General features: G+C 37.5%; 1 protein-coding gene and 1 long non-coding RNA gene across 3 annotated transcripts; both read right to left on the minus strand.

Annotated features, from left to right (window-relative positions):
* Nucleotides 1-22331: 22331 nt before the first annotated feature.
* Nucleotides 22332-25209, minus strand: LOC110871922. The gene is made up of 5 exons (XR_004859696.1): nucleotides 24856-25209; nucleotides 24642-24747; nucleotides 24447-24521; nucleotides 24165-24298; nucleotides 22332-23914 (listed from the first exon to the last, which is right to left on the minus strand). It is a non-coding gene; the product is annotated as an uncharacterized LOC110871922 (long non-coding RNA).
* Nucleotides 25210-45551: 20342 nt separating this feature from the next.
* On the minus strand, nucleotides 45552-48946 carry LOC110871907 (plasma membrane ATPase 4-like). 2 transcript variants are annotated; one of them, XM_035974052.1, is made up of 5 exons: nucleotides 48764-48946; nucleotides 48068-48260; nucleotides 46897-46973; nucleotides 46673-46770; nucleotides 45552-46358 (listed from the first exon to the last, which is right to left on the minus strand). In XM_035974052.1, the coding sequence occupies exons 3-5, from the start codon at nucleotides 46904-46906 to the stop codon at nucleotides 45666-45668; spliced, it is 801 nt and encodes a 266-aa protein (XP_035829945.1). In that variant the 5' UTR covers nucleotides 46907-46973; nucleotides 48068-48260; nucleotides 48764-48946; the 3' UTR covers nucleotides 45552-45665. The 2 variants fall into 2 exon arrangements, with proteins under 2 accessions (XP_035829945.1, XP_035829937.1); XM_035974044.1 differs by lacking the exons at nucleotides 48068-48260; nucleotides 48764-48946 and having other exon boundaries at nucleotides 46673-46815; nucleotides 46897-47017.
* Between the last annotated feature and the right edge of the window lie 23143 nt (nucleotides 48947-72089).

Genomic DNA, 72089 nt, shown 5'->3' on the forward strand with positions numbered 1-72089 from the left:
TCACTCATTTTGTTAACCTACACATGACACTACGCAAACGAATAGTAAAAACAAGACCTTGAAATCTCGGGTTGTCACATCATCCCCAACTTGAAAGAAATTTCGTCCCGAAATTTGATAAGTAACCCAGAAACAGTGAGGTGTTAAATCAGGATGACTGTGGATTTTTTCTCGGGTGCCATATCATCCCCAACTTGAAAGGGAATTTCGTCCTGAAATTCGCTAGTGATATCAGAAGTTGCTTCAACCGTTTGAACAATCGAGGAGAGCTTCCTCTTATTATTGCGTTCCCATGTGAACTCCTGGTCCACGTCTTGTGTTCCAACGAACTCTCACGATTGAATTTCGACTATGATAACGAACCTTGACTTCCTTGCCCATGCCTTCGATAGATTCCTCGACAACTGCAACTTGTCGTTAATCTTGGATTCTAGTAAGGGTATCACTAGTTTTCCGTCGGACAACCACTTCTTTAGATTCGAGGCATAAATGTCATCGCGAACGTTACCCAATTCATCAGCTAACCCGAGTTTGTGAGCCATGTCACCGATTCGTTCCAGAAATCCTGAATGTCCCAAAGCATCGTAAACCAATCTTGCCAGGTTTCCCAAAGCGCACCGCACCCTCCTAGGGTGAGACTTCCAACATGATACGATCTCCTAGAGCGATCTTGCAGTGTTTCCTAAGCTTATCAGCTTCCCTGACGGTCACGCGTTGCTGCCAAATGACTCCCGATCCAACCAATCTTCTAAGAGATTTCAGTACAAGTCCTGGACCTGTGATTAGGTTGTCACCCATCTTAGTCCAACAAGGGGATTGGCATTATTGTCCTTGCAATGCCTCAAACAGAGTTGTCTAAATACTAGAATGGTAACTGCTGCAGTAGAACTCAACCAACGGTAGGTGTCTTTCCAATTTTTCCACTATAGCCCATCACACACATGCTCACAGCATGTCTTCGAGTGTCAGGATGGTTCGTTTGTTCTGACCGTTTGTCCAACGACGATAAGTAATGCTCTTGTCCATACGTGAGCCAAGGGTGTTGTGTATTGTTAGTGCATTACGTCTATTGACTTCGTCTTGTATCATGTAATAGAATAGGATAGGATAGGATATCCAGTGCACGAGGTTCGAGAAACGAAAGTTAGTGGTTCAGCAAGAGGTTCCGCTTATATGGACATTATCCATAAAAGCGAAACCATTAGCTAGTAGTTCCGCTCTTATGGCACGTCCATATAAGCGAAACTATCACCCTATATATAGTGCAATTGTTCATTTTATTTGGTATCGAATCTTCGGACGTGTAACGAAGTGCTGCCAAAGTCTGTCCAGGTTGTAAACACTGTTAAATGCAATATAAGTGACAGATATTAGAGTATCAAGCTGTTTACGTGTCTAGTTCTCTGATTCCGCCTTTGAACCGGACTTAAAACTCTTCTGATCGACTCATTCGGGGTCTACAACGATCCTACAAGTGGTATCAGAGCACAGGAAGAAGAGTTTCGCTTGATATCATTCTCATTCTGACTTCTACACCTTCTTTCATCAATTCAGAGAGATTTATCGGTCAAAATTCGCTCAAATTTTCACAGATCATAGATAATTGGACATAGATAAATCCTTGAAAGTTTCACATTCAAATTCGGACTAAAAATGACCAAAATTGGACTTCGAACAGGTTTCGCTTTTACGGACAATGTATAGTTTCGCTCCAAAGGTCATAAGGTTCCGCTTGTGTGTCATCAAAGACACTAGGTTTCGCTCGAAAGACACATAGTTCCGCTTATTTGACAGTTGGTTTCGCTTGTATGTCCAGCTAGTTCCGCTTTTGTGTACAACATCAAGGTTCCGCTTTTAAGAACATAGAGGTTTCGCTTCAAACTGCTTGTTAGTTTCGCTCTTGTGAACATTAGCAGTTTCGCTCGAGTGAACATAAGTGGTTTCACTTTTGTGAACGTTGAAGTTTCGCTCATTCGGTCAAGTTTGCTGTTTCGCTCATTTGCCCAATACAGGGTTTCGCTCCAGTGTCATATTTTCACTCGAAAGTGAACATTTCCATATCGGGATTATTTCGTGTCGATCAAGTGTCAATCAGTTTCAGTTTATTTGATATTGATTGTACTGATTGTTTGTGTTTGTTTGATTCTGTCCAGGTTTGAAGATTAAAGTGAGAGATTCAAGAAACATTTTAAAGATGTCGGATTTTGGCGAAGAGTTTTATAACACGTTTACTTCAGAAGATACACCAATTACTCCAAAAAATGCTACTAAAGTGATATCAGAAAGTTTGAGTTATGATAACGTGTACGAAAACCATCAGAGACCCCCAAAGCTCATGAATATCGAAGATTATCACTGGTTGTATGAAAGATTTGAAAATTGGGTGCAAGCTTATGCGTATTATAGCTGGATTTGTTTGACTTTGGGTTATGTAAAACCAAGAAATGAAAGACGTGAATTGGTCACACTGAAAGATTTCACAGCAGATGATAAGAGAGAACATTCAGCAGAATTGAGAATGAAGACTCTACTTCAACAATCTATCAGAGAGGATATTTTTTCACTGCTTCAATATGGTGAAACATCTAAGTCAATTTGGGAAGCGTTAAAATTGAAAGCTGAAGGAGGGAAAGATATCAAGAAAAACAAAATATCACTGTTGAAAAAAGAGTTTGACATGTTTAGCTGCATGAAGAATGAAACAGTTCGTCAAATGATTGAACGATTTTGTCATCTAAAGATTGAGCTGGAGAGATTAGAAATTAAGAAAGAGAGAGAAGAAATGGTGGATAAACTTGTTGAAGCTTTACCACATGAAGATGATGCTAACTTTGATAACATATGTGATTGTATTGAAAAATGATGCTAACTTTGATAAACTGACATTAGATCAATTGATAGAAAAATAGAGGGGCATGATCTGTTGATTCAAAAACAAAACAAGATGTCTAGTTCTAACTATCAACAAAATGTTGGTTTGTATTATAGAAGAGGGATGCTACAAAACAATGAATCTCCAAGGATCAAAACGGGTTTTTCTGCAGAAAAGACCAATGATTCACCAAAGAATACATCTTCAAGTTATGATCCGGGATATCATGCATCGTCTGCATCTGGATCGTCAAATTCAAATTCCAACCTTGATTGGAAGAATTCTCCATTGCTGAACAATGAATTTGCTCAACAGCATATGAGCTTTTTAGCTTCCATTCTGGTATCTTACAAAGGTTTAATTGCAGGAAAGATCGGAAATCCTAACATGACAAAAGAGGATTACGATCAGGTGGATCCAGAAGAAATGGAACTCATGGATATTCGCTGGTGCATGGCGAGTGTCATTCGAAGAGCTCAACGATTCATGGAGATCACTGGCAGAAGATGTTTGGAAGGACCTGAAATGAAGATGGGTTTTGACAAGAACAAAGTAACTTGCTTCAAATGTAAGGAAAAAGGTCACTTCAGGAGAGAATGTCTAAACAACAGAGTTGATGAAAGTGTAAATCCGTTTCGTGAGGACTATTACAAAAAGTCTATATATCACAAGAACAACGAACAGTCAACCAGAAAGCAAATTGATGGAGGATCATCCAAAGAAAAGAGAGCTGCTTTGTCATTCTGTGATCAAAATAAGGATAGTATAGATGATGATTATGAAAAATCTGTACAATCTATAGTTCAAAATTATGATTGGGAAAAATGTTTGAAAGAGTCAGAAGGACCCAATTTCATAATCTATGATGATGAAGGTTATGATTGGAGTCAACATGATGAAGAGGTTGTCAAAGTGGAAGCTAAAGCAATGACTGCTGAAGTAACACTTACTCGTGAAGAAAGACATGCACGTCTGAGATTGGATGATGTATATGATGCTTACAAAGAAGCAACACGAGCAGGCAGGTGGAGCAAAGAAAAAGAATGCTATGTTGATCCTCAAGGAAACCCAACGGTTGATCCGAAGATGGTTGATCTTGATGCATTAGTTGCTGCTATACCTACTGTGAGTGTTTGGTGCAAAGGCCTTAGGGAGATTCCAAGGTACAAAGAGCAGGTTGAAGAAGGTATTCGGAAGGTGATATTTGCTAGTCTGGAGAAGAAGAAGAAGACAGTTGAAGAAATTGTGACTGAGAGTGAGAAGATGGTGAATGAAGTGAAGAAGGTTGAAGAGAAAGCCGAGGAAGGTGTTGAAGAGAAATTGCAAGTGGCTGAAGAAGATCAGATTCAGAAAGCAGAGGAAACCACAGTGCCAGTCATTGAGGTAATTATGCAAACTGATACTTCTGATAAAATTGATGATGAAGCTGAACAACAATGCAAAAAGTGCATGGAAACGTGCAGTGCTTGTATTGAGAGAGATGAAAAACTCAACAACAGAGACATTGAATTTACTAAAAAAGAAAAGATTTTCAAAGAAAAATGTCATGAGATGATTGAATCTGAAAAGTTTTTGAAACAAGAAAATGAAAATTTGAAACAAAAATGTGATGATCTTGAAACAGAAAACAAGAAATTAAAAGAAAAGTGTTCAGCTGTTTGCAACGAATGTGTTCCAAAAGAAATAAAAATTCAAGAGTTGCAAAAAGAATATGATGTAATGAAATTGTCATATGATACTGTAAAAGAAGCATACGAAACTTTAAAAAGTAAAGTCAAAAGTCTAGATGATAGATTGTGTGCTTGTCAAAGAAACACTAAATTTCTTGAAGCTAGATTTGAAGATAAACAAAGAGTGTTAAACCAATATATTGATGATGTTGCTAAGCTTAAACAAGAATTGGCAGACAAAGAAAAGTTGGTCAATAAATTGCAAAGCTATCATTCATCGTCATATATTCTGGAACGTATTTTCAACATCACACCCGATGAGAAAGAGTCTGAAAAGAACAAAAAGGGAATAGGGTCTGAATACCATCAAGTTCCACCACCGTTGGAGAATAATTATACATTCTATGATGGCGAAAAAGTGGAAAAAGTAATCAACATGGTTGATCAGTTACCCGACAACATTGATGTGACTTACACCAAATCTAATGATATCAGTGATTCAGAGGTGGTAGGTAAGGTTGTTGAAAGTGTTTTCAAAGAAGAGTCGGTTGATAAAGGTAAAACTGAATCACAAGATGCAAATGAAGGAAATTTTCATGATGGGTATCTGAAAAACACAAAATTTTAGAAAAATTTGAATGATGATTCAAAGGGATTGGTTTATACCATGATTGGACCAGACAAATTATTCTTAGTTGTATTCCCGATTCAGAATGTGATTTCGGAAAAGGTTGATAAAGTTTTCAAAATGGTTGAGATTGAAAAATCTGAGATTTTAAAGTTTGCTGGTAAAGGTCACAAAACTTTTTATAACAAACCGGGTGTCAAAAAGAAGAACATGAAGGCTGGATTGGGTTATAAAAAGAAACAAAATTGGTAGAAAAATGTGATGCCAAATTATCAAGGAAAAATGAGTTTTGTTCAAGGAGACAGTTTGGCAAAAGAAAAAGAACTTCAAATTGGACGACAGTCTAATTCTGAGTTTGATAAACAAAAGAGAAAGCAACAACCACAGGTCAAAGATGTGTCCATGAGAACATGTTTCAAATGTGCTCAAAAAGAACATCTTGCACGCAAGTGTCCAAATCCAAAACCTGTGGATGTTGACAAAAAGAAGAATGATGTTGAGAAACAAAAATCTGAGAATGTAAGACAAAGGTCAACCAGATTTGACTCGAAACAAACTTGGAGGTACAATACAAACAAGTTTGCTTCAAATCAAAGCTGGAAATCAAATCAGAATAGGTTCGATTCAAGACAGACCTGGAATTCTCACACACCCAGATTCAGAACAACACAAAGATGGAAAACATCAGTTGATATGACAAAACCCCAACAATTTTGGAAAACAAAAGTTGTTGTTCAAAATCAAAGTGATCAAAAAGAGAAACATTTTTACAAAAGGGGTATTCTAAAAGGTCAGACATGGTCTGTTAAGAAACAGGTTGATTTGGTAAAAGATGAGAAAGGTGAAGTTAACATTGAGAAAGTTTTTGTGAAAAATGATAAAGAATTTCCAGCATTGAATGAATATTGTGTTGAAATGCCTAAGGTCCAACAGACCTGGGCTAAATTGTTCAAGTAATTGAGATAGTTCAATGTGTAGGTGCTCAAGAATTGTGAAGATTGTAAGTTTGGAAGTTGGAGCATTCTGGCACACAGAAATGAGAAGAAGGCTGCTGGACCCTGGTTTGGTTGAACTGGGTGTCTAGTTTGATTGTTTTCTGTATATAAATAAACAATATGTTCTAAACTCTACAAACTTGAAAAATTAAAAACCAAAAATATGTGTGTGTTTTCTTTCTGTTAAACATAGAAAATTACAAAAATTTATGTTGATTGAATATGCCGAAACCCTCACGGCTGAACAAACATGATTACATTCATCAGATTGAAAAACGGTTTTCAAACTGTAAAAATCAATGTTGTCACACCCCCAAAATACCACGTACGGAAAACACCGCGGGACGTGTGACGTACCAGGATCCAAGCCACCAATCACATTGAACTCATATTTATATTTAAATAAATCTTTCATTCATTTACATAAGGTGTTACAATCGTTACATATCTTTCATTGTATACAGCGGAAGCATAACTCATTTGTTACGTATTTCATAAACCATGTGTACATAAACCATTAAGCTTGTTTTGAGATTTCATGTATCACGACCCATGACCACTCCAGCCTTCCAGACAGCAAGTTCCACAAGATATAACTCTACAACCTGCAAGCATGCAGACAAGTGTGTCAGACGACGCTGGTGAGTTCAAAGTTTTGTTAACGCGTTTAGTTACCAGAAGTGTGTTTAAAATAGTTCAACGTTTTGTTTTGATGTTGTTATTACTCGATTACCGTATGTGGCGACTAGATGTGAATGCCCAACCCCAATGCCTCCATTTAGGCATTGGTCATGATGTCAAGGTATCAAACAACCTTGAATAGATGTAAGGGGTCTTATATGTACACGATGTGAATGCCCAACCCCAATGCCTCTAACTAGGCATTGGTCATGAAGTCCAGGTAATTAGTTCACGCCCGTCCTTTCGGCCCGGTGTGAGGGTGCCAAACCTAATAGCGCTATCAACTAAATACCTCGTTGCTTCTTCAGCAACACGGTAGATGTATGGGGTCTTACATGATTTATACTGTGTTCAATAACCAACATCCCAAATAAACAGTTTACCCAGTATTCCCTTTAGAAACGTTTACCAGATGTCCCAAACCACCGGGACGCATGCTTAGAAAAGTGCAGTGAACTCACCTTGGTTTGCTCAGTAGGATTAGTTACTTGTTCACACATAATCAGTCAAAGCCTATGATGTTCATGTATACGAAGTCAGTTTACATTCACATAATTCTCGTATACATTATAATCGTTTTGTACATTCGAAACAACGAGCACTGAATAATACGTGGCAGCTATTTGGACCCATTCAACTCCACACATCACATAAGATTCACAATAGTTTTAAACAGTTAGGTGTGCTTATACATGAAAGCCAAATTAGGTTTCCCTCATTCAACATCAATAGCATTAACAAGTCATAACATAGTTTCATCACACAGTTGTTCATAACCACACTCATGTGTATGTCACTTAGTGGCATTAACAAGTACATTAGCTATACACGAAGGTTATTTCAAGTTCTTCATTTCTAACTATAGTTGCTAGCATGCATCAATTATACAACCAGTACATCCACCATCATGGGTATCAAGGATTATTTGAAACTATATGGTACGAACAAATGGATTTCTATGAGAAGTGCTTGATTCAGACGTGTTCAATCAAAACATCATGTCACATTGGGCCGAACAATATATATCACATGCAAACTAATAATAATATTCTGGGCACACAAGATCACGTGGGCTTGACATAGTTGACTTATTTGGACTGCATGTTTTGCAAGTGGACCGCTTATACGGTTGCAGTAGATTAGGATTGGGCCACTAAGCTATCACCTATTGAATGTGTATTAAATGTGCAAAGTGTCGGTTGGGCATAATACCTTGCAACAAACCACTATTCTTGGCCAAACCAGCTTGCGACGAAACATCATTAAGGTGACGAAACACCATAGTTTCGTCGAAAACCATGTTTCGTCGAGGGTTATGTTTCGTCTATGGTTATGGTGCATCACAACCCTAATTATCAGTTCATCACTATCGGCACATTAAATTAGATTCATAAAACCGCTCATCATGATCAACAGTTACACATATTCATCACTCAATTCACTGTTTAACATCATGAACATTACGCGACTAATCAGTTAAGATTTAAAATCATAAACCACAAGCTAACGTACCGATCGAATGCAAGGACACGGGTGATGCTTCGAAGATAGCAGATTGCTTTGCTTGGGGGGGGGGGTCGTCTGCCGTCCGGCAAGAAAAAGTAGAGGAGAGGTGGCTAGGGTTTTCTTGTATAATCACCTCCTAACTTACGTATGCCCCTAACTCCTCAAACTACACATAAACAAACCCACATGTGCGTGTGGTTCAAGTATTGCAGGCCCGAAGCCCAATTGTGGACCGGTTTGGTTTGGGGTTTGAATAATAATTGAATAAGATGCATGTGTGAGCGGCCCATCATCCGTACGGCCCAAACATGTGCATGTTATAATGGCCGGCCCAAGCATACTTGTGTATATTTTCATTTAGTAAGTTTATATTAGCACAAAACATAACTAAGTTCATCTAAACAAGGACCATTGAATAAGTATAATAAGAAATTAGGATTACGAAGTTAAACGGCACAAACCTTGAAAATTCGGATTGTCACATCATCCCCAACTTGAAAGAAATTTCGTCCCGAAATTTGATAAGTAGGCACAAAGACGTGAAATGATAAGTCAGGATTGCTGCATATTTTCCTCAGGTGCCACATCATCCCCAACTTGAAAGGGAATTTCGTCCCGAAATTCCTCAATGATATCAGTAGTTGATTCAACTGTTCAAACAAGTGGGTATATTAGAGCTCCCTTGATTATTACGCTCTCACAAGGACTTCGGTCCACGTACTGAGTTCCAACAAGCTCTTATGACGTGGATTTGGTTATGTCAACTAACCTTAACTTGTTGGTCCCCGTTTTCGATAGATTCCCTGACAAATACAACTGGTCAGTTAACCTCAGACTCTGGTAAAGGTATCACAAGTGTTTCATCAGACCGATACTTCTTTAAATTTGAGGCAATAATATCATCCGAACGTTATCCAATTCGTCGGTTAACTCGAATCAGCAAGCCATGTCATTGATTCGATCAAGAAATCCAAATGTTCCAATGCATCACAAACTAAGCTTGCCACGTTTTCTATAGCATACCGCACCCTCCAAGGGTGAGACTTTCGATTATGACACGTTCGCCTACAGCGAACTCCCAGTGTTTCCTACGCTTATCAGCTTTCCTGATCGTCATACATTGCCGCTAAAAAGTTTCCGTTCTAAGCAATCTTCAAGAGTTTCGATTACCAGTCCTGAATCTGTGATTAAGTTGCCACCCACCTTAAACCAACAGGGAGATTAGTGTTACAATCCATGCACACCCCAAGCAGAGTTGTATACGTACTAAAACGGTAAAGGCTGCAGTGGAACTCAACCAAAGATAAGTGTCCTTCCAAAAGTTTACTAAAGTCATTCTCGCACATGCTCGTGGCATGTCTTTATGCATCAGGATGGTCCATTACTCCGTCCGGTTATCCTTTAGACGTGAGCCAAGGATGTGGTGTATTGCCTGTCGTGAATCATATATATAGTTCGAAATTGGAGGTAATAGGAGTTGGCACCTCGTGCCTAAAAGTCGCCTCTCATAGATGTTCATTCACAGCAGTGAAGACTCGTCAGTTTCCTTGATTGCAAGAAAGTGTGCTAGTAATGTGAGACAATCAACGATCTCCCAGGTGATATCATTTCCGATTCGAGTTCTAGGTAGCCCAATGACAAAATCCATGGCAGTCTGTTCTCGTTTCCATATGGATGTTTCTGGTTGCTAATACTTCACCTTGACTTCCCCACAAGTCAACTAGCATTCACTTACATAGCTAGATGGGCCATCCTGCCCAACTACCAGTGCAAAACTCATAGATCCTAATATCCCTTATCAAGAATCCAGACGACTAGAATAACGATGCTGGGTGCTTGCTCAATACAAGTCCCGTATAGTTGCCGCATAGTGGGATCCACATTCGTTCCATGAAGTGGCGAATTTCGTCAGACCTGCCAAAGGTTGCTTCTCCATTCCCCGCATGGGTTCAACTCGAAAATCCTCTTCCTTTGGTTCTCCAGTCTGATCAGATAGATTAGAATCGATAGTAGGCTACGGCTCATACGTGTTTGGGTTCCATAGTTGTAACCGCTCGAGGGTTCCCTCCAGCGATGTCATCACATGTTTAGCTCTTTCGAACAAGGGTACACGGGAGGCCCCTGTGATCGGTCTAAATAACGCATCTGGTACCGTCCAAGTAATGCCTCCATCTAAAATTTCCAAGACCACAGTTTTCACCGCCAGTTGTGTGTCGTGCGGTTTCTCTTCCATCACGCAAGTCATCACTCCCTCATGCTGCGTCGGTGTGACTAGGACTCTGATTCGGATCATCATGGTATGCCACTGAATCACCCGTACCCTCGGGTAAAGACGATGCTTAGTGTGTTGCACAGTTGGAATTCGAAAGCTAAAAAGACGTCTTCAAATATCCTGTGAGTAAGCTGTGACAGTATCTAGCAAAACCAAGGAGTTGCTGCATTCCCGAAGGAACCTTTGGTGTCGATCAGTTTCTAGCAAGATGCATCTTGGCGAAATCCACGTGTATTCCCACTCCATTGGTTACATGATCAAAATGCATCCCTCGAATCTAGATATGACATTTAGCTAGACTTCGGACGTAATGGCTCCTCCCACAGGAGCGCTAAAATAGGATACATATGCCACCCATGGCGTTCGTTTCTTTCTGGTCATAATTCAGATCGTCATCAACATATACGGTCGATTCATGTGATCCCTGAAGCTGCTGGTGTGTTGATCAACTCAATGATCATGGTGTACAAAGTGGAAATGACTGTATCGCGTTCGACATGCTGTTCTAAGAGCATTCCCCTCTTGGAATTCCATCCGTTGATAGTTCGTTCGTTAGTCAATCTTCGAATAGGAGCTTAATCCTTGCGACTGGTCAATAGGTTGTCAATACATGGTCAAGACAAACGGTCCTTGACTGTCACTTTGCTGAGTTCTCAGTACGCATACGAAGAGGCCTATCTTCATGGTTATAACTGGGCTCCCCAAAGCGAAAGAAACTAGATCCAGTAAACTCTTGTCCAACTATTCATGTAGGTAATTTGACATTTCTTGCAACCCTCCTGGTGCAAGACAATAAGGAACACTAGTAACAAGGGCTGCTTCTGACAGGATACCGATCTGATATTCTACCTGATGATGTGAAGGTAAACCTGATAGTTCGTCTGGTAGCACTTAGGAAGAATTCACGAACAACTGGTGAATCCTCGATCCTCCTTTCCTGAGCCTTAACATCAGTATCGAGTGCTAACATAGTGGAATAATCCTTCCGTTGACACTTCTGGGCCTTCATAGTTGGAATGGCGCTAACTTCTGCACCACTCTGATGCTCTAGAACAATTAATGATTCTCCACACAAAGTCTTCTCTTCACTGGGTATATCTGCGTGATTCCTGGATAACTAATCCACACTAACTACTGCGTTGTAACCATCAAGAATAGTAGAAGGAAGGTCGATGTCGGGCACTTGTCCCACAAGGTCGAGTTTGTACCCTAACGAACATATGAGATTTCGTTTGTCTTGCCATAAGCCGATTCCACATCAGGTTCGATTCCAAGAAGTATCAGGGTCAAGCAGAACAGAGACGAAGCAATTCGTTACTAAAAGCGCACAGACCACCATGTGGTTATGATCCTGGCGTCGCCCACGCCAATTCTATATGCCCTTCCATGAGTATCATTTCCCGTGTTGTTGTTATCGTTACGAGGATTTCCAGTACTTACGTCGTGTCTTTGGTTGTTGTCGTCTTGATCTACCCATGGCCTATCCAGGCCGTTGGCACCTCCATTTCCATACCGTTAGTTACAATTACGAGTATCTTGATGTTTCCGTGACTATTACCTCTAACGTCATTGCCTAAAACGAAGTCCTACAATTCTCCACCAACGAGGTCCATCTTGTCACATTTACGTGCCACGCCCTAAGACGCTGCTCATTGTGCTGGCCGTTTCACATTTTCGCACCACGGTCATTTGTCATCGTTCATGTCCCGATTAATTCGTATGAGTTGGCTCCCGTGAGCCGCTGACTGGGGTTTAAGATCTGATTAGCGTCAAATTGTTGGTGTTCATTGTTGGTAATCAGGGTCATCCAAATGCTGTAGTCGGTATAGTACTACTCTCATCCTTTTGTCCACCGATGCTACAAGTTGCATGAGCAATACACCGTTTGCTTCGAGTGTGTTGCAGAGCTGGTCGCACTATGGGATCTAAGGCATCAATACATTAAGTTCTAGAAAAAAGAGAGAAGCGGGGGAGATATAGACCAATCATTCGACGTTGTGACATCCAACTCAGGGACGTCCGTACCAGTACCTTGCATCCTACACGGTTCGCTAGGAGTTCAAAGGGGTGTTCAGGTAATACTAGATAGCATCAAGGATCGAAGGATTCAGAGAGAGGTGAAAGGTCACATTCAAGTAAGAGACGATCACTTTTATGACTCCTATAAATTTGTTACGTTTAACATTGATCAAATAACACAGCGGAACCCCTTCTTCACTTGTTAAGCCTCACTGGGACTCACATGCACCCCACATTATTATTATGTGTGCACCCACAATAATATTGTGATTTGCATGCTCATCTCAGCTCCTCCTAACTCATGTCGAATGGTTCCTCAAACTCGAGTAGCAACAAAGAGCATCACAAAATGTGAGTCACGAAAGTTTAGGGAAATACTACCCTATCAGTCATATAACACGTGCAAGTAATACGTAAGTTCATACTGTTGTGTTAAACGTGCAATCACATGCAATATCATATGTAAGTGTTCACTAGTTACGTAGTACGATGAGTATACGAGAGACGAACCTTGCAATCTGGAGCTGAGTGTCATGGTCGTATTCTCTGTTGTCAAAAACTGTTCAGTTATAGTCTGGTTTTATAAAAACGTTTTTAAAACCAAGTTCACTATAACCAGTGGCTCTGATACCAAACTGTCAGACCCCCAAAATACCACGTACGGAAAACACCGCGGGACGTGTGACGTACCAGGATCCAAGCCACCAATCACATTGAACTCATATTTATATTTAAATAAATCTTTCATTCATTTACATAAGGTGTTACAATCGTTACATATCTTTCATTGTATACAGCGGAAGCATAACTCATTTGTTACGTATTTCATAAACCATGTGTACATAAACCATTAAGCTTGTTTTGAGATTTCATGTATCACGACCCATGACCACTCCAGCCTTCCAGACAGCAAGTTCCACAAGATATAACTCTACAACCTGCAAGCATGCAGACAAGTGTGTCAGACGACGCTGGTGAGTTCAAAGTTTTGTTAACGCGTTTAGTTACCAGAAGTGTGTTTAAAATAGTTCAACGTTTTGTTTTGATGTTGTTATTACTCGATTACCGTATGTGGCGACTAGAAGTGAATGCCCAACCCCAATGCCTCCATTTAGGCATTGGTCATGATGTCAAGGTATCAAACAACCTTGAATAGATGTAAGGGGTCTTATATGTACACGATGTGAATGCCCAACCCCAATGCCTCTAACTAGGCATTGGTCATGAAGTCCAGGTAATTAGTTCACGCCCGTCCTTTCGGCCTGGTGTGAGGGTGCCAAACCTAATAGCGCTATCAACTAAATACCTCGTTGCTTCTTCAGCAACACGGTAGATGTATGGGGTCTTACATGATTTATACTGTGTTCAATAACCAACATCCCAAATAAACAGTTTACCCAGTATTCCCTTTAGAAACGTTTACCAGATGTCCCAAACCACCGGGACGCATGCTTAGAAAAGTGCAGTGAACTCACCTTGGTTTGCTCAGTAGGATTAGTTACTTGTTCACACATAATCAGTCAAAGCCTATGATGTTCATGTATACAAAGTCAGTTTACATTCACATAATTCTCGTATACATTATAATCGTTTTGTACATTCGAAACAACGAGCACTGAATAATACGTGGCAGCTATTTGGACCCATTCAACTCCACACATCACATAAGATTCACAATAGTTTTAAACAGTTAGGTGTGCTTATACATGAAAGCCAAATTAGGTTTCCCTCATTCAACATCAATAGCATTAACAAGTTATAACATAGTTTCATCACACAGTTGTTCATAACCACACTCATGTGTATGTCACTTAGTGGCATTAACAAGTACATTAGCTATACACGAAGGTTATTTCAAGTTCTTCATTTCTAACTATAGTTGCTAGCATGCATCAATTATACAACCAGTACATCCACCATCATGGGTGTCAAGGATTATTTGAAACTATATGGTACGAACAAATGGATTTCTATGAGAAGTGCTTGATTCAGACGTGTTCAATCAAAACATCATGTCATATTGGGCCGAACAATATATATCACATGCAAACTAATAATAATATTCTGGGCACACAAGATCACGTGGGCTTGACATAGTTGACTTATTTGGACTGCATGTTTTGCAAGTGGACCGCTTATACGGTTGCAGTAGATTAGGATTGGGCCACTAAGCTATCACCTATTGAATGTGTATTAAATGTGCAAAGTGTCGGTTGGGCATAATACCTTGCAACAAACCACTATTCTTGGCCAAACCAGCTTGCGACGAAACATCATTAAGGTGACGAAACACCATAGTTTCGTCGAAAACCATGTTTCGTCGAGGGTTATGTTTCGTCTATGGTTATGGTGCATCACAACCCTAATTATCAGTTCATCACTATCGGCACATTAAATTAGATTCATAAAACCGCTCATCATGATCAACAGTTACACATATTCATCACTCAATTCACTGTTTAACATCATGAACATTACGCGACTAATCAGTTAAGATTTAAAATCATAAACCACAAGCTAACGTACCGATCGAATGCAAGGACACGGGTGATGCTTCGAAGATAGCAGATTGCTTTGCTTGGGGGGGGGGGGGGTCGTCTGCCGTCCGGCAAGAAAAAGTAGAGGATAGGTGGCTAGGGTTTTCTTGTATAATCACCTCCTAACTTACGTATGCCCCTAACTCCTCAAACTACACATAAACAAACCCACATGTGCGTGTGGTTCAAGTATTGCAGGCCCGAAGCCCAATTGTGGACCGGTTTGGTTTGGGGTTTGAATAATAATTGAATAAGATGCATGTGTGAGCGGCCCATCATCCGTACGGCCCAAACATGTGCATGTTATAATGGCCGGCCCAAGCATACTTGTGTATATTTTCATTTAGTAAGTTTATATTAGCACAAAACATAACTAAGTTCATCTAAACAAGGACCATTGAATAAGTATAATAAGAAGTTAGGATTACGAAGTTAAACGGCACAAACCTCGAAAATTCGGATTGTAACAAATGTGTTGTAAATCATGGGGGTAATTACTGCTTTTAGTGTGATTCAGTGCATGATTAGCAGTACATGGATGGCGAGACAAAGCTATCAGTATCGTGTTGTCAAATTTTTAATGGTTTTGCATTTTAGGGGGAGAAAAGTTGTTATGTTAGAAAATACAAAAACATTAGAAAATTTGAAAAAGCCAAAAACATGATAAAATTCAAAAATTTGAGTTTTGCGTAAAAAGAGGAAATGATAGAACATTAGTAGACAGTTACTGTACGCTAAAGATTTGTATAGTATAAAGTATTAAACAGTTTCACGAGTGATGTGTCGATAGGTTTTCGCACATTTAGTAGATTTATTCGGGATATAAACCTAAAATTTCAAACTTGCAAAATTCGTGGGGAACACTACTTGGATATATAGGTAACACCTGAAATCTCGTTTGAAAGGTCTCATATTCTGTTATACTAGGTTTTTATACTCGTTGATGTCTGGGGTATTATTCCGGGACTTCTGCTGAACGGAAGTTCTGACCTAGTCCTTGGATAATACTTTGCCTCAAATGCTTGAAACACAGCATTAGCCCTCAGTTGATTAGACAATAAAATTGATAATCATCTGTTGTAGCTAAAAGATCCTCTAAAGGGGACATACCAAAGTCGAAACTGATATCTCTCTGCGCATACGGAAGTATCGACCTGAGATCCCTCAGTTCTCGCATGTCCTAATTTATGTACAGACATCATTATAGTATAATCACCTGTAAGACTGAATTTTGAGATTCTGGATACGGGAGTATATTCAAGAGGTGGGACACATGAATGAGTTAAGTTTTTAAAACATCTAATTCGTATCCTGAATAGATTGAAAATTGTGTGAGAATTTAGAAACAGTCTATGTGAATTGTTTAATTCTGAGTATGAATTAAAGCTTAACGGTACTAGTAATTTGTCAAAGTCTGATATAATCCTCTGTCGCATTCTCAAACAAAAATATTGTCTGTAAATATGTTTGTGTATATGTCTTTACTGCTTTAAATTTTTCAGAAAATTCAAAAAGATTTTGATTTCTGCTTTATTTTCGACAACCGATATCTGAAATGCGGAGTTTCAAAATCTATAGTGAGCTGATTGTGTTTCTGAAAATAAAACAAGTTCATTAATTTGATACTTGAATGAAAAATCAAAATTTCAAAAAAAGTTTGTGATATCTCCAAGGTCATTAAATTGGACTTGGATGATAAACTGTGAGGGAGTTGGATTCTTTAACGCTGCCATATCTGCAAAGTTGGTTGATAAGGGGAGTGAATTAGAGAATTTGATTGATGGTTTTAAAATGTTGTTACTTATATAGTGTTTGAGTGATTGCAGGATAAGATAGTCCAGACTACGATCCCGAAAGCAAAGACTGAGGGGGAGTCTGAAGACAAGCTGAAAGCGAGGAAGAACTTGTAGCTGGAAAGCTAGGTGTCGATCCCTAAAAGCACGGAAGCTTGACGAGAGGGGGAGCCTGCTGATGATAAAGCTGTTGATGATAAAGCCAGTGATGAGATCCTGGTATAACATTCAAAAGAGAGAAGCTGATCAAAGAGAAAGATTGAAAGATGCTTACAATGTTACAACTTGAAAGAATAGGCAGAATGATCAAGACTGAAGACGTGTCATATTGAAGATTAGTCACTAAAGACTTCGTCAATATCCGAGGGGGAGTCTGTTAGTGCATTACGTCTATTGACTTCGTCTTGTATCATGTAATAGAATAGGATAGGATAGGATATCCAGTGCACGAGGTTCGAGAAACGAAAGTTAGTGGTTCAGCAAGAGGTTCCGCTTATATGGACATTGTCCATAAAAGCGAAACTATCACCCTATATATAGTGCACTTGTTCATTTTATTTGGTATCGAATCTTCAGACGTGTAACGAAGTGCTGCCAAAGTCTGTCCAGGTTGTAAACACTGTTAAATGCAATATAAGTGACATATATTAGAGTATCAAGTTGTTTACGTGTCTAGTTCTCTGATTCCGCCTTTGAACCGGACTTAAAACTCTTCTGATCGACTCATTCGGGGTCTACAACGATCCTACATGTATTGCCAGGCTTAAATCAGGTATAGATCAAAATCAAAGGTAATTACCCATAGGAAACGAAAAGTTGTTGATTCTCCCTGATTGCAAGAAAGTGTACTGTTTACATGAGACATTCAACGATCACCCAGGTGATATTGTTTCCGTTCTAATTTTAGGTAGACCACTGACAAAATCCATGGCTGTCTGTTCCAATCTCCAAATAGGTGTTTCTGATTACTGACACAAACCAAGAGGTTTCTGATGTTCCACCTTGGCTTTCGCACAAGTCAAACGTCGTTCACATGCTTCGCTGTGTAGGCCTTCAAGCCCAGTCGCCAGTACAAGATTTATAGATCCTAATGCCTCCTATCAAAATCCAGACGACTAGAATAACAAGGCTGGTATGCTTTGCTCAATACAAGTTTCATACGGTTGCCATATAGTGGAATCCACATTGGTTCCATGAAGTAGCGAATATCGTCCGTCTTGCCAAAAGTTGCTCCTCCATGCCCCGCATGGACCGATCTTGAATTCTCTTCCTTCAGTGCTTCAGTTTGATCAGGGTGAATCTGATCGGGTAGGTTAGAGTCGATGATGAGCTGCAAGCTCGTACGCGTTTAGGTTTCATGGTCGAAGTCATTCAAAAGTTCCATCCAATGATACCATCACACGTTTAGCACTTTAGAAACATGGGTACACGGGAGGCCCTTGTGATCGGTCTAAGTAGTGCATTCGGTACCGTCCAAGTAATGCCTCCAACTTAAATCCAATGGTCGTAGCTTCCACCGCAGGTTGTGATTCGTGTAATTCTTCCTGTGAATCCACCATGTAAGCCATCGCTTTCTCGTGTCACATCAGCGTGTAAATGGGTTTCTGATTCAAACCATCATGGTATACCACTAAATCACCCGTACCCTCGGGTAAAGACGATGCTCAGTGCATTCTAGTATTGGGTCTCAAAAGCTGAAAAGGACGCTCTCCTATTTTGTCTCCCACGGATGCACAGCACCCTGCTATGCTAAAGAGATTAAAGCTGCGCGATCTTCGAAAATCCCTTGATGAGTCTGCGATAGTATCTAGCGAAACCAAGGAATTGCTGCATCCCCGAAGGAATCTTTGGTGTCGATCAGTTTCTAACAAAATGGATCTTAGTGAGATCAACGTGTATTCCCACTCCGTTGATTGCATGACCAAAACGTACCTCTCGAATCCAGTAGTTACATTTAACTAGACTTCGCGCGGAGTGGCTACTCCCTCAGGAGCTCTAAAATAAGACACGAATGCCGTCCATGACGTTCCCTTCTCTTGGAAATGATTCAAAACATCATAATTAAACACGGTCGATTCATGTGGTCCATAACGCTGCTGGTGTATCGATTAGCCCAAAGGTCAGGAAATACCAAGTCGCAATGACCGCATTGTGTTCGATATGCCGCTTCAGAAACATTCCCCCCTTGGACTTCCGTCTGATGCAATCCTCGAGTAGGAGCTTGGCCCTCGCAACTGGTCAACAAGTTGTCAATACATGGTCGAGGCAAATGGTTCTTGACTGCCACCTTGTTAAGTTCTCGATAATCAGTACACATACGAAAAGGCTTATCTTCACGGATATAACTGGGGCTCCCCAAAGCGAAAATCTAGGTCCAGCAAAACTCCAGCCCAACAGTTCCTGTAGGCTAAAAACACTGTTGGATTCCTCCGCATAATATGTGGAGTCTTTAGGGTCGGTCTTGTCGTCTATATCGTCGTTGTGGGGTGGCCCAAGACATCTATGTACGTCAGACACTCGGCGGTTGTCAAACTCCGGCCGATGTTACCTTGGTGGCCCCAGCCTATGGTTCGCTTAGGCTCTCGCCCGGGATCCATAAGTTGAATCCCCTTCTTATAACGTATGCTGACTTATATACGAGTCACCATGTTCTTCGCCCCAATCTCTAGGCGCATGCTGCTGTGGGGGTAGTGTCTCGTATTGAAGAACACGAGGCGTCGGTGTGATTGGTGCAGGTGTACGCTGTACAGTATGGGGCGTCCTGGCGCAGAGCTGGGCGTACACTGCATTCAAAGCAGCTTGTTGTTTTAAGAACCAGGAGAGAGGATCCCCCCTCTGGTATAACTGATGCTAACTAGGGAATATTTGGCTGATTCACCGATACGTTCCCCGCCTGAGCGGATGTTCCGATGTGAACCGTCGTTTGGTTACGGGGAGCATTCTCGGTCTGATCGATCGGGACAGGAATATAGGGGTCCCTGTCTGGGTTGACAATGGTGTGATGATCAGTCATGATTCTGGAAAAGAAAAGATGATAGTGCTTGTAAAAATAGTGGTGGGCGCCAATGAAGAAACAGTGGTTAACTGAGTGGTTAGTCCACGGGCCGAGTCTCGTCAAGATAGGGTTAATCCCTTCTTTCCTCGATCGATGACTAGATGATCTCGTATCTGTCACCTGCACAAGGAAAACACCGTGACTCGCAACAAGGAGAATGAGGTGGGGGTTACTCCTTGTTACCACCTTCGGCGTGAGAATCAGTATTTGCACGGTCAGATGACCGCTGTTTGTCAGTGTCAGGGTATGCCACTTGCTGGTTGGTTATAAAAGTCAAAGTGACGGTTCCACTTGTATCGTAATAAGATGTTGCCCTTGCGCGTGCGCCCTGTAGGCTTGCGCATGACCGTAGCATGTGTTGGATGAGTTCCACAGTACAAAACAACACATCCCCATTAACTACTTGCGTGTGCGCCCTGTAGGCTTGCGCAAGACCGTAGCATGTGTTGGATGAGTTCCACGGTACAAAACAACACATCCCCATTAACTACTCAACTAGAAGTCAAGAGAAGGTTTCATCGTCTGACGTTGTCCGCGCGCGTGCCCTTTAAGCTTGCACGAGACTGAAGCATGTTTAGCCGAGTGACAAAGTAAATTGGGTGATGGTCACTTGCGTCTAAGCCTCATGCAAGATTCGGGACCATACCCCTTCACAGTGTAACAACCAGATTTTTTTTAAACATTTGTAATATTTGTTATTATAGTTATTACAAATAATATTTGAAATAAAAATTAAACAACTTTTAATCGTGTGTAACAAAAAATTCCATATATTATGTTACACGTCGTTAAAAAGAGCGAAACAAGTACTACAAATTCATTTTCATTTTTTTAACAACTATAGTAACATATATTAAAAAATTTGATTGCTACACTCAATTTTTACAGGGTTTCTCACTGAAATGGGTTTCCAATTACCATTTATATTATATTAGGTTATAATCCCGTATGTTACACGGGTTGAATAAATGAATTTTATATATTAACTAATAAATTAATATATCTTTAAAAACCTCATTTATTTCACGGGTTGAACAAATGTAATTTTATATATTAAATAATAAAAAAGTTATATCTATAAGAACCATATGTATTGTACGGGTTGAATAAATGTAATTATATATACTAAATAATAAAAAAAAAGTTATATCTTTAAAACCGTGTGTATTACACGGGTTGAATAAATGTAATATTGTTTACCAACTAATAAAAAAGTTATATCTTTAAAAACCTTCGTGTATTACATGGGTTGAATAAATATGATTTTACATACCAAATAATAAGAAAAGTATATTTAAAAAAACTAATGGATATACTCGGTACATGATAGATATGGTGATTACGGAAATGAGTAGTGAAAAGAAGATATAGTGGTCAAACATGTTATTTAAGAAGCAAATAAGCAGTCATTTGAGTGATAAAATATAAATTCTATTTAAAAAGCCCGTAAAAAATCTAATTTTATATACAAAGTAATACTGAAAGTTATATACAATTTGTTTAAAAATCTATTTTAATATTTATTTTTATTTATTTAGTTAATATAAGATAGAAAAAAATATGATTGAATAGTTGGGAGTTTGTATTATAATAAATCGGTTAACTTTATTATAATGTCATATGTTTTTAGTTATATATTTTTTGAATTATTTTTTAAAAAAGTTAAGACTTTGTTATTGTCAATAAAATCAATGATTTTATATTTATAATTTTGTTTAGTACTTGTGTTTTAGTGGTTTTAACCATTTGAGTCCAAAATCAAAATATTTAACGCGCTAAGCCCCTAGACGTTTTTTTTATAACTATTTGATTCCAAATTTTAACCTTTTGAGTCCACTTTTTTAACAAAATTGAACTCAAAACATTATAAAATGAACAAAATTGGGCTCAAAACATAATAATGAACGGTTAGGGACTCAAACCGTTAAACGTTTTGATTGTGGACTCAAGTGGTTAAAACCACTAAAACACAGAAACTTAAAAAGTAATTTACTCTAAATAATCTTTAACTTATTCACAAGTTCTTATTTTCTAATTTTCAAAAGAATTCACTTCGTATGTCAATTGATGTAATGATGTCTACCATCTTCATTTTTGTTTTATTCATCATTTTAGTTCGCTTTTATCAATATTATATATAGGGATATATTACAAAATAATAATAACTAGAATTAGTACCCGCCGCATTGCGGCGGGATTCTTACATATGTATCTTATTATAACACGATTTAGAAACAAACATTCTTACATATGTATCTTATTAGAATATGATTTACAAACAAACAATACATGGAAACGTAAAATACACATTTTGAATTTATACGCTTAACAAACATATCAATCCATGATGTTTTCACCAGATAATAATGACTACAGATTCTGTTCCATTTAAAAAAAAAACCCACCATATTGCACAATTCTAATTGATTACACCAACAACATTTAATAGCTTGAAAGGGACAATATAACTGCGACAGACTTCAGGTCGATATGCCGATGACTTGCACCCCATCATGCTATTACAAACAGCATAACATATTATAATACTTGTATATCTTTGTTAAAGGGAACCAAAATACATAGCTAGTAAACACATTCAATTTCAGAATTAAGCTGTAGTTTTAGGCAGCAAAATGTAGATGTAGGTGGCCCTTTGTGCGCCAGTTCATGCTGCACCCGTATCACACTACAATGTAAAACCAATCAACCAAAATAACTTCATTAAAAAACTGTAGTAACCCGAAAATAGAACATAGGATAACCCATTCAACTCGGTTCATTACCTAACAAACACAATTTTAAAGGGGTTTTTGTGTATGCACATTGTATCCAGAGTACACATCAGTTATTACTAGAAAAGAACACATAATATAATTGAATCATAGTAGAAGAGCAAAACTTGCTAGACGACCCAACCCAGTAACCTGATCAAAACAGAAAAAACAGAAATAAAAAGTATCAAAAGCGCCAATTATTATTAAGATCATATCAAAGTCCCCTTTTTCACATTATGCAATCACAGATTAACTACTAAATGCACGTATAAAATTAAATAAAAAATGCACATAAATTTTTTTAGGAGGCTAATAAGTTACAATAACTTTAGGGGGTGTTTGGCCTAGCTTTTATTTTTTGGCTTATGCTTATATTTTAAAGTAGCTTATAGCTTATTTTTTATCATTTGATAAGCTCTTTTTAAGTGTTTGGATTAGCTTATAGCTTATTTTCTATCATTCTTCAAATAAGCTTAAAAACCATGTTCAAATAAGCTTATTCAAATTAGCTTATATAAGCTAATAAGCATAAGTTTAAAAAGCTAAAATAAACACCAAATGAAGCTTATTTTGTTAAAAAAAAGCTAGGCCAAACACCCCCTTAGTAATGAGGATGGAGTGTAAAATAGTAAAATTACCAAATCAACCATATTTTAGTAAAATACTTGACTGCTCTTGATAAAGAGTAAAGCACTTTGCAAAATGGATAGAAAATAACATTATAATAAAAAGATGGGGGAAAGAAGTTTACAATGAGGATCATATTGGACTCAACAGTTAACCTTCCTATCTTGATCACCGCTCACAGTTATGCGGATTTAGGGAAGTCATTTCCCACCACATCCAAAAAAGAGTATAATCAAGAAAAACTCAAAAGATGTTGAATTAGTATCGATATAAGCTATGCAGATTTGGGGAAGTCATAGTCCCTCGATCCCCTTTGTAACAAAGGCAAAAAGTTGAAAACAAAATCTCTCTAGTATCATATATAAATACAACAAAATAAAAGGTAGACCGAAAAAGGAGGCCCGATTAATACCTGGTAACGTGAATCAAATAGCTGAGGACGTCAACACGCGCAAATGAGCAATAACTAAACTCCAAAGGGTAACCTATCCGTAGGGGAAAATACAAACAATGAGAGATTTAGTTCACGAATCGAACAAAACCAACAATCAAGAACATACATGCGAAGAGAGAAAGCCATATTTGATATTTCAATCTTCTTTATAACTGCCCTTTTGAAAAACCCTAATAGTATATAAAGGATGAAATTTTTTGATGTGTCCAAATAAAAAAACATAAATAGAGGAACATAAGTAGGCTTACAAAAAATTACAAAAAAAATTAATAAGATCGAACCCTAGCATCGCTCTCGGAGATCGCCGGGCGGCTAACCACAGCAGGGAAAGATGCCTAGATCCAAAATAATAAGGTGACCCCTCGCCGTCTTCAAGGATTATCATTATATGGCATCTGCACTTGGACTCGCTTACCTTCAAATCAACACAACACCAATTACATTATTTGTTATAGTCTTACAGTACTGAAGCAACCAACAATAGTTGCAATAAATTTAACAATGATAATAACAATAAAAAATCACAACAAACAATGTATAGAGGATGTTTACAGTGTAAATACCTATCTACCTTGGTCATCCATTAGTAGTTGGTACGCATTCACCCGCAATAAGTTTATCGACATCATCGGTTGTAACTACATACTCATAACATTAAATAAAAGAATTTGATGAAGGAGAAAAAGGGAAACAATCAAATAAAAATAAAAAACAGGTAAAACTAAATGTGAAGGAGACTGGATTAACCCGCATCATACCTAGTTGACAACCTATCCGTTTCAGTTGTTCGAATCACTATAACATCAATTTAAGCATAATGTCGATCCATGAATGCAACGTATCACCAAAATCATGTAACAATAACTGACGAAAAAACATGAAAAACAGTTAGCAAATTAGGGCAAATACAGTCGTCATGCCAAATAGCCAAATATCAAATGATTCAAAGTGAAAATAAAATCACTAACGCACTGCAAATTGGACAAAGAAAACCTTCACTTCATGTCCATAACTGATCAGATCAGCAAAAACCCGGCCACCACCGGAGTAACGACAGCGTTGAGGTTTTACGCCGGCCAGTAGTATCGTCGCCGGGTAAGGTGTCATCGTTTAAGATTGAAGCGTAGCACAACAGTCATCTATCCGACTTCGTAGACCACCCTTGAGCCGCCACCATCTCCACATGCCGGGAACCTATCGCCGGAGACACGTCACCCTCTCTTTTCTGAATCTCCCTATCTTTCTCTTGCACTCTGTATCTTTGTTTCTCAGAAGCACATAAAATTGACTTGAAAGGCACCCAATTTTTTTTGGAAAACACCCAAAGCTAAGGGTACAACCATACTATGCTCAAACTTGTTGCTTATTTATAGGGTTTTAATATTAATAATATATTTTTTTTAAAAATCAAATACAAAAATAAAGTACTTTAAATGAACCGATAAGATATTTTATATAATACCAATTGTTAATAAAAATCTATAATTAATTAGAAGAGATTAAATAAATAATAATTATTTATAAGAGATTAAACTAAATAATATTTAGTAGAAGGATTATATATAAATAATAATTATCTATAAGACATAGTCTAATATGATGACAAGTGTCCCGTTAATGGTTTCTTTTATTATATAGTATAGATATATATAATATACATATATATATAGGGTAGTTTTGGCTACGAAGTCCAAATTTTCTAAAAAAAATGTAAAAAGTCATCAAACACTCTAATTTCAGCTGTAAAACACACCTAAACCCACAAATAAGAGAGTAAAGATTACTAAAACACCATATTCAAACCCTAGTACTTCATAAAAACTTCAAACACACGATCGTAGAACTATAAATATAAAACACAACATGCTAATAAACATAAAACACAATAATATTTGTCATTCCATAATTAGAGTCTTGTCATCCAAAAGACAACACAAAACTCATATGTATGGTGTTTTAGTAATCTTTATTTTGTTATTTGTGGGTTTTTGGTGTGTTTTAAGGTTGACATTATGGTGTTTTACGACTTTTTACACTTTTTAGGAATTTAAACTTTGTAGCCAACTCCTAACCCATATATATATATATATATAGAGTGGGGATCCTACGGAAAGTGTGTTTTTTCTAAAAAGTGTAAAAAGTCATAAAACACAATAATTTCAGGCATAAAACACACCTAAAACTCACAAATAATAGAATGAATATTACTAAAACACCATATTCAAACTCTAATAGTCCATAAAAACTTCAAACACACCATCGTAGAACTATGAATATAAAACACACAATGCTAAACAACATAAAACACAATAATATTTGTCATTCCACAATCAGAGCCTTAACATCTAAAACACAACACAAAACCCACATACATGGTGTTTTAGTAATCTTCATCATATTATTTGTGGGTTTTTGGTGTGTTTTATGGTTGACATTATGGTGTTTTATGACTTTTTACACTTTTTAGGAAATTTGGACTTTCTGGCCAACTCTATCCTATATATATATATATATATATATATATATATGGGGAATGATCCATTAAAAAGTGGATTTTGCCTAAATAGCCTAAGAAGAATTGTGATGATAACATGTGCCACTACTTATAAGTAGAAATGAAGGGCATTTTGGTACTAAGGGTGCGTTTAGGTTAGCTTATTTTAGTTCAAAAGGACTTTTGTTAAAATGATTTATTAACTTATTACTTTTTGAAAAGGAATTTCTAAAAAAGTGTTTGCGTTAGCTTGTAAGCCAATAAGTTAATAAGTAGTTTTTTTTAAGTGTTTGGTTTAGCTTATTAATGTAAAATGACCAAAAAGTACATCCATTTAAAAAGTGTTTGGTTTAGTTTATTTAATTGTGGAGGGGTTTAATGGGGAATTTGTTCCTAAAAGGACTTTTGGGGGGTTTTGAAAAGTAAGAATTTATGACTTTTCAAAAAGTCTTTTATCAAGTGTAAGTGAAAGTCAATATAAAAGTCCTTATTGATTTGTCAAACACTATTTTTCAACTTATTAGCTTTTAACAAGTTAATAAGTTAAAAGTTGGTGCAAAATAAGGAATCCTAAACACAAACTAAAGCATTTTGCTCTGTATAAATAGGAGTCTGAAAATGACATGTGACACCATTTTTATTTTATAAAAAACACAACAAAAAAATCCAGTACAAAAAAATATAGCACAAAAAATCCAGTAAAAATATAGCACAAAAAAATCTACTACAAAAAATTATAGCACGAAAAAATTCAGCACAAAAAAATATACTACAAAAAATCCAGCACAAAAAATTGATAAAAAAATTTAAGACAAAAAAATTTAGTAAAAAAATTAACAAAAAAAATAGTAAGGCTTCGGCCCTACTACAGCGCTTCGCTAACTCGAAGCGCCTCGTAGTACAAAAATCTAACACAAAAAATGGTATACCAATAGAAATACAACACATTTTTGTAGGTTTTTTTAGTCGTCATATTTTATATAGCAATATGGTACTCAAATTAAAGATAAAAAGACACCCGATTTTATGGTGAAAACTTTATGAAAGATTAGTGTCGTATAAAAAATTTATGAATGTTTAAAAAATGAGTGTGAAATATGCATGTGCCTTGCATGTGAAGAGAGAAAGTCAAGAAATAAGATTTCCTCAAGATACCCTTACACTTCTCTTTTTTCCTACATTTTCATCTTAACCGTTGATTTGAAAAATGAATGATTAAGATTCATTCGCATTCTACATAGGCAAAATAAACTTTATATTATATATATATATATATATAGGGAGAAGATCATGCGAGAACCACCTCTTATTGTGAGAACCGCGAGAACCAATGTGAACACACCAAAAATGCCTAAAAATAGCTAAAAATCACACAAAAATTTTTTTTTTGAATTTTTTAATATTTTTTATAAAAAAATCGCTACTTTTCGAAGCCAAAAAAAAAAAATTTTTTTTTAAAAAATTTTTTTTTTTTGCTTCTAAAAGTAGCGATTTTAACATGAAAAATATTAAAAAATTCAAAAAAAAAAAATTAGATTTTTTAGATTTTTTTAAGATTTTTTTAGGTTTTTTGGGGGTTTAGTTTTTAGCATTTTAGCTTGAGGGGTGGGGGGGTGGGGGGTTTAGGTTTTTGGGCGGTGGGGGAGGGGGGTTTAGGTTTGGGGGGGGGGAGTGGGGTTAGGTTTTTTTTAGCATTTAGCTTGGGGGGGGGGGGTTTAGGTTTGTTTTTTTTGGGGGGGGGGTGGGGGGAGGGTGGGGGGGTTTAGGTTTTTTTTGAGGGGGGGGGGGTGGGGGTTAGGTTTTTTAAGGTTTTTTTTAGGGTTTTTTTTTAGCTATTTTAGGTTGTGTTCACATTGGTTCTCAAGGTTCTCACAATAAGGGTGGTTCTCGCATGAGCCCCTCCCTATATATATATATATATATATATATATATATATATATATGAGGATCCAATTAACAACCTATAGTTAGTGCGAAAACTCGAAAACTTCTCCTAAATGAAGAAAAAGGTTTTTAAAGAGAGGGGGGGGGGGCAAAATTGGGAAAAAAATAATTAATTATCAAACATTTCCATCTTCTTCCTATGTTATTATTTAAAAAAAATTCTTATATTTCATTCGAGTATATTTGAGCATATTTATTCTAGACAGACAAAATATTTAACGTGTCGGCTTTTTTTTCAATGCTACTGTTATAGTATTGCACATATGCAATACTACTTAGCCTTAGGGTTTAGGTTTTAGATTTAGTTTAGCTTTTAGGGTTAGTTTTTTGGAGGGTTTAGCTTTTATGTTTTGGGGGGTGGGTGTGGGTTTTTTTTGGTGGGGGGGGGGGGGGGGTTGGTGGGAAGGTTTGGCTGGTTTAGGTTTTTCGTAGTGTTGCACATGTATAATACATATTTATTTTTAAAGATATATTTTTTAAAAACAAGTTAATTTTTTTTGTATTTTAGAAATACTAGATTTTCAGCCAAAAATGTTAAAAAATTGGTGTGTTTTTTAAGTTTTATTTAGAAGTTTTCGCAATAAACGGAGTTTTTGCTTGTACCCTCCTAAATATATATACTAGGGAGTTATAGAGAAAAAACTCACTTGAGTTAAGAAAACCCAAGAAAACCTTATGTAACAAAAAAAATTCTAAAAAAATCAGGGAATGTAAGTTACATGTTATCGAACGTTTAGTAACAGAAAAAACCAAAAAGCGGCGAGTGGTTTTTTTTTTATATTTTTTTGGAAAATTGGTATTTAATAAACCAACCTTTGCCCAGTTGGTAAATAATAATCCAACCTACAGAATTGGTATATAATAATCCTACCTATCAATATGTTGGTACTCAATGAACCTCCGTTAGTTTTTTTTAACTGAAGTTAGTTTTTAAATTTTATTTATTACACAAACAGTCCCTGTAGTTATAAGTTACTAGTTTTAAGTTTTATTTATTACACAAACAGTCCCTGTAGTTATAAAAAAAATCATAAAAATTCTAAAAAAATCTAAAAAATCTTATAAAATCAAAAAAATTCTAAAAAATCAAAAAAATTCTAAAAAATCAAAAAAATCATAAAAATTCTAAAAAAATAAAAAAAATCGATTTATAAAATTAACGTGTTTCGCTTTACGGAAATTTTACGAAAAACGGGCAGAGTTTCCTCTGTTTTTGAACGACCCCGACAACACAAGTTGTCGATATAATATTCAAAACTCAACAATCAATGAAGCATTAAATATCTATACGATTTATATACGATTTATACAAAACTAAAATGAAACTTAAACTAATAAACTCTTACCGGAACCGAGACGACTACGTGACCCAAACTGACCCGACTAGACCCGAAACCAAGTAAACCCAAATCAATTGTAACAAACCGGACCTGAATCGAACCCCATCACCACCGCCAATTGCCGCCTACCCACCACCATCTAATCCCATCACCACCGCCAATTGCTGTCGCCACCATTACAAACAGATCTGAGCGATTCAAAGCCACCATCACAAACAGATCTGCCGCCAATTGTCGACTACGTGACCAAACTGACCCCGCCACCACCATCTCTCCCTCTTCTAATTGGCAACCACCACCATCCAGTCGCCACTTGACTGACATCACCACCATCTCGCCATCTCTCTCCCATTCAAAGCCACCATCACTAATACCACCAAGCCGCCGCCACCATCACCCGCCTAAAAACCTGCAAATCGAACCATGGAATCGATTGAAAAACGATTTAATATGTGAGATCCCTTAGAGCAGTGTCGTGCAGATCTGATTATCTGATTTCAGATCTGATTTTTGAAAGAGATGTTGGGTTAGAAGAGGGTGTTGACAGGCAGCGATGTGGGTGGTGGTGAGGGTTGGGGATGGTCGGCTGGTGGTGAGGGTTGGGGATGGTTACCAATTTTGTGTAAATAATGATCATATGTATTTATATATATTATTTATATTGAATATCAATAAAAAATAGATTTAAGGAATTAATTATGGATTTTTTTGATTTTTTAGAATTTTTATGATTTTTTTGATTTTTTATAATTTTTTGATTTTTTATAATTTTTTTGATTTTTTAAGATTTTTTTGATTTTTTTTAGAATTTTTATGATTTTTAGGATTTTTATGATTTTTTTATAACTACAGGGACTGTTTGTGTAATAAATAAAACTTGAAACTAGTAACTTATAACTACAGGGACTGTTCGTGTAATAAATAAAACTTAAAAACTAACTTTAGTTAAAAAAAACTAACGGAGGTTCATTGAGTACCAACATATTGATAGGTAGGATTATTATATACCAATTCTGTAGATTGGATTATTATTTACCAACTGGGCAAAGGTTGGTTTATTAAATACCAATTTTCCTATTTTTTTTAAATTCAGTGTTTATATAAATATAGGGTAAAGTTCTTGTACAAATAATCTTAACATACTAAACATACAAATTGAAGGAAAACTCAAAAAGACAAGGTAGCATTTTTGTAATTATCAATAGCTATCAAAGTTACTCTACAAATATACCTAAAAAACCTAAAAAAAACCTAAACCCCCCCCCCCCAAAAAAAAAAACCTAACCCCCCCACCCCCAAAAAACCTAACACCCCCCCCCCACACACACACCCCACACCCAAGCTAAAATGCTAAAAACTAAACCCCCAAAAAACCTAAAAAAATCTAAAAAAATAAAAAAAAAACACACAAATTATTTTATTTTTTTAACATTTTTATTAAAAAAATCGCTGTTTTAGTAGTAGCAAAAAAAATTGTGTTTTTTAGGTATTTTTGGTTGAGTTCACATTTGTATAGTAACTTTGATAGTTGGTGGTAATTACAAAAATGCCACCTTGTCTTTTTTAGTTTTCCTTCAATTTGTATGTTTAGTATGTTAAGATTATTTGTATTTGATCTTTTGCTTATATATATATGCTAAAAAACTGAATTTTTAGTTTTTTTATAAATATATATATATATATATATATGCTAAAAAGCGTACTTTTTTTTTGTTACACAACGTTTGATAACATGTAACTTAACTTCCCAACTTTTTTAGAAAAACAAATTGTTACATAAGGTCACTTTTAGAAAATGAAGGGACCAGGTGACACAGCTTCAAAACTTATAAATGGTAAAATAAACTTTAACTAAAAGCAAAAAAAAAAAAAAAAAAAAAAAGCTTATAGTTTGGTAGTGGCCAAAATCGACTAGGTGGTGGTTATAAAATTTCAGTGGCAAAACTGTAAATAACATTTCATTCTTGTTCAAATATACCGTAGACAAGAGCCTACCAAAATGTACCAAAATGTTACTAGCTATTTACCCGCGCGATGCGACGGGAGTGACGATGTACAATAGGATACTCATTTACCGTTAGTTTATTAGTCGTTTCATGATATATTGTAGATATATTGTAGGGCTGATGTCACACCCCGATTTCCACGTGTCTCACCAGTGGGCCCGGTGGGGGATTACCGTGACGATGTTGGCAACAATATAGTCAAACCACACAATTTATATAATGCACAGCGGAAGCTTAAAGATAAATATATACTTCAACCTCTGGTTGTAATATCAAATGTATTACAGAAGTCGAATATATCCACAGCGGATCAAAATAATAATAAAATATTGTTCCATCAGATACTGCAATCAAGCTTGCGAGACTTATCACGATGCTAGGGAGCTAATACCAGCCAATTTACGTTTAGGTACCTGCACTTAATCTTTTTGGGGAAAATACGTCAGTTTACACTGGTAAATACATTCAACCGACTCCTTTGAAAAGAGTTGGGAAAATTGATTTGAATGCACAAGGCACAAAATACTTTGACACGTTGATTAACATGCCCAAAGGCAAAATTAATCTTTTATACTTGGGACAATTTTGTTAATAAAAATCTTGTATCCGATTTACATGGTTGTCCAACGTTTAGGGCCGGTGATTATACAATACAAGCCGGACAAGATTAATCGACACACCACAAATATAATCTCACAAGAAGAATACTCTCACGAGTGAGTATACGTTATACATATGCAACAGGAGGTGTTTTGCCTACACCTTGTGCTTACGTCGTGGCCATTCACTTTTTTAAAATGAGCCAAGGATATCCAGGACACGGTCATTAACCCCCAACGTTATTTGTTATCAATCAATACAGATTAAAACGGGATTATGCAATTTAATCATCTCCGATTAAAAGGTTTCTACACCCGACCAAGCGGTATATTTAAAATACCGTATCCCAAGCCCGTATAAGGGAAAATAAGTTAAAAGTATTTACCTTTGCAATGTATATTCCTTAATCAATTAAATCACCGATATCTTTTACTGGGGCTCCTTATTCTGGAACGAAGGTTTTCAAAATAACCTATTAGAATCCTAACGGGTCTTTATATTAGCCGTAGCCTAGACCGGTTGGTTTCAAAAGATAGATACGGTTTAATCGCGCGGAAAGGCGAAAACCGTGAATGGAATGTGATTCCGACCCAACAAGTCTGGAGGCTTGTTTTATATATGTTTAATATTCACATTCTGGATTTCGGGGTCGAAATGATATAGTTTGACCCGTATCGGCTAATTTATGTAAACTAGTTACATAAGCCGAACCGTGCACGCAATAGGCGTAACGGGTAACCGTGAGAGTCCTACGCTTGCTTCCTAAGTCAATATACCTTAAAGAGGTTGCGGTATCATTAGGATACCTTCCGTGATGCCCGTAACGAGTTTAAGTTAACATTATGCCCCGTAGGGGTTTTTCGGTCATTTTAAAGACTTTTAAAGAGCTTTTCGAGTTCTACAGGAAATCTGAGTTTCCCGAACAGTTTATAAAGTCTAAAATACTTTATTTATTATTTAAAATTAGTAGCAACTGGAATCGGGTCAAAAGACCTTGTAGAACTCATTTTATGGCCAAAAAGGGCGTATTCGGTATTTACCGACCCATAGCCATAACCGTAGGTTATGAGCAGGCTAAAAATAATTAAAAATCTTTAAAATTCCCAAAATATTATTTTACAACAGTGGGTAAAAGTTTTGGTGATAAAATCTTGGCTTAGATAGGTGTTATGCTAATTGCGTCGTTTATTACAAAAGTTTATTTTAATTGCGCTATTTAGCATAACTCTTATTCTAGACCTCGGATTGACGTGAGACTTTAAGGACATGCTTATAATTTAGTGAGCAAGGTTATGGTCCGTTCACGTGTCCGAAATACTCGTTTTATTTTAAAAAGGGCGTTACGGTCAACTTTTAGGCGATTAACGGAAATGCGTAAAAGACTCGGACAAACGATGAACCGGTCACAGAGGGTTATACCATCACGTGACCTGGTCCTAAGAGAGTCCTAAGGCATATCTATACTTCACTAAAACGGGTCAGAACTGAAGTCAATGCAAAAGTCAAACTTTTGCGACATTCGGCTCCGAACCGGGTTAATATAGCAAACGGTCGATTCAAACGAGCGCAAACAAGTTTATATACTTAATATCATGTTTTATGATCATCAAAACAGGTTCCATAGTATATACATTACAAATTATGCAAGATTCGCCAAAACGACATTCTGTTGACTTTTTTGGGTGCACGTTTGACTCGACAATTGACATAGTTAGAGTGGTGATCAGTGGGAACCCTTTTAGAGGTTTATTACCCACTTAATTACCAACAAATAACCATTCTTGATTCGACAATTCACTGAATCATTTGTGAGTTATCGCTAAGTCGACCGTTAGTTACGACGGATCGACTTTTAAGCTAAAACTAAGTTAAAGCTCAAATGGGAAAGGAGTGGAACACTTACTGAGGTCCTATGCACCAAGTGTGACCACTTGAGAGGAAGTTGGAGCTCCAGAAATGACCAAATGATGCAGATGATGGGGTGTGAACTTATGGTTGCAACTTAGGCTTTATATAGTGGTTTCAAGCACCACAATTTATTGACAACAAAGTCTAGCACACACCACAACTGATCAACACTTGTCCTTAGTGTTAGGGGTCGTTTAGGGGTCATTTGGAGGTGTTTAAATGCAGATCATGGCTCTTGGAAGGCTGAACAGCCAAGTTAAGCATGTTTCTGCATCTGGGCGCCTGACGCGGCCCGCATGGGGGAATCCATGCTTTTGTACGCGGGCCGCCTGAGTTTTAAAAATCAGGCGAGAAAAAGAGGAGGCTCGCGGCCCGCCTCAACTTAACCCTAAACTTCACGCGGGCCGCCTGAGGTTAGAATTTCAGGATTTTTAAATCTTTTTGTAATGATGACAAAATCTGGTAATTAATAACGAAATCTTTCGTAATGATTTACCTGACCTTTCGGGTTTGAAGGGGTAACTTTGCGGTTTGGCCCTTGGTTAATTACAACTAGGGACCTCGTGATATTTACCCGCGTTATTAAGTCCCCGGTTAGTTTATTAATTATTCAGAAAGCCTTAACTTTCATTATTGACGCTTTTAACCCTTCTTATACGAATTTGAGTATAACCCTCTCGTTTTAAAACGGAACTTCGCGGAATTTTTACAGTATATTCTAGTGAGCGTATAATACTGTTACGAAGCCTTGGGAACGTTAAAGGGTCACTCAGAGGTATAATTAAACATGTTGACACAGTTAACCCCTGTGGTTTGTAATTTCTCACTTTCTTCTGCGTTCCGCTTCCGTACGATCCGTGATTTATTCGTTTGAAGGTACGAGCATCGTTTAGGGATACTATACAGTATATTTATCTTTGTTTGACATTTATAACCCTCGAATTTATATACTTTCAAGGTTTGTCAACATTAGTCCTTTATTTAATATTAATGCCACGTGTAAACTTAGGACACGTGTCGGCACATTATTGGACGCAAAAATTTCGAGGTGTTACATCCTCACCCCCTTAAAATAAATCTCGACCCGAGATTTGCTCAAATAAATAGGGGTATTTTTTTCTTTCATTGTAGCTTCGACTTCCCACGTATGTTCGGGACCTCTACGAGCAATTTGACTTTTACAATCGGTACGTGCTTTCTGCGAAGCTTCTTCACCTGTCGATCTTCAATCGACAAAGGTTTTTCTATGAACTTTAAGCTCTCATCTATATGCACATCTGTGTGTGGAATCACCAACGACTCGTCGGCGAAGCACTTTTTGAGATTGCAGATGTGGAACACATTGTGAATTCCATTGAGCTCTTCAGGCAAGTTCAACTTATAGGCGACTGATCCGACTCGTTCAATGACCTCAAAAGGTCCTATGTATCTCGGACTCAGTTTGCCTTTCTTGCCGAAACGCATCATCCCCTTCCAGGGTGATACTTTAAGTAATAACTTTTCACCCACTTCGAAGTGAAAATCCTTACGCTTTGGATCAGCGTAGCTCTTCTGCCTATCACGGGCAGCCTTGAGACGTTCCCGGACCTGGACAATCTTGTCCGTTGTCTGGAAAACAATCTCTGGTCCTGATAATTGAACCTCTCCTACTTCCGCCCAACAAACAGGCGACCTGCATTTCCTACCATATAATGCCTCAAAAGGCGCAGCCTTTATGCTGGTGTGGTAGCTATTATTGTAGGAGAATTCGATCAGGGGTAGGTTTTTATCCCAGTTACCACCTAAATCGACCGCACATGCACGAAGCATGTCTTCTAGCGTTTGGATAGTACGCTCACTTTGACCGTCCGTCTGTGGATGGTAAGCCGTACTAAAGTTTAAACGCGTGCCCAAAGATTGCTGGAAACTTTTCCAGAAATGAGATGTGTATCTAGTATCCCTGTCGGAGATAATAGACACATGTATGCCGTGTAAGGCTACAATCTTATCAACATAAAGTTGGGCTAACATATCGGAGCTATACGTCTCCTTGATGGGTAGAAAATGAGCTGATTTAGTCAGCCTATCGACTATGACCCATATTGTATTGTTTCCTTTCCTGGTTTTGGGTAACTTGGTTATGAAGTCCATAGTTACGCATTCCCACTTCCATTCGGGAAGTTCAGGCTGTTGTAGCAAGCCAGATGGCTTTTGGTACTCGGCCTTGACTTGAGCACAAGTCAAGCACTTTGCTACATGGGCGGCTACAGACTTTTTCAAGCCTATCCACCAATAAATTGCCTTTAGATCCTGGGCATCTTATGGCAATTCTCAGTTTTTTGCTTAATTAGGGTTGCGGTCACTAATATATAAGCAATATGAACCGTCTTTCTTATTTAATAACATAAAACTTTCTGAATATTGAGTCAGGCTATATGAGCCTATATCTCAAATCCTACTTAATCAAGGTTTCGATTGTTTTATAAGCATTATGGAGTTTTCGTAATACTCCAGCCCACAGCGGGATGTTAAAATTAATTCTACCTGCCTTCCAGGAGGTAAGCAGGGAAAACTTAAGAGAAGATAATCTAGATACAGGGAGACTACCGAGATTTTTCATATCTCAGGCTCCAGTTCATTCATTATTGTTTGTGCCAAACAAGTGACACATATTTATGTTACGAGTCCTCATATTCCGTTACTAGGGAATATTTATTTAGATAACTATATTATGGATATCTTCCTTGAATACTACTAGTCGACTCTAGTACAATATAACCATTGGGATATCTCAGGGGTTCCATGTATTAAACCTCCATACTGATCAGGCATGGAAGTAATCTATGGAACACACTAGAATACGCCAATCCTCATATGGCACTTTTATCAAACATAGTTTGGCATTCGCAGGCGATAGAAAAAATGAAGGAAGAAAATAAAAATAACATATGTTGTCGTACTCTATGCGAAGAAAGAGGACTCTTAGATTTTTCGGAAGGATTCCTTGTCGATACTAGAAGGATAGGTTACTAAGGTTTTCTCGATGATTTATACCTTGTGGCTAATATAAAAGTTCTCTAAGATTACTGTTTATGAAGAATTTACTGGTATCCGAACCAAAATAAACTCTTAGTATTTAAATTACTGATAAAATGCCAAGGAATATACCTGTTGCCATTATTTATGGACTAGCTCAGGCATTTTAGGCGTCTTCAATTTTAGGCTTTAATTCCTCCGCCGCATTTCCTTTGACATTTTTAGGGCACGTAGTCTTGATGTGGCCTTTCTCATTACAGCCGAAACAGACGGCATTCTTCATGTCCTTGCAGTCCAACGTTTTATGTCCCTTAGACTTGCAGATTCCACAAGTCCTGGGCTGTGATTTAGATTTTGGTTCGAACCTGCATTTCCCATAATGGCGCTTCTTGCAGGTCTCACATTCTGGTTTCTGGTCGGACTTTTGTTTGTTCTTTTTCTTGGAACTCTGGGAGTTGTCTACGTCCCTTTTCCTTTTTAGTTCATCCTTTGCATCAGAGGCATGAACAAGATCCTCCTTAGGAGTAAGGAAAGGTGGTCCTAGGTCAAACTTGGACCGAGCCACAAGGGGCTCCTTTAACTTTTTCACAGCCTTCTTCACAGCTTTTCTAACGGCTGCGTCTATCATGGTCTGAAGAACATCCTTGGAAATTCTAAGGCTTACAATTTCAGCATCATTAGCATGCGTCGCGTCATCAATGGCGCGATTGACTGTTGTCTTATCCGAGTTTGCCATACTCGATGTGGGTTCCTAACACCAATAAAACAATTTCTTAGTCGCAATCCAACAACTGCTATTCTTCATCCTGATGGCCTTAACATATACTAACCATGGCATTTATAGACCATATTGGTTAATATAGTACTAACATTCTCAATGAATGTTATTAAATATATATTCATTATGTTTAGCCTAGGTCACGAGGGACCATCAACGGCATTTAAGGTTTGGGCCTAATTCATCATCTTGTTGACAGGGGATCAAAATGTCACATCCGTCTTTGTTATATTGATGAATTTTGGATAGCTCGAAAGCTTGCCATAAGGATATTAGAAAAGAGCGATTCCTAATAGATACAGACATCAATCTAGGATTCGTTGGAGTGTTTTCTTAAGTATTAACGACAAATTTTTCACCTCGGATTAAACGATAGGAGTCCTATCAGACGGAGACAATAATTCTCAACAATCATTATTCATTATAGAGTTATATGTGCCAGTGGTAATTAATTTCTGCATACTGTTTGATAAGGAAGGTACCTGCTATATATATATCATACTGCATTATCCCCTGGGCGTTCATCCTGAAGATTCATGCGTTTATTTTCCTGGCCTCTCCCGGCTTCTTTATAAGCTCTGGGCAGCTGGTTTTGATGTGCCCTTCCTCGTTGCAATTGTAACATGTGGCGTTCTTTAACCCCTTGCAATCTAAGGTTTTGTGACCCTTGGTCTTGCAAATTCCACACAATTTAGCACGTGGGTTGATTGTACATTTTCCAAAATGTTGCTTTTTGCAGTTACTGCATTTGGGTTTGTTATCAGGCGGACTCGAGTTCTTTCCAAACTCAGAATCTTTCCCACGCTCCGAGCTTCCCTTCTTCTTCTTGTTAGTTTGATGAGAGTTCTCCTCCTCTCTTTCTCTTCTTCTCTCGCTAGAAGCCTTAACAGACTTAAATCTGATTGCATCTAAGGTGAGAGATAGGGATAAGTCCACCGCGGACCTATATGTGGTTGGCCTAGATGCTTTGACATTTCCTTTTATCTCTGGTGCTAGGCCTCCAATGAAACGCGCTATGCGTTTAGGTTCAGGGGTGACTAAATAAGGGACTAGGCGGGACATAGTGTTGAAACTTGTCACGTATGCCTGACAGTTCAAATTTTCCATGACCAACGTCAGGAAGTCCGATTCTATCTCTTCTACTTCATGCTGAGGGCAATAGTTTTCTTTGACTAATGCAACAAATTGGCCCCAAGATAAGTTGTAGAGTAGAATCTTCCCCGTGGCTTGGAGTAATGACCTCCACCATGCCAACGCTTCTCCTTTAAATGATTGTGAAACAAATTTCACAACATCTTGCTCCGCACAATCGCTGATGTCAACAACAGCGTCCATTTCATCAAGCCATGTCATGCAATCGATGGCCCCATTTTCTCCTGTAAAGTCTCTGGGCTTGCAGGAGGCAAAATATTTATATGAACAGGTCTTAACTGATGCCTCTTGATGAAACACAACTTGTCTAGACGGAATACTCCCTTGATTTGACAAGTCATGGACATCGTCCTCCCTTGACTCATGCGTTTTAGGAGTTGGCTTATTACAAGCCATAGATAGAGTCTTGGAGTGGGTATCATTTGGTTCATCATACTGTCGATCAAGAGCTCGAGTAACAGCATAATCTATTATTGCCTGCAGTTCTGCTCCAGTTACATTAATTCTGGTAGCATCATTGTTGCCCTTCAAGTGACTGTTAGCTTCATCTAATCCAGCCATGTAGCTTGATTGCTACATAAATATTAACAATGATTTATTCAGAGATTATTATGGAATCATCATCTTTGACGATTTATCAACCATGGTAATATAAACCATATTGGTTAACTTGTTAGTTATATTTAATTAGTATTTTCCATTTTAATTTATCCTAGTTATAAAACATTAAGGATATTGAAGTGGCGCATAAGGCCTAGTCACAAGGACAATTCTAAATTTTTTGTAAGCCATGATTTCAGAGAATCGAGGCATTTAAGGTTTGAATCACGTTCATTACCTTCTCTTGACAGGGAGTTGTAGACTTCAACTGTCTTTTGTCTTTTAGGACAATAGGTATAGCCCGTGGGCATTTCCCTTCTGAGGGATGGTTATAATATGATCATCTTCTCAGATGCTATTAGTCGAGATCGTATGGATCCTACCGACCATTATGCTTGGACCTGGTCCAACACTTTCAGACAGGAGGTCATAGACCACCACTGTCGTTGTCTTATCGGACAACAAGTTTAGCCCGTAGGCACTTCATCACTATCGGATGTTTATAACGTGATCATCTTATAGGATGACACAAGCCATGATCTCAAGATCACTAGACTAGATAAGAAAATTGGAAGAATCCAATATAAGGATGACTGCTGCGATTTTATCGAATCACATTTGTCAGGAGTGCTAACACGTTTTTTTTTTTTTTTTTTTTTTTTTTAGGTGTTAACAAGGATTTGAATCCCTTGGGTAGGTTTCACCCTCTTGGCCGCGTAGGCTAGATTTCACCTTTAAGATTCCTTTTAAAAATGCCTACTGGCAGGGAAGGAAGGATATTTATTTTCATTTAGGATTTTATCATAAATCCTAATTTATAATTTAATATTAGCACAAATGGCCTAGTCGCGTAGACAAGTTTTATAAGCCATGATTGTCTGGGATCGAGGCATTTAGTAGTAGCACAAAAGGCTTAGTCACATGGACAAGTTTAATTTATAAGCCATGATCGTCTGGGATCGAGGCATTTAATAATAGCACAAAAGGCTTAGTCTCGCGGACATATATAATTTATATGTTATGATTTCAGAGAATCAAAGTATTTGAGGTTTGAACCTAGTTCATTACCTTTTTCTGACAGGGAGTCATAGACCACCACTGCCTTTTGTCTTATATGAAAGTTTGCATGGCCCGTAAGGACTGAAGGATAATTATGTCCTTATAGGGACTAATAAGAAAACGATTTTCAGTAAGAGGAGTTTCTTCTTCATTATTATTTTTGACTGCATTCTCCTCGGGTGTTCGTTTCATTTTTGTCGCGGCACGAAGCTCAGCATCTCAGGACCCCGGGTGTGGAGAACTCCTATTACGGCTTCTTCTCTTGGCGACGTATCCAATATATAAAAATAATTGGAAGCAATAAATTTCAGATTAGAGTCGGGAGTAATCCTATGTTAAGTCTAGACTCAAGTATGTGCAATTGTGTCACTGAGATTAAACACATTAGGATAGTGTTTAATTCACTCAATGTTGGCTCTGATACCAACCTGTCACACCCCGATTTCCACGTGTCTCACCAGTGGGCCCGGTGGGGGATTACCGTGACGATGTTGGCAACAATATAGTCAAACCACACAATTTATATAATGCACAGCGGAAGCTTAAAGATAAATATATACTTCAACCTCTGGTTGTAATATCAAATGTATTACAGAAGTCGAATATATCCACAGCGGATCAAAATAATAATAAAATATTGTTCCATCAGATACTGCAATCAAGCTTGCGAGACTTATCACGATGCTAGGGAGCTAATACCAGCCAATTTACGTTTAGGTACATGCACTTAATCTTTTTGGGGAAAATACGTCAGTTTACACTGGTAAATACATTCAACCGACTCCTTTGAAAAGAGTTGGGAAAATTGATTTGAATGCACAAGGCACAAAATACTTTGACACGTTGATTAACATGCCCAAAGGCAAAATTAATCTTTTATACTTGGGACAATTTTGTTAATAAAAATCTTGTATCCGATTTACATGGTTGTCCAACGTTTAGGGCCGGTGATTATACAATACAAGCCGGACAAGATTAATCGACACACCACAAATATAATCTCACAAGAAGAATACTCTCACGAGTGAGTATACGTTATACATATGCAACAGGAGGTGTTTTGCCTACACCTTGTGCTTACGTCGTGGCCATTCACTTTTTTAAAATGAGCCAAGGATATCCAGGACACGGTCATTAACCCCCAACGTTATTTGTTATCAATCAATACAGATTAAAACGGGATTATGCAATTTAATCATCTCCGATTAAAAGGTTTCTACACCCGACCAAGCGGTATATTTAAAATACCGTATCCCAAGCCCGTATAAGGGAAAATAAGTTAAAAGTATTTACCTTTGCAATGTATATTCCTTAATCAATTAAATCACCGATATCTTTTACTGGGGCTCCTTATTCTGGAACGAAGGTTTTCAAAATAACCTATTAGAATCCTAACGGGTCTTTATATTAGCCGTAGCCTAGACCGGTTGGTTTCAAAAGATAGATACGGTTTAATCGCGCGGAAAGGCGAAAACCGTGAATGGAATGTGATTCCGACCCAACAAGTCTGGAGGCTTGTTTTATATATGTTTAATATTCACATTCTGGATTTCGGGGTCGAAATGATATAGTTTGACCCGTATCGGCTAATTTATGTAAACTAGTTACATAAGCCGAACCGTGCACGCAATAGGCGTAACGGGTAACCGTGAGAGTCCTACGCTTGCTTCCTAAGTCAATATACCTTAAAGAGGTTGCGGTATCATTAGGATACCTTCCGTGATGCCCGTAACGAGTTTAAGTTAACATTATGCCCCGTAGGGGTTTTTCGGTCATTTTAAAGACTTTTAAAGAGCTTTTCGAGTTCTACAGGAAATCTGAGTTTCCCGAACAGTTTATAAAGTCTAAAATACTTTATTTATTATTTAAAATTAGTAGCAACTGGAATCGGGTCAAAAGACCTTGTAGAACTCATTTTATGGCCAAAAAGGGCGTATTCGGTATTTACCGACCCATAGCCATAACCGTAGGTTATGAGCAGGCTAAAAATAATTAAAAATCTTTAAAATTCCCAAAATATTATTTTACAACAGTGGGTAAAAGTTTTGGTGATAAAATCTTGGCTTAGATAGGTGTTATGCTAATTGCGTCGTTTATTACAAAAGTTTATTTTAATTGCGCTATTTAGCATAACTCTTATTCTAGACCTCGGATTGACGTGAGACTTTAAGGACATGCTTATAATTTAGTGAGCAAGGTTATGGTCCGTTCACGTGTCCGAAATACTCGTTTTATTTTAAAAAGGGCGTTACGGTCAACTTTTAGGCGATTAACGGAAATGCGTAAAAGACTCGGACAAACGATGAACCGGTCACAGAGGGTTATACCATCACGTGACCTGGTCCTAAGAGAGTCCTAAGGCATATCTATACTTCACTAAAACGGGTCAGAACTGAAGTCAATGCAAAAGTCAAACTTTTGCGACATTCGGCTCCGAACCGGGTTAATATAGCAAACGGTCGATTCAAACGAGCGCAAACAAGTTTATATACTTAATATCATGTTTTATGATCATCAAAACAGGTTCCATAGTATATACATTACAAATTATGCAAGATTCGCCAAAACGACATTCTGTTGACTTTTTTGGGTGCACGTTTGACTCGACAATTGACATAGTTAGAGTGGTGATCAGTGGGAACCCTTTTAGAGGTTTATTACCCACTTAATTACCAACAAATAACCATTCTTGATTCGACAATTCACTGAATCATTTGTGAGTTATCGCTAAGTCGACCGTTAGTTACGACGGATCGACTTTTAAGCTAAAACTAAGTTAAAGCTCAAATGGGAAAGGAGTGGAACACTTACTGAGGTCCTATGCACCAAGTGTGACCACTTGAGAGGAAGTTGGAGCTCCAGAAATGACCAAATGATGCAGATGATGGGGTGTGAACTTATGGTTGCAACTTAGGCTTTATATAGTGGTTTCAAGCACCACAATTTATTGACAACAAAGTCTAGCACACACCACAACTGATCAACACTTGTCCTTAGTGTTAGGGGTCGTTTAGGGGTCATTTGGAGGTGTTTAAATGCAGATCATGGCTCTTGGAAGGCTGAACAGCCAAGTTAAGCATGTTTCTGCATCTGGGCGCCTGACGCGGCCCGCATGGGGGAATCCATGCTTTTGTACGCGGGCCGCCTGAGTTTTAAAAATCAGGCGAGAAAAAGAGGAGGCTCGCGGCCCGCCTCAACTTAACCCTAAACTTCACGCGGGCCGCCTGAGGTTAGAATTTCAGGATTTTTAAATCTTTTTGTAATGATGACAAAATCTGGTAATTAATAACGAAATCTTTCGTAATGATTTACCTGACCTTTCGGGTTTGAAGGGGTAACTTTGCGGTTTGGCCCTTGGTTAATTACAACTAGGGACCTCGTGATATTTACCCGCGTTATTAAGTCCCCGGTTAGTTTATTAATTATTCAGAAAGCCTTAACTTTCATTATTGACGCTTTTAACCCTTCTCATACGAATTTGAGTATAACCCTCTCGTTTTAAAACGGAACTTCGCGGAATTTTTACAGTATATTCTAGTGAGCGTATAATACTGTTACGAAGCCTTGGGAACGTTAAAGGGTCACTCAGAGGTATAATTAAACATGTTGACACAGTTAACCCCTGTGGTTTGTAATTTCTCACTTTCTTCTGCGTTCCGCTTCCGTACGATCCGTGATTTATTCGTTTGAAGGTACGAGCATCGTTTAGGGATACTATACAGTATATTTATCTTTGTTTGACATTTATAACCCTCGAATTTATATACTTTCAAGGTTTGTCAACATTAGTCCTTTATTTAATATTAATGCCACGTGTAAACTTAGGACACGTGTCGGCACATTATTGGACGCAAAAATTTCGAGGTGTTACAGCTGATCAAGGTTCGGTTTCAAATCGTAAAACCGCCAAAACCTGTCTTCGATTTGGTTTCGCCGTCACTTTCTTTCTTCAACTTTTGGATTGTCGGTTTCAATATACAATTCGGTTTGTTCACGTTGCAACAAAAGCTTCATGTCTGTGATTGAGCGGGAATACTCTTTACATTAATATAGAGCCTTTTTGCCATGTTTTTTTTTTGGATGGCAAATTTCTTTTATTCCATGCTGTCTGTGGGACTTGAACCCAAGACCTCCCCCTCGGAAAGTGTTTAAAGGCTTTGCCTTTTTGCCATGTACATACCCATTGTAGGAGGAATTTATGAACGCAACAAATGATATTATTTTTTGCTAAATTTAGTTCAAGAAGTGTCCTGTTTATATATTGAGTAGTGTTAATATTTAATAAATGATATACAAACGCAACGCAACGTAAAAGTGACAAAAAAAAATTGCAAGGGTATGGTAAGACGTGCAATCAATACCATAATTTGATTATATCAGCCCGTACTTTGTTGGCCTTCTCAATATCATCATAATTCCTTTGTGTGATGTGTTTGGATTAAGTTGTTTTTGGCAATCTTTTAATGAGGAACTTTTTTTATCACCGGGCCTCTTAATTCAATGGTAGTCCCATAAATTTTCAAATGAATTTACAATACCAGCATTAGCCAATTTTACAACTGATGTCCCTAGCAAGATACAGATTCAAAAACCTCTACTTATCAAACACTTAAACACCCATAAAGTTCGGACCAACTTGTATATTTGGCAAATTGGAGAATTGCAAAATAGTAACTAGTGTTGAGAGTATGAATGCGCATATGTATGAACTCACCATAAGCATATTTTCATAATTAATGTATAAAAGTGAAAGACTGAGTTTACCTCTTCATTTATAACAGTCTCTTATCTTTAACATTTCCACCAAGGTTCAAAAACAAACTCTGTTTTTGCAGGAAGGAAGTCTGATTAATAATAAACCAAACAAATAATTACTCTGACAAGAATCAAAACACAATTTTTTGTATGAAATTAACAATTATTTCGCAGAACTTAGTTAGCTCGATCAAATTCTTATCAACCGTAAGCTTGTTTAGCGTCAAAGTTCCGGTTTTATCACTGCAAAGAACATCCATTCCTGCCATTTCTTCAATAGCAGTCATTCGTTTAGTGATCGCACCCTGCTGCGAAAGCCTGTGTGATCTGATAGCCATAGTGACCGAAAGAACCGTAGGCATAGCAATCGGAATTCCACCGGTAAGCAACACCAAAAGATTGTCAATCCCTCTGTACTCTCTATGTTGGATCGGGTACATAACGATAATCTCAACAGCCATTCCAACAGCAATGGAGCAGACACATAAGTTTCCGATTGCGGTTAGAACTTTTTGGAAGTGTCCCCCTTGGTTTGTGCTGTCCACGAGATGTGTAGCCTTTCCGAAAAAGGTGTGGACACCAGTAGCGATGACAACGGCTTCAAGTTCACCTTGCTTGCAAGTTAAACCGGAGAACACTTCATCGTATGGGTTCTTGGGGACCAGTAGAGATTCTCCCGTAAGCACAGATTGGTCGATCTTTAAGGGATCACCTTCAAGAAGACGCGCATCAGCAGGAACGATATCACCAAGTTTGATACTGATGATATCTCCAGGAACCAGTATAGCAGCTTCTTGTTCACTCCATCCGCCATCCCCCAAAACCTGAATACAATCATACAAATTATGAGTTAACGTTGGCGATATATAGGTTATCGGTCCTCTGGTGAGATATCGGTCAGAATATCGGTGCCGATATTATCGGCGATATTGAGCGATATCTCACCGGTTTTCACGATATTAGTACCTTTCTTCTTAGTTCTAGCATTCATCTTTCAATTATTATTAGTGCTTTAAGTCTTAGTTGTTACTTGTTAGTGTTTTAGGTATTAATCAATTCCGACTTGCTACAATTGTTAGTGTTTTGCAAGTTGCAAAAGGTTAAGATACCTTTTGTCAGCAAGATGAGCAGTACTGACCCATTGCTCTTTGTAAACAGCAATCCTCAAGATCTGGATATCTAAACCCCCATCACTGAACTCTATGGTATGAACGATGAGCAGTCTCTTGTGGCAACCTTTAACCGAACACAAACCCATGAAACAGTGAGACAAAGAAGTGCCTTAGACAATCAATTTAAAAAGAAAATGTTATTTTATGTCAAATTGTGAATCTGCTAATAAAATTACAGTAATGATATTACCTGCAAGCATCCACCATCAGAAACAACAAGCTCATCCACCATTAGAAACCAGTCTTGAAAAGGAGGAACACAAATAACTATCAAATGAATATAAAGTAAGCGGGTCAGAAGCTACCAATAACTGGTCTAACCAACAAAAGACTTAAAACCTTTTTACCTAACGCCCGAATAGCAGTAAATCAAGTTCGATATAAGAAATATTAGGTTATTGTATTTATACGTTTAAATACTGAAACAGTATAAATATGGATGTTAGTGAATATGGCTTCTATGATATGTTTCAGTATGGAAAGGTAGTTGGAACCATTCACAGACCCTGCATATAAATACATTAAAACTCAATTTTAAACTCAAGACCACCCGCACAATATATAATTACTTATTTGTGTTACATAATAGCAAAGTTGTTATAATTATGCATGAGCAACTCCTGATCCGTTTCCTTTTTTAGCTAATTTCTTTTAAAATTCTTAACAATTTAACACATTAGCATGACCTGGAGCGAGAAGCAACCAACACACAAGTGAATGGGTCAAAATTGTTATAGTTAACTATATTAAAAACATATTTAAGGAGCTGAGAAGGCTAGCCGGTTATACCAAGCTGCAAATCACATTATATCATATAATCGACCTTTGTGATCATGGCAAATGATTTGGACAAGTGTATGAATACAACTGAGTTTGTTACTCATCATTACATAAACACGCTTCGAATGACCCAACCCGTTTCGACCATGATCAAGCACCTCCAAGTTGAACGTAACTTCTGTGGTTGCAGGAGTAATAAGAAATGGTGAGCCCTAATAAAATGTGGTGATATCAGGTCACGCCATTTCTATATCACAACTCACCTTCGAGTCCCCAACCACGTCTTTTAAATGATAATGCATATTAAAATAGCAACGAATTTAAATTTCATTTCTACTTCACGACCAACGAGTTATCGCAAAATAAGAGATTACTGCTACAGAATATACAATGTTGCTAATACCTGTGCAAAAGAGTTCCGTCAGAAAACTATTTGAGACGATTTTTGCCGGTCATCACAATAGCCAATTCTCGTCTAAATTCCATTTTCACCTTTTAAATAATGTTTTAATAGTAACTTCGGTAAAAATTTAAATAGTTTTAAATGTACATAATAATTATATATTTTGAATATATATTACCAATCTTGATGAAAGATCTTGTGGCTCTTTCGATGGTAGAACCGTAGAAGTCTTTGATTTCTTTAGTCGAAAACAAAGGTCGCTTGTTTTCATTTGGAGCCGTTAACATGGCATTTATGAGACCACCGGTGCTTGTCCCAGCAATTACATCAAAATAGTCTGCTATTCTTGCACCCTCATCATTTGCTAGTTCCTGAAAAAATAAATCATAAATAAATATTGTGGCGGTCAACGCTATAAGTTTTAATGGTTGCTTAATCAAATCTTAAACAGTTAGTAATGTTTTCGAACATTGTAAACCAAAAGCAATCTTAGAACAATCAGAATGAAACCAAACTTTGGCTTCGCTTTGGTTTCACGGTTTAAAATTATTACAAAGATTAAAAAACAAATACACAAAGCCTAAAAAAGTTAATAAAAAACCCTAACACAAACCAAACTTAAAAAACCATTTTTAGACCTAAAAAACACCAGAGAATAACCTAAAATTATCCATCCAAAATACAACAAACAGACCTAGATTTACACACAACAAAATATAGCCTAATAAATAACCAAAAACCCTAATTTTTCGAATCAAAGAGCAGCATGATACCCACACGCAGAACACCGGCTCTTCTGCAAATGTCACGTAGCAGGATACGACACATAAGTAAGAAATTTTTTGAATCAGTGTGAGAAATTGAGAGGACTTACGGTGGTGGTTGTTCCGAGCGGTGGTGGTGGCTGCAATTGGGGTCTCCAAGTCTCCGGTGAAAGGCTAGATCTGAATGGAGAATGCATTGAGATTTGTTTATCGATCTGATGTTAATGAGAATCGCCTTGGAAAAAAACCCTAGATCCAGATCTGGAATCGCCAGAGAGAGAGAGAGAGGAACAGGGAAGCGGGATTTTGAAATGTTTTGAAATGAATGTGAACTGATGTATCCCGTGTTTTTTTTAGTAGAAGGGTATAAGTGGAAAGTGATGTTTTCTGATGTTTAAAAGACTTGTACATTATGCTTTATGGGTGGTTTAAGGGAATTTCAATAACCTTAAGAAGTCCTTCTAATATGCTTTTATATATAGTAAGTATAGATATTTAGTAATTATTATTATTATTGGTAGAGGATCCTGTAAAGAAGGCCTAAAGTGTGAGAAAGGTAAGAAAGAATCTACACCATTAGATCTTTGATCTAATGGTTGAGATTAATAGGGACCAAATTATAAAATTTGATTTATTTTTTGGACTGAATTGAAAATTCTAGGGGTAATAAAGTCTTTATATCCATTCAAAAAATGGAAACTGTAAATCAAAATCCCTACAATATCTCTCTCTCTCTCTCCAGATGATCTCCATCTACGATTTTGATCTCTCTCATAATCAATCTGAAGAAGAAACATGGCAGCGGCCAATCGGAAGATCAAACACGACAGCGGCAGCGGCGGCGGTGGTGGTGCGAGCGGCAGCGGCGGTGGTGGTGGTGCGAGCGACAGCGGCGGTGGTGCTGGTGCGAGTGGCAGCGGCGGTGGTGCTGGTGCGAGTGGCAGCGGCGGTGGTGGTGCTGGATCGACAGTGGTGGTGCGGCGGTGGTGGTGCCGGAATTGGAAGTGGTGGTCCTGTGATCTCTTTCTATCTACATCGAACGGCCCCGGAAGTGGAGAAGATGATACAGAGGTGTTATATTCTTTCATTAATGGTGTTTTTTTTTCTTTTATGAATGGTGTTTTTTTTTTCTTTTCTGAATGGTGTTATTTTGTTTCTGAATGGTGTTATTTTCTTTTTCTGAATGGTGTTATATTTATTTACTGAATGGTGTTATATTCTTGTACTGAATGGTGTTATTTTGTTTACTGAATGATGTTATTTTTTGTTTGCTGGATGGTTTTTTTTTTCTGAATGGTGTTATTTTGTTTCTGAATGGTGTTATTTTGTTTCTGAATGGTGTTATTTTTTTGTTTACTGAATGGTGTTATATCTTGTACTGAATGGTGTTATTTTGTGTACTGAATAGTGTTATATTTTTGTTTACTGAATGGTGTTATATTATTTTCGTAAAAACACCATGAATTGAACTATGAATTTTTTTAAAACACCATGTCATGAACATGGCTCTGATTCTGTGAATGATACAAAAAAAAAATTAAAATGAATGATGTTATGGACGGTTATATTCCTTAAATCAAGGATTTTCTCTCTCCAAATCCTTAAATCAAGGATTACCATATTTGAATTTGTTAATGCATTTACAATCTTACCCTTTTCAATTAATTTAGATCTAATGGTTGAGATTCTTTCTTACCTTTCTCGCACTTTTGGTCTTTTTTACAATAACCCCACCCTATTATTATTATTATTATATATAGGAAAGGGTAATATAAGAACCACATTGAGTTGTTATAACCATGAGAAGTAGGCCTTACAAAAGTTATTTAAAAAAAAATCTTAAGAAAAAAATCATTTGTTCGAACGAATGTTTTTTTTTAAATGTCACATACAAAAAATTACATTGGCTGTAAAAAAAAATTTATCGGTGATGTAAAAAAAATTATATTGCCGTAAATAAGTTTTATATCAGGCGTAACTACCGACTCGACAACTTTTTTTATTTTTTATTTTTACAGATGTGTTTATTACATTTTCATGTACGTTTGTACAAAAATTGGTGGCACAACTCACACGAAAAGTAGGAGTTCTGATAATTCTCACAACTCGTGGTGGTTTTTAATTGAACTAAATCATATACATGGAGATACAATAGGAAGTTTATTTGGCTAAAAAGGCTAGGAAGTGATCTTGACCATCCATTTAGTTAATCAAGGGCTAAGATTAAATGATGGAAATTGAAGGAAAGAAAAGAGGCGCGTGAGTTTGTTTAGGGTATTCTAATCAATGCAAGGCAATAGTTTCTCTCTCCTCCAATTCCCCCCCCCCCCCATTTTTTAAACGTTAATAACTCTTTCATACGACATTATTTTTTTATAAAAATTGCACCAAAAAACGAGCGTTCGAGCGTTTTTTATCTTTAAAACGAGTATACTATTGCTATATTTTCAAAAAAAAATAAAATTAAAACCCAGTTGCGTAAAACGCAATAGAAAAACTCCCAGTTACGTAAAACGTAATGAAAAAAAAAACCTAAAAAATGACATTTTTCTAAAACGCAATGCACCAAAAACATAAAGAAATGTCTTATTTGTAAAACGCAATGGCCAGAAAACATAAAGAAATGTCTTATTTCTAAAACGCAATAGCCTAAAAACTCAAAAGAAAATGTACTTTCTAAAACGCAATGGACTAAAAACACATAAAAATGTGTTTTACCTAAAACGCAATGCACAAAAAACACATACAAATGTCTTATTTCTAAAACGCAATGGCCAGAAAACACTTAAAATGTCTGTTTTCTAAAACGCAATGGACTGAAAACACATAAAAAAGTGTTTTACCTAAAACACAATGCACCAAAAACACAAAAAAATGTCTTATTTGAAAAACGCAATGACCGGAAAACACTTAAAAATGACTCATTCTAAAACGCAATTGCCTAAAAAACATAAGAAAGTGTTCTCTTTAAAACGCAATGGACTGAAAACACCTAAAAAAGTGTTTTACCTAAAACGCAATACACCAAAAACACTTCAAGAATGTGTTTTTCTAAAACGTAATGGCCAGAAAACATATAAAAATGTTTTAGTTCTAAAACGCAATTGCCTAAAAATACCAAAGAAAGTGTTCTCTCTAAAACACATTGAACCATGACAATAGTTTTGTCTGTGCTGTGAACTGTCTGAACCAATGCAGTTTACGAATGCAGTATCCAGAGGCAATTTACAGAAAATTAATTTTTCTGATGCATTTTTATTACAACAATTTAATCAAAATTTTTTTTTTCCGAGCTCAACCCCAGCCAGGGGCTCTGCCCCTTGGACCCCGCTACCAGGGGCGCTGCCCCCGGACCCCCGCCAAGATTTTAAAACGCAATGACTAAATCAAAAACCCAGATCGTAAAAATGAAATTAAAGAATTTCTTACATGGATCAAAGTGATTTCTTCAACAATTGACGAATTTTGAATGATTGAAACACTTATCAGCGCTCGAATCGAACGGATCGAGTGATTATCTTCAAAATCACCGGAAAAAACGAGATTTGTATGAAATTAAACTGGGTTTTCTTCAAAAAAGCTGAAGAACACGTTGATCGGGTGTTTGAATCATTGATTGGTGATGAAAATCGCACTATCATGTAGTGATTATTGAGATAGAAAGTGAAGAAATGGTTGAAGATTGTGGGTTTTCAAAATGGTGGGTTTTGAAGTTACTGGGTTTTGAAAAGGAAGAAGAAAGGGTTGGATCGACTAAAATACCTTTTTTCTTTATTTTAAATGTTGCCACATGTCCTAATCCTATTGCTTTCTAAACTTCCTAGCCAAAATAAACTTGCTATTTGATCTTTTCCCCATATATATATATATAGGTATAATGTACTTCAAGACTTAACCTACATTAACATACATGACAAAAAATATAACGTGCGTTATTATCATAGAACGTGTGTGATTATAGTCCCATGCGTGATTATGTGGTCCCATGCGTGATTATGTGGTCCCATCATTAATTATGTGGTCCCATGCGTGATTATACCCCTGATCCAACGGTTACCATTGTCTCCTACGTGATGTATGATATGGCTTTTTGTATGTTAACCTTACTCTCTCTCTCTCTCTCTATATATATATATATATATATAGGATAAGGATCATGTGAGAAGTAGTAGGTTATTTGAGAAACTTGAGAAGCATTCTGGACCACACATTTTCCTTAAGCAAAAAAATGCAAAAAAAAAAAAAGTAAAAAAAATGCAAATTTTTTTTTTTTGGGAAAAATCGCAGGTTTTTCTTTAAGAATTTAATTTTTTATTTTTTTTTTGGGATTTATACACATGTGTATATTGTTAATCTTTTTAACTATACATATATGTATATTGTCAATTATACATATATGTATATACATGTTTAAAATTGAAAAATAAGTGTTATTTAGGATTTAGCATTAGTATTTAGGGTTTAGCATTAGGGTTTAGGGTTTAGCTTTATGGTTTAGGGTTTAGCTTTAGGGTTTAGCATTAGGGTTTAGTAATAGTATTTAGGGTTTAGCATTAGGGTTTAGCTTTAACTTTAGGGTTTGCATCAGAGTTTAGCATTAAGGGTTTAGCTTTAGGGTTTAGCATTAAGGTTTAGCTTTAAGGTTTAGAATTAGGGTTTAGCTTTAGGGTTTAGCATTAGGGTTTAGAATTAGGGTTTAGGGTTTAGTATTAAGGTTTAGCTTTAGTGTTTATGGTATAAGGTTTAGGATTTATAACACATATTTTTTCAATTTTAAACATATATATACATATATGTATCATTGTCAATATACATATATGTATAGTTAAAAGATTAACAATATACACATATGTATAAATCCAATTTTTTTTTTAAAAAAATAAAAATAAGAAATTTAATCCTTAAAGAAAAAGCTGCGATTTTTAAAAAAAAAAAAAAAAAAAATTTGCATTTTCTTCACCTTTTTTTTGCATTTTTTGCTTAGGGAAAATGTGTGGTCCAAATTGCTTCTCAAGTTTCTCAAATAGGGTGGACTTCTCTTAGGATCCCTACCATATATATATATATATATATATGATTAATTGTTAAAGAGTTGTTACCAATTGATTATTTAGTATTTGTCGTTAAAAGTTCCTAAAAAATTTAAATTATTTTTAGGTACTCATCCTTTTTAATATTAAAATAATATTATGTTAATAATTCTAACTTTGACATGTTGGTCAGTATTAATCCTAACTTAAGAAACTCCTCAGGATAGTCTCAACTTTCAAATTATTTTCCTTCATCAAGTCTTTCTAACTAGATATGCAATTAACGCGATAAAATCGGATATCGGTCAAGGACCGATATTTGAGATATCGGTTATCACAGTGGGATATCCGTAGTTTTAATATTGCCCTGAATTTATATGTATAGCAATTTAACACTAACAATTCAATATACTTTCCTACCATTAACAAATTAACCTTTGGCAACTTACAAAACACTGACAATTGTAACAAGTACGAACTGATTAAGACTTATAACAGTAACTTTTAACACTAGCAAACAATGAAGACTTAAAACACTATTAAGTGTAATAAGAAGAAAAATTGTAGAACTAAGAAGAAATGTACTAATATCAGGAAAATCAATGATATAGTGGTCAAATATTGCCGATATTATTGGTACTCATATTCTTACTGATATCTCACCAGGGGACCGATAACCGATATCTAGGTGATATATTTCGATATTAACTACATAGCTAACTAGGGTCCAACCAAATTCGTTTTGGGGGACGTGACAAAAATGATATGTTTTTCTTTTTAAAAAAACTAATGCTCATTTAGTCTCATCTCCAACCACCACCCTCACTACTATCGCCACCACCATCTTGGTTACCACCACCACCACCCACAACCATTGCCATTGCCACCGCCACCATCTTCGTTACCACAATCACTGCCACCACCACCACCACCTTGACACACACACACTCTCTTTCTCCTTTTCTCTCTATTCACTCTACTTTAGGCAAAGCTACATCCATGTCTCGAATTTCAACCGATGTTGGCTTCCTCATCCATCAGAACCTTCTTCTTACAACTCAAGCTATCCTCCCCTCTGTCACCGCCGCTCACACCACCCAGATCCGCGTGCAGAATGGCGTCGTGCTTCTCTATTTCCTCACAAGTACGAACAATAACTTACATTGATATTCAATTGATGTGTGTGTGTGGTGGCGACAGTGATGGTGGGTGGTAACCAAGATGGTGGTGGTGGTTGAAGGTAGGACTAAATATCAATAGTTTTTTTTTTTAAATAAATCCACATCATTGTCCACGTCATTAGGTACATCACAAAAAACTACTGGGTTAGAACCTAGTTTAAAAAGACTCGATTGTGAAAAATAGCTTGAAAGTTAGGACTATCCTAAAGAATTTCTTTAAGGGGAAATCTCGAAACTAGCCAAGAATTGGTCAACATTTCGAAACTAGCCAAAGGAAACGTCTTGTAGAGACGTTACCACATTGCTGAAACGTCTTGAAAATGGACCAATCACGGGCTGCCACGTGTCCGACAAGGCTGAAACGTCTCAGAAGTCTTAGCTGAGACGTCTTAACATGGCTTGAGACGTTTCCACACGACTTCATATGGCTTGAGACATTTCCACATGGCTTAAGACTTTTCCCCTTGGCTTGAGACTTTTCCACATGGCTTAAGACTTTTCCCCATGGCTTGAGACTTTTCCACATGGCTTAAGACTTTTCCATATGGCTTGAGCAATTTCTATATGGCTTGAGCCCTAAAATGACATTTAACTCTTTATAAAATTAACCTTAAATTAAGTTAAATATATATAAAATTAAATAAAATAGTTGGTTGTTAGGATTTTTCATATTTTTAAAGTTTTTTACTTTTCTTAAGTTTTAAAGTCTTTTAGAGTTCTTATACACACATACATACACATCATGTTGTAATACATATGAAAATTTCAAAAGAATAATTTTTCATAATATTAAAAGTTTTAGTAATTAAAAGTTTTGTAACATAATACGATTACTTAAAACATATTTTCAATTTTTAAACTAATCTTTCTCACGATTTTTAAACATATTTTATTTTATGGTGTAATTTTGAAGAAAAAAAGAAACGTAAACATAGAAAAAAGATATAAGAGTTTAAAAATCGTGAGAAAGATTAGTTTAAAAATTGAAAATATGTTTTAAGTAATCATATTATGTTACAAAACTTTTAATTACTAAAACTTTTAAGATTCTTTTGAAATTCTCATATGTATTACAAAATGGTGTGTATGTATGTGTGTATAAGAACTCTAAAAGACTTTAAAACTTAAGAAAAGTAAAAAACTTTTAAAAATATGAAAAATCCTAACAACCAACTATTTTATTTAATTTTATATATATTTAACATAATTTAAGGTTAATTTTATAAAGAGTTAAATGTCATTTTAGGGCTCAAGCCATATTTAATTTTATATATATTTAACATAATTTAAGGTTAATTTTATAAAGAGTTAAATGTCATTTTAGGGCTCAAGCCATGTAGAAATGGCTCAAGCCATGTGGAAAAGGCTCAAGCCATGTGGAAAAGTCTCAAGCCATGGGGAAAAGTCTTAAGCCATGTGGAAAAATCTCAAGCCATGGGGAAAAGTCTTAAGCCATGTGGAAACGTCTCAAGCCATATGAAGCCGTGTGGAAACGTCTCAAGCCATGTTAAGACGTCTCAGCTAAGACTTCTGGGACGTTTCAGCCTTGTCGGACACGTGGCAGCCCGTGATTGGTCCATTTTCAAGACGTTTCAGCAATGTGGTAACGTCTCTACAAGACGTTTCCTTTGGCTAGTTTCGAAATGTTTACCAATTCTTGGCTAGTTTCGAGATTTCCCCTTTCTTTAACTTGGGATTAATGTCACATTGTCACCTACTCACCTGGAAAAATATATGTTCTATATACATACCAAAATGTCACTTGTCAATTGTCATCGTTTCCCAATTCGGTCACTAGTAACTTTTTTAGAAAGACAATACAAGATAGAAACCAAATTAAAATAGCATATAAACGCCTCTTAGTTCGGTCTTTACTTATCTTTAGAAAAGAGAATACATGACAGAAACCGAATTAAAATAGTATATGAATGGAAATATACGTCAAAATTAAAGGTCTATCAACCAAAAATAGAAATTACAAGACGTACAAAAGGATTCCAAAAGCTAGATGTCTTTTTATAAAAAGTGATTCAAGGATTAGACAATACATATGAAGAGTCGTAAGGTGCACTATAAATATATACATAGAAGGGAGATTCTATTCGCACATCGAGTAATTTATCCCTACACTTTGACATTCCAATACGGATTGTATAGGCCTATACGATTCATATGGGATAAAGTTAAGACATGACAAACTATTAGGGTTAGCGTATGTCTGGCGACTGGCTTATACGGATCGTATAGGGCTAGACAATCCGTATTGAGGCCGTGATTTTTTGAGGTTTGAATTTTGGTGTGTTGGGTTGGGTTGGGTTGGGTTTAGTTTTCGGTGTTTTAGGTTTGGTTATTTGTGTTTATTGTTGATTATTTATGTTTTAACAAGTTTTAAAATCTTTATTAATTTTTATCGTTACATATCGTATTATAACGTATCATGGCGCATTGTATCACATTTTTAACTTTTAATATTTTATCGTGACGTGTCGTATAATATCGTATCATCTTGTACCGTATCGTGTCGTATAATATTTTATGTTGACGTATTCCCAACGTGTGATAAAAAACATTATACATTATACGTAACCAAGCAAACCAATCTAAACAGTCAAAATAAACAATCACAAATATAAATAAACTGAAACTGCAAATTTAACTATATACTAAGTTTGTATATATACATGATATCGTCCAAAACACATAAAAAGTCAAAATACAAAACAAGTACAACAATCCTAAACCGCTGGATCCGCATCCTGACCCTCCTGAGTCGTGCCTGAGGGCCCCGGATCCTGAGTCGCGCCTGACGACCCTGGATCCTGTCCAGGGCGAGGCGGCAACGTCGATATCGGCAATGGGGTCCGATCACGTTTGATAGTCGCTTGTATATCGCCCTGGATCGCCAGCATGAGAAGGGCCTCAATACGGGCATGATACGCGTCTATCCGTGCTTGCAGCCGTCCCTCCACCTGTTGTAACGCAAGCGCCACAGCTGGTGGGTGCTGGTCATACAAAATGTGCTGGGGGTACTGAGGCACCCCTTGTGACTAAGGTGGCGGTGGCGGAGGTAGTGAGTGAGTGTGGTCACCATCGACGTCATCGTCATCGTCGTCGGCATCACCACCTGCCCACTCTCGCAGCTCATCTGGAAACACGTCTGGGAGGTCGACAGGGACAAATAGCTGCCCGTCCTCTTATATAAACCGAAGCCCTAGCCCAGGGACGCGTGATGTGCATGCCGATCAGCGTTTGCCGTGTCAACCTGGTCGGCTCAAGCGTGTCCCCCTCGGAGAATAGTGGATCTTCCTGGGGAACAAGGCCCAACGAGATGGCAATATGCGTGATGTCCACCCCCGTACAACAAAGACCTATCCTGCCAGTGGTACGCCGCTACAAACCACTGGGCTAGGCAGCGATGGAGGGCACACGTCTCCTCCCATATAAGACAAAACATAAAAAACATATACCCCTGGTTGCACCACTCGCGACTCTCCTCGTGCGGTGTAATAGATGTGGCAATAAGCCTGTGCAAGTAACGGGACAAGGGGTCTCTGATATTTGAAACCCTCGACTTCGAGCGGCCAAAGCGACCCCAACCGATCACTTGCCAGAACCTGATAATACATTTTAACAAAAAAATATAACGTTGTAAAAAATATATAACATTCATAATAATTTTTTAACAAAAAAAATTATAATATATATTAAAAGGTATATAAGGTTTATAGTAATAATTTTACAAAATATATATCATTGTACCTGATCAGTTTTGTACGAAACTTCAGGGTAAGCGGGTTGCTCGTCACCCAATGACTCTTGCGCATAAGAAGGCTCACCAACGTCTTCTTGTACGCCCGAGACACCACTAACGAAAAAGTTATTGCCATAGCCTTCTTGTCTGTACGAGGCACCGTAACCGGCTTCTTAATCCGGACACCCGTAACCATGATCATCGCTAGGCACAATAAGCTGAATAAAACCAACGGTTAAATGATAACGGGACATCTAAAATCCTTCTTAATAATAAGTAAATATATTTTTACCTCGTTCAGATCTGGAAACAACGGTTGGCGGGGCACAACAAACTAAAAAAAACCAACGGGTAAAAGGTAATGGTAAATTTAACGCCAAATAGAAAAAGGTAAATAAATACTTACCTCATTGAGGTCTGGCAACAGCGATTCATTATGATGGGGACGAAAGCCGGACACGACCTCCTCCGCGTGATCATCATTTCCTCTCCCATCATAAGAATCAGGTACAACAAACCCCTCCTAATACAAACGGTGTGCTAAGTATTTCATAAACAAAACAAGTTAAAAAAAATGTTATACCACACTGCTTCCTGGAATAAACGAGCCCGTGTTTGTGTCGGAAGACTCACCGAAAATGTAATTAAGGTTGAACCAAGACATGGTGGCATCGAATATAAAGAAAAAAAGAAGACAAGGGAATGAATTTTGTGAGTCGTCTTCGTCTTCCTCGTTTATAAAGGCCAAGCAGAATGCAAATTCACAGACCAATACGGGTCGTATAGGCCTATACGACCCGTATAGGGCTGACGTAATGTTCCTTTCAATAACTTTATGTCACTGTTGTTGAGTGATAGAAAATAACCTCGTACTTGGTACAGATCGTATAGGCCTATACGATCCGTATAGGGCCTGCATGTAAGCCCTATTTGTCAGAGTTAATAGACAACCTTTTACTAATACGCATCGTATAACCCTATAGGATGGGTATGAGAGCATGTGAAGACAGTGTCAGCCTTCGACTGACCTTGGAAAATGAATTTACCCTAATATGGGTTGTATCTATGTTGTCAAAAGTGAGCTAGGCGCGCGCCTAGGTGCCCAGGGGCAGCAAGGCGAAGCTAAACCGCCTGGTGGAGAGTTAGGCGCAGATCTGCGTCTTTTTCAAAAAACGCACTCAGGCGCAGTCTGGAGCTGGTGCAGGCGCAACAATCCACCCTAAACCATAAAAAACAGCCTGAAACGGAACAATATAGAAGGTAGATAGAGAGGAACCTTGTTTAGCAACGTCTTGAAGGTGTGGACCGGTGTCGGCTGCCCTTTTTTAGAGAAAACCTAATTTAAGAAAACATATGAGCTGCTTTTGTTGATTGTAAACTGGGCTGGGCCAGTCTTTAGTTTAAATAAGTAAACTATTTCATTAAATAGATGAATGACACAATTAAAAATCTTTAAATTGTTTTATTTGTTACAAACTAGTTGATGCCACGCCTGCGTTGCGGGGCGATAGCTGAATAGTTCTCAATCAATTAAAAAAACACTATTATAATTTTGCTAGGAAAAAAACTAAAACGATGATAAAACTGTAATTTTGGGCTCAGGGAAAAACTGTAATTTTTCAGGACTAATGAGCGAGTGTTAGGCAGTTCCTTTAGACGAAAAAAATTTAAATCGAGTCAACCAATTAAAAAAATACTTTTATAGTTTTGCTAGAAAAATTAAAACGATGGGGAAAACGTAACTTTGAACTGAGGGGGAAATCATAATTTTGTTTCAGGGATAAAATCGTAAATTAAATGGACCAATGAGGTTGATGGCAAAATCGTAACTTGGCTGTGTGAGAAAAAAATTAATGGCAAAACTGTAAATTTAAACTGGGCAAAATCGTAATTTTGAACCGAGGGCAAAATTGAAATTTTTAGCGGGGAAAAAACGTAAATTTATTTTAAAATGGGGGTAAAAACATAATTTTGAACAGATGGCAAAATCGTTATTATAAGGAAAAAACCTAATGGCAAAACTGTAAATTTAAACAGAGCAAAATCATAATGTTGAACCAAGGGAAAAATTGAAAATTTTTAGCTGGGAACAAAATCGTAAATTTATTTTTAAGTGAGGGTAAAAGCATAATTTTGAACTGATGGTAAAATTGCAATTTTAAAACGGGATAAAATCGTAAATTTATTGGGCTAATAGAGGAGTGGCATGCATGATTATAAATATAAACGGGACAAAATCATAATTTAGAAAAAAAAAATCAAATGGTGACAGGTGGCCGCCGACCTCCACCAATCCAATGGAACAACTATTGCCGTCCCTGTATTTTGTTAGTAGATAATAGATAATTCTGATATATTTTAAAAGTATCAATTATTATTGATATTATTATATATATTTTAAAAAGATATTATGATTTCTCTTCTATTATATTTGTATATATAGTGTGAAACTATTAATTTTATGCCTATCACATATATATTTTTTATCTTTTGTATTATGGATTCTTACTTAAAAAAAATACTCGCTTTTTTTGCGCCTAGGCTCTGGGCGAGGTCTTTGTGACTTTAGTGCACCTTGTGCCCAGTGGCGAAGGTTATTTGGTGCTCGGGGGTGCACCCGCCCACCCCAATGTTTCGGTTAAAAGTGTATAGGTTCCGATTTTTCGTTCGGAAATTTTAAAAATTATATAGGATCGCATCCCTCCAATTTTTTTTCCTAAATATTTATACATATATATAAATTAAAGTAAAATTTCTTACCACTTTGTATATCCTAAATATTTATACAATATATAAATTAAAGTAAAGTTTGTTATCATTTTGTATAAGTGATGGGTAGTTTTGTAAATATATTTTAACTCTTATTTGTTTAACCCTAGATTATCCACCACACAATAAACTTAATCGCAAGTTTTTATTTGTAAGAACGATCCTTTGAATGAATGAAATTTCTTTGTTTTATTTGGAACTATTATTATTTGACCTGACTCGAATCGATAGCCGACCCGACCCGAAACATAACGATAGGAAAAAAAAATTTAGGTCCCATCACTTTATGCCCCCTCGAAACTTTTTGTCAAGCTCCGCCACTGCTTGTGCCTTTGATAACACTGGGTCGTATAGGCCTATACGACCCAGGTTGGTGGTGTCGATTTAATTTTGCAAAATGTGCCAATAATACGACCCATATAGAATATGGCACTATGCCAGTACGGACTTGTATTATGTAATATGAGTTGGATTGTTTTTTACTTTTTTTGTAAATTTATTTTTAATAAAATTGAAATTTATGTGTTTTACTTGGGCGTCATGATACGTTGAAGAAAGTAAAGTATAATTGAGAATGAGTGACCATCGTTGCTGCTAGCTATGGACCAATTCATTTTGAACGAACGACCTGACCCAACCTACCTATTTTGACACTCTTACTTGAATCAAAAATACTTTTTTTTGAAAGGTGAACTTCAATAAAACAACACCGAACCCGAAGATCGGGACGGCCAAGCAAAACAAACTTACATATTCACAAATTTACACCAACCCCCCAGTCTAAATTGCCTTTCTTGGCTTTATACTTAAACCAAAAGAAACTAACTATCAAGATTTCGCTAAACACCTCTTCAACGCTACTACTAATACCATTAAATCTCAGATTATTTCTAGCCTTCCATAAAACCCATCATGTAGTAATAACAATACCGTGAAGAGCCTTCCGTTCCGCCGAACTTCTATCCCCCACTTTATGAATCTCGACAAGATCTCTGAATGAAAAGACGAAGAAATTGGGAATTTTACACCAAAAACTGACCTTTTCCCAAACTCCCAACGCTAACGGGCAAGCAGTGAAGATGTGAGTAACTGAATCCAGACTTTCATTACAAAAATTGCATCCATCGTCAATCACCACCATTCCTCTTTTTTCTAGCGCCTCAACCGTAGGAAGTCGATTCAATTCCGCACGCCAAGCGAAGATGTTGCATTTTTTTGGGGCCCATTTGCACCATTCGAAGACAAATCTGCTGCTGAAATCACGACTCGAAACTATGAGGCTTTTAACCGCTGCGACCAAGAACCCCCTAGCTTCGCTCCCCAACCATTCCCACTTATCCGGACCACTAGAGAGGCTAACCGAGGCCACCGCAGCCATCAACGAGAACAATTCAGCCGTCTCCTCGGGGGAGTCCGGATCGTGTCTCCAAAGCCAAAGACCATCCCCGTGAAGCCGATCTCTGACAGTGCAAGGCTTCACAACTTCCAAAGCAAAAAGGGCAGGAAACTTATCCTTAAGCGGGACGTCAAAAAGCCACGGATCTAACCAAAACATGATTTTATCCCCCCTCCCGACTACTCCTTTAAGAAGACTTCGAATCGGGACGTTATCGAACAACGGTCTCTTCAGAACCGAAACTATAGTACTCCAAACTCCGCCAACCGTTTTTTTAAGAGGGAGAAAATCCCATACCGATAAGCCACAATGGATAGCGTTAACGACCTTGACCCACAGACTGAGTTTTGGTAGTTCAGTGTCTTGCCCTTAGATGACTTTTGCGGATGTGGCCCTGCCTTAGCGGCGCGCACGCAGTCGCGTGGGCTACTGTAGAATATCGCGCACGCAGTCGCGTGGGCTACTGTAGAATATCCACCTTGTGGTGTGACTTTTGTTGGTTAACACATGGTGCGCTAACGGCGTTCAACTCATTGAAAGAGTTGATGTTGATGTGACGACGGTCCCTACCATGCGTTCGTGTCATTGGGGTCTCCGTTGTCGTAATGTGCAGCCATTGGTGGTCATAGATGCATATGCGGATGTTATGCCACCTTAGGCGAATGTGAAACCACTGGTGGTTGTACCAGTCGTTATTGATGATCCGGTTATAGCAGTTATCGTTGCTGTCGGAAAGAATGATATATAATGCACCCCTGCAGAAGTGCTTGCTATGCTCAGTGACCTCGGAAGGGTGCTTAGAGCGTTATTTATGTTCCCCACAATGTTTGTATAATTGTGGGACAAGTACTTGGTTTTTCATCAGTGGTTGTGCATCTATTACCAAGATACCCACTGGAGTAGTAGTGGTTGAATACATCTATTACCAAGATGCCCACTCTTAGCGCTGTATAATTTGATCATCTGACTTTGTTATTATGAAAAATATTTCGTGTCAGAGTTGTCTTTTACCGTGATATGCAGTTCAAATGCGGTGGTATGTTGTGTTTACAAATGTTTATATGAACACTTGTAGATATCAGAAAGTGCTTTATAACCCGCGCGGCGTTAATGAACACTTGAACAACTAAGTGCTTTCTACGCGCTTGGCGTGAGTGAACACTCGTTGAGATAATAAAATGCTTTATACACGTTAGGCATGCATGAGCACTTTATGTAAGCTACTACGTTCTTTTCTTGGACGCGCACTGGCGTGTGGAATGCTTATAGTAGGTGGCATGTCTGTTTACCTCACCGACTGTGGCGTGAGGGTTTTCTTTTATCCATGTCGCAGACTGGTGTGGAGAATACATATCCGAATAAGTATTTTTCCTGTCGCATAGTGTGTGGAATACCTATTTAGATAATCAAGTATCTTGGTTTTGTCGTGCATTTGTCTTGACTACCAAATTGCATATGTCGTATCCAGTGGTATAGTCGTAGGCCAAATGATGTGAGCAGTGTAAGTATTGTCTAGCGTATCAAAATATTCACATTATCTAAGAACGGATGCGGGGTAATATGTAGTGGATATCACCTTAATGGGCAACCTGAGAGAAGATGATCACTTTTAAGGCGTAGTGGCAGTATACCCTGCTAGTCCCCCAGTTCATTGCTGCTAAATTGTGTTAGTAGTATTGAACTTAAGTACTCAAAAAACACTAATGCAAGTACGTATGAAGATATATCATATATCGCCAAATATGACATATATATAAAGTTGTAGACCATTTTATGTGAGATTGCCGTGAATTCTTTCATTTACTTGTCAGTAGTCACTTAATCAATGAAATGATTGTCAAATTATTTAGTGTACTATAAAGTTGTTTGACGGCACACAACCCAACTAGAATTAATCATTAAGCAAGTAATGCAACGAATGTAAGAGTTGTACCAAGATTGTGTCCTTACTCAAGAATTGTGTGGTGCAAAACCCGGAATGTCCAGATCATTATTCAATTGTAGCGATGACACACCATGGAAGTCCCCCGGCATATATAGTACCGAGAACTGTCTCTAAATTGTTGTCCAGTTGCCAACATTGTACAAGCTTGTATGTAATCAAACGCCTCCCTCGAACATATGACAAGGAATAGAAGAGGAAAGCCAATGGCGTGAAAACCGGTGTCACAATTCATGTTGCATCTGGTAGGCAAATAGTGGTGCGGCACGTAGTCGACCGGTGACTCGATCTATGGTCAAACCTTACAAGTAAGAGGGTCTAACAAGAAGTTGTCCAACCGAAATCTCGTTGTTGAAGAGGGGTTATCAGGTGTGCATGAAAATCGATCATCCCGTTTTGCCCATTGAATGTATCGGAAAGCCTCTCGGTGGAACATTAAGAATATCTATTTTTGAAATAGACGACTATTCTATATTATGGCGACGATCGCGCCATCAATTTAAATAATTAACTCAGTAATGCAGCAGAAAAGCGGCGGCTTCAGATCTCGAATTTCCCTCATATATAGAGAAGTAATTTCGAAAAGGAAAAAATGCACCACAAAGTTCATAGATCCTTTGCTACAGATATAGCGGTATGTTTTTAGGATGGTTGTGCCATACTTATGACATGCTGCAGTCGAATGATATCTATCCGAAAACTATAGATCCAGGGGTTGAATACGAAAAAGCTAGACTTTGAGGTGTGTCCTTGGTCACTCGTCTCGTTTACCATAATCCCCGGAGACTACTACTTGCTTTAATGATGTCGTGTAAGTCTTCCAATTCAATATGCTTGTGTGTCATAGCCAGCGTGTTGCTTCAGTTTTCTGTGATTCAACACTTGTTGCCAAATATATGTTGAATGATAAATATGATCCTCAAAGATATGTTAGCCTTGCCCAGCAAATAATGAGCATAAAGGTTTTACCAAACCTTGTCTTAAATGAAGATATTGTCTGGGATCGTAAGCACAGATTGGATGCGCCACGTAGGTAAGGCTCATCGAACGCTACATGCCATGTTGCAAATGTGTATTTATGGAACATGGTTAAGGTTACTCGACTTTGGCCTGAGCTTTTCATATGTAAGTGCGTAGAGGTATTCCGTCTGTGCCCTGTCTAAAAATTCATCCGTTGTTATCAACATGTTGGTTGAGGGCACTGGGTATCATGAATAAGGGTATGAGCATTGACGTAATAATTTACAAAAAGCAAGTATTTCAGATTGTGGAATACTAGCCACCCACGAGGCAGTACTGGAGGGGGAATGGCCACCGGTTGCGGTTAATTTCATGTAGCTGTAACAGCTGCCACTAAAATCAATAGTTAGGACAATAATTAGTCAATAAGAAAACCCTAATTGAGACACCCAAGTAATTCTGCACTAACCCTAAAATTTTCAGAATGATCAGAATCAGGATTAGGGCCCCTAAAACTCGAGGGGGGCAAACCCTAGCTGATAATTATCTAAATTAAAACGTTGCACAGTTCTGATTGGTTGAATTCTTGAGTCACCAAGGCTAGTCCCGAGTCTAGGCAGCCTATGAATTAGACTGCTTAGCTTACGGACCGTAAGGGGTCAGGCATACGGTCCGTAAGGGAGACCCAAAAATTACTATAAATAGCAGACATTGGGACTTGAACATAGAATTGAAAACGACGCACAAACTCTCTGTGTACGTCGAGTTAGAGCTGTATACTACAATTAAACACACACGATCACGAGGTGCTGCCGCAATCAGGGTAATAACTCGATCGCTATTACGATTCAACGTCCGATCGATTATAACTATCCAACGATTGTCCGAGTGCTGCTCAAATTGAGCTTGTACTTTGTTATTCATTGTGATTTCAACTTGAAATTTTGAGTGCTGTTCGAATTCGGACTATGCTCTGTCATTCGTTGTGAATCCATTGAATTGTTAAGTATCGCACTTGATAATAGTTGTGAGGGTTTAATCTCGTGAATTGACGCAACTGCTGAATTAGTTACTAATCCCGTTTGTGTGTGCATTGTTATTTAAATTAGGTTAGAAGGCTAATCAGTAAAGCTTATACTCTGCTCGTAAATCTGCAATGTGAGTCATTCTCTTTTTATTAAACTGTTTTACAAAACTCCAAATTATTTTCAAAGTTATAGTTACAGTGATTAAGTCTATGTAATCACCAAGTTACAGCCGGTATGTGGGGTTTTGTATACATTACTTGTTTCCCGTCACACTTGGACAAACGGGTGGCCAAGGGGTGATCTGACCACAGTCACAGACACCATTGGACAAATGGGCTAGCCAATGGATGGTCGAGTGACAAATACTGTGGGTAGTTGGTTTGATATCAAAAACATTGTAATTCCCCTTAATACTGTAGATTATAACAAATGTGTCGTTTTCAGTAAAATGAATGATTCACTCAGTATTTCCCCGCTGACAAAACCTTTTTCAAACATGTTTCAGGTGATCTGGTATGAGCAAAGAAAAGTGCCGTGGAGCACTCCCAGCTTAGAAAAGTGGCTCAATGTAAATAAATAAATGAACATGTTTTGAAAATAAAGATTTCCTTGAGAAATCACATTATTGTAAATTTCGGGAATTTATCCCTAAGTTATGAAACGAGCAGTTTAAATTATTGAAAGATCCTGTTTTTAAAAAAGACTTCCGCTGTCACTTAAATTAATTACCACGGGATTCCTGTCCCGCGGCTCCTGAAACGGGTCAAACCGGGTTGGGGGCCGTGACAGGAAAAGGTGGTATCAGAGCCACTGTTTTAAGCTTACTGATTAAGCTCACTATTTTAATTTAAGTATTTAGGAAAATTTTATTTGTCATTCTGTGAATATATGCTTTTTAACTGATTAATTGTTAAAATTACAGTATGGGTAAACAAAAGATTTCTGCTATCTACCGCAAATTAGATAGTACACCTAAAGAACAGGGAACCTCTTCCTCCAAATCTTCCGTCAAGTTAGAGGAAGGAATCTTTGTCCGTAAGGCAAATTATGAAAACCCACTTACACCGGAGAAAAGGAATTTGATTATTAGGAAAGGTCAAGAGAAAAAGAAACCCCAAACCAGGAGAGTGAGGTTTAACCCGGAAATTCAGGAAATTAACAGTAATCCACCAGGGGAAAATAACTTAGAAGAAAAATGGGCAAATCTGTATCTGCTTGCTACTGTAGCAGAAAATGCAAATCTTTAAAATTCTAAATCTAGAAATAAGTACTTCCCAGTAAATAAATAAATAAATCTGAGTGTGTTCTTTTTGTTGTTATATTGTACAAATTGGTGTGCAATAAAAATGTTTATTTGTTAAACTTTGTTCCAAAGTTTTAACTTGGCATTTTTGTGCATTTTGCATATATGCTACACAGCATGAGTGAGCTATCCGAGGCGTTTCAGAACCTCAACCTCTATCCTGTGCCAATTGAAGTCTCCCACAACTTCACTGGTTACATTGCTGACATAGAGGAACCTCTGGAATTCCAAGCTCCACCGCTGGAAAAAGCAAAACCTAAAAAGAGGAGAAGATATGTAGGGTGGCGAAAAGTGCGCAGACGGAAACCTAGGAGAATCCCTAAAATAGAAAACCCTGTGAGTGTGAGCAAGGGAAAAGAAATAGAAACCGGAGAAAGTTCCATACCGGTAGAAATAGGGATAGACCTAAAGCAAAAGGGAATAGAGATCGGAGAAAACTCTAAACAGCCTGAAGAAATCACATTCCAGGACGAAATAGACCGCCTACTGGATAATTGTGATATACTAGAGCCTATCAACGATAATCTCTTCTCTTATCCTGCTACAGCCCAATTCCCAATAAACCTAGGACCAGCTATTCCAGACCCACTAGTTCACACCCGACCATTAGGCCAAATGGAGGAATGGTGGACCAATGACTGCCAATTCCAAAATATAGTTAATAGTCCCTATAGTTTTCTCCCACAGTTTGATCCAGAACCTATCCCTAATCCGCCAATGAGCTATGAAAATTTAGCTGAACTACGTCAGTTTGGTGAAGAACTGATAGGCACCGGGAATAGGATCCGGAAAATGGGGGAGCAGATCTCTTGGAAGTACGACGAGAGGGAGCGTCGTTACTGAAACTGCCAGTGAACCAAAAAATAGGAGGGGTTTGGAGAAGTTTGTTTGTATTATAACTAATATAGTAAAACTAACTTTGTAAAATGGGCAATAAAACACTGTAAGATAAAAAGTGTGTATTGAAGCAGGTATAATATATAAAACAAAACAGAAGTCGAGGCATCGACAATTTTGGCTATGCTTGCATGTTATACTGATCTATGTGTTTATCTGTGATTTTGGTATCAATAATTAAACACTAATAATTCCTATTAATACTAATTAGCAGATGGAAAACGCTAATAGTGAACCAGTTAATGAAGTAAATCAGTCTGAGCAAAATCAGGAAGATCAATATATAACTAGACAAGATATTGAGCACTTTATTGCTCAAGGGATAGCCAATGCTATTCCAGAAATTGTGGCTGTTGTTCAGAAACCTGCCGAACCACAATTAATTCCTAGTAAACGTACTCCGGAAGATAACGGCAGTAACAGCATAAATGGAGGCGGTAATCATGACGATCATGATCCGCAACAGGCCCCACTCCCAAAAAGAATGAAAGCTGCAACACCTGGTTGCACTTACAAAGAATTTCTTGCCTGTAAACCCGCAGAATTTGCAGGTAACGAAGGGGCAACTGCAACACTGCGTTGGTTAGAGAAAACCGAAGCAGTAATTGCAATAAGTAAATGTGCTGAAGAAGATCAAGTGATGTATGCGTCAAACTTGTTCAAAGAAGGGGCGCTAGAATGGTGGAACACGGTACTACAAGCAAAAGGAAGAAGGATGGCCTATGCGATGAATTGGGAAGAATTTAAGAGTCTTGTAGAAAGAAAATTCTGTCCCGAATACGAGAAGGAACAAATGGCAAACAAGTTCCTGAGCCATCGTATGATAGGTGTAGACTGTCGAGGATATACTTCGACATTCTTCGAATATGCGAGAGTGGTACCTTCCCTGGCTTCGCCAGAGCCGGTACTTATTTCCCGTTATATTTGGGGATTAATTGGAGAAATCCGTAACATCGTTAAAGCTGTGAGACCACGCACGATTGACGATGCTGTGGAATTAGCTAATACCTTAACCGATGAACTAGTCCGCACCAGAGAGGAAGATCGCAAGAAGGAATTGGCTCAGAAGATTACCCAAGGATTTCGCGTGGGTAATAGTAATAATAAGTTCAAAAAGAGGGGAACAGGGCAATCCTCATCACCTCCTTTTCTGCAGAAATTGCAAGAAGAAACACTATGGACAATGCAATATAATTTGCAACTTTTGCAAGGCAAGAGGACATCAGGAAGAAGACTGTAGAAGAAAAACAAGAATTTGTTATAACTGCAGAGAAACGGGACATTTCCAATCTGAATGTCCTAAGTTAGCTAAACCAGCAGACAGTAGAGCTAAAACGACCGAAGGAACTACTAAGAAAAATGCACGAGCATTCCAGCTGACCACTCAAGAAGCCGAACTCATTCCAGACGTGATAGCAGGTACGTTCTTAGTGCATAACGTCTATGCAAAAGTATTATTTGATTCTGGTGCAAACCAAAGTTTCATTAATATTGCATTCTGCCAAGCTCTTAACTTACCTCTAACTACCCTTAGGCAGATCTGTACTGTTGAAACAGCAGATGGAAATTCTGTCAACATAGACAAGGTTTTGCAAGAAGGAAAGATAGAACTGTTAGGTCATAAGTTTTCTGCAAACCTGTTACCTATGAAATTAGCCGGATTCGATGTAGTGTTAGGAATGGATTGGTTAATAGCCAACCATGCTCGAATCCTGTGTGATAAGAATTCCGTAGAAATCCGTACCCCCATAGGAGAAGAAATTCTAATTTCAGGAGATAGACCTCGAAAGCCATTGAAATTCATTTCAGTAATGAAATTGGCTAGTTATTCAAGGAAACAAGAAATGGTGTATATGATTTCTGTAATCATCAACACTAAAAGTAAGGAACTCCAGGACATCCCTATAGTTTCAGAATACCCAGATGTTTTTCCTGAAGAATTACCTGGTTTACCACCTGATAGGGAAGTAGAGTTTAGAATTCATCTAATTCCAGGTACTACACCAATAGCTAAGGCACCTTATCGATTAGCACCTACTGAAATGCTAGAATTGAAAAAGCAGTTAGATGAATTACTAAGCAAAGGATTCATACAACCTAGTTCATCCCCTTAGGGTGCATCAGTGTTGTTTGTGAAAAAGAAAGATGGATCAATGAGGATGTGTATCGATTATAGGGAATTGAATAAAGTCACAATTAAGAATCGATACCCATTACCTAGGATTGATGATCTTTTTGATCAATTGCAAGGAGCTAGGTATTTCTCTAAGATAGACTTAAGATCAGGATATCACCAGCTGAAAGTGCAAGAGGAGGACATACCTAAAACTTCTTTCAGAACTAGGTATGGTCATTATGAGTTTACAGTCATGCCCTTTGGATTAACAAATGCTCCAGCTGCATTTATGGACATGATGAATAGGATCTGTAAACCCTACTTGGATAAATTTGTGATCGTTTTCATTGACGATATACTTATTTATTCCAAAAGTCAGGAGGAACATTGTGAGCACTTGCATGCACTCTTAACCTTGTTAAGAAAGGAAAAGCTTTATGCCAAATTCTCGAAGTGTGAATTCTGGCTACACGAAGTGCAATTTTTAGGACATATGGTGAATCACGAAGGAATTCACGTAGATCCTGCTAAAATAGAAGCAATCACAAATTGGAAAGCTCCACGAACAGCTATGGAAGTTAGAAGTTTTCTAGGATTAGCTGGATACTATAGACGATTTATTAAAGATTTCTCTAAGATAGCTGTACCTTTAACTAAACTAACCTGTAAAGCTGTTAAGTTTGAATGGGGATCTAGACAAGAGGAAGCTTTTAGGATTCTAAAACACAAATTAACGAATGCTCCAATTTTAGCTTTACCCGAAGGAACCGAGGATTTTGAAGTATACTGTGATGCTTCAAAATTAGGATATGGATGCGTGTTGATGCAACGCAAAAAGGTAATTGCGTATGCCTCTAGGCAATTGAAAAAGCACGAAGAAAATTATACAACTCATGACCTAGAGTTAGGAGCCATAATTTTTGCCCTTAAAATTTGGTGACATTATCTGTATGTAAGTAAGTTTACTATCTATACGGACCATAAGAGTTTAAGGTATATATTTGGGCAAAAAGAGTTAAACATGAGGCAAAGAAGGTGGATGGAAATCCTAAGTGATTACGAC

The sequence above is a fragment of the Helianthus annuus genome, chromosome 1, assembly GCF_002127325.2.
Source record: "Helianthus annuus cultivar XRQ/B chromosome 1, HanXRQr2.0-SUNRISE, whole genome shotgun sequence".
In the NCBI taxonomy this organism is placed as follows: Eukaryota; Viridiplantae; Streptophyta; class Magnoliopsida; order Asterales; family Asteraceae; genus Helianthus; species Helianthus annuus.

Excerpts from the sequence above, each read along its gene's own strand:
- LOC110871907 (XM_035974044.1), bottom strand. Across the intron at positions 46,359-46,672 it reads CTGTTTACAAAGAGCAATGG|GTTTTGGGGGATGGCGGATG; the intron begins GTCAGTACTGCT and ends GATTGTATTCAG.